The 69,759-nt window shown below is 48.1% G+C and overlaps 3 protein-coding genes across 4 annotated transcripts; 1 reads left to right on the forward strand and 2 right to left on the reverse strand.

Annotated features, from left to right (window-relative positions):
• Positions 1 to 643: 643 nt before the first annotated feature.
• TMPRSS9 (transmembrane serine protease 9) lies at positions 644 to 23,477 on the forward strand. Its single transcript, XM_027724553.2, has 19 exons — positions 644 to 714; positions 7,751 to 7,901; positions 9,828 to 9,955; positions 10,418 to 10,485; positions 10,912 to 11,087; positions 12,217 to 12,261; positions 13,209 to 13,380; positions 13,590 to 13,864; positions 14,029 to 14,165; positions 15,363 to 15,675; positions 16,502 to 16,673; positions 18,021 to 18,292; positions 18,978 to 19,114; positions 19,668 to 20,025; positions 20,113 to 20,229; positions 20,880 to 21,051; positions 21,377 to 21,642; positions 22,174 to 22,310; positions 22,783 to 23,477. The coding sequence occupies exons 2-19, from the start codon at positions 7,766 to 7,768 to the stop codon at positions 22,942 to 22,944; spliced, it is 3,243 nt and encodes a 1,080-aa protein (XP_027580354.1). The 5' UTR covers positions 644 to 714; positions 7,751 to 7,765; the 3' UTR covers positions 22,945 to 23,477.
• A 695-nt stretch (positions 23,478 to 24,172) lies between these two features.
• On the reverse strand, positions 24,173 to 25,974 carry TIMM13 (translocase of inner mitochondrial membrane 13). 2 transcript variants are annotated; one of them, XR_003541367.2, is made up of 4 exons: positions 25,759 to 25,974; positions 25,566 to 25,634; positions 25,335 to 25,489; positions 24,173 to 25,203 (listed from the first exon to the last, which is right to left on the reverse strand). XR_003541367.2 is itself a non-coding variant. In XM_027724550.2 (3 exons), the coding sequence occupies exons 1-3, from the start codon at positions 25,882 to 25,884 to the stop codon at positions 25,391 to 25,393; spliced, it is 294 nt and encodes a 97-aa protein (XP_027580351.1). In that variant the 5' UTR covers positions 25,885 to 25,973; the 3' UTR covers positions 24,173 to 25,390. The 2 variants fall into 2 exon arrangements, 1 of the variants encoding a protein (XP_027580351.1); XM_027724550.2 differs by having other exon boundaries at positions 24,173 to 25,489; positions 25,759 to 25,973.
• A 1,918-nt stretch (positions 25,975 to 27,892) lies between these two features.
• On the reverse strand, positions 27,893 to 58,660 carry LMNB2 (lamin B2). Its single transcript, XM_027724465.2, has 12 exons — positions 58,322 to 58,660; positions 46,994 to 47,130; positions 42,864 to 43,020; positions 42,014 to 42,139; positions 39,494 to 39,664; positions 37,289 to 37,414; positions 36,865 to 37,085; positions 36,033 to 36,324; positions 35,421 to 35,528; positions 34,770 to 34,889; positions 33,361 to 33,462; positions 27,893 to 32,483 (listed from the first exon to the last, which is right to left on the reverse strand). Exons 1-12 carry the CDS (start codon positions 58,556 to 58,558, stop codon positions 32,442 to 32,444), a joined length of 1,839 nt encoding a protein of 612 aa, XP_027580266.1. The 5' UTR covers positions 58,559 to 58,660; the 3' UTR covers positions 27,893 to 32,441.
• Positions 58,661 to 69,759: the final 11,099 nt, after the last annotated feature.

Here is a 69,759-nt window from a genome sequence, read left to right on the forward strand (position 1 = left end):
CAGAACGATCAGTTGTGGGTTTAAACATGAACTTGAGCCACATCCAGTGTTGGCCTCGGCTGTGGGTGTGTGTGATGCAGGATAATCCCTGCCCGTTCCTGGGCAGGAGTCAGGCCGTTCTTCTTACACAGAGATCGCTACGATGATAAACAGGGTATGAACTGCAAGGGCTGTGGATGTCTGACTGAGGAAATTCGTAGTTTTTTGTGACAGTGCTCTCTTCGCTGTTTCTGAGTGCACGGCCCGGGCTGGTTGACCGATCACCCCACCGGCCTCAGAGCGGGAGGGGGTGACAAGTTCTGGTGAAGGGAGGACGGGGGGAACTCAGTGCCCGAACCACCCCACTGCAGGCAGCGATTCTCCCTTCTGTCCTGCGGGTGAAAGGTGCTGCTGCCGGAGGGGATGGGAGCTGCACAGCCACCTGCGGGAAGGTCCCGTGGCTGGGGAGGGAGAGGCAGGAGCTGCTCCATCGCTGCTCCAGTTCCCGGCGCGGGCAGGGAGAGCGAGGGGCGGGGGGAAGCGCTTAAACCCAAAGTTCAGCGAAGCGACAAACCAGCTCTTCAGGGTGAACCGTCCCTGCCTCTCAGCCTGTGCCTTTAAGCCCCGCCGCGAACTCCCCCCGTGCCTCCCACCGCCCCCTCCGGGCCCGGCCGGGCGAGCTCGGGGAGAAGCTGCCGGGGAAAGCACCTGGCGGCGACGGGAAAAGCAAAGCGGGTGAGTCCCTGCTCCTTCTTAGGGGCTCTTTTCATTTTCTCCAAGGTGCCGGGCTCTCTCGGCTCGGATGGGAACAGGAAAACCTGCGCCTTCCCCGACAGCCGAACCCACCCGCGGGTGCTGCTCCGCGACCACCGCGATCCCTCCTGCCCGGCGATGGGGCTCGGACAGCCCTCCTCCTCCTCCTCCTCCTCCTCCTCCTCTTCCTTCTTGTTCTTCTCCTCCTCCTCCTCCTTCTCCTCCTCGCTTCTCCATCAGGGTCAAGCAGCTTTGCTGCCTGCGCCCGCAGATTTCCAGACAAGCGGGAGTTTGAAACCGCTTCTCCTGCTGGGTTTCCCCCCGTGCTCGGGGAAATCCCTCTTGCTCTGCTGGTTCTGAGGAAACAGCTGGTTTGTGAATTAATTGCCTGTGGGGAAAGCAGCTAAGCTCACCTCGTATTGAAAGTAAGAGAGGGAAACAACTTCTGTGCTTCCTCAGCACATAAGCCTACTTTGCTTATGGCTCAGTAGTTTTTATTATGTGATGCTGAAGTGCTTTTTAGTGTTTTTCAATTCCGTGTAACACTAACATGATTCAGGGGAGGTTGGGACGACTTTGCACAAATGAGTGGAGGGGAATTTTTTCTGCTCCTGGGACCAAAGGAACCCACTGGCCACAGAAATGGGCTCCCCACTGAATGTCTGTGGAAGCTGAACCCTTCTGCCAGCTGTGTGTTAATCAGCAAACACACATGGGACCTAATGGATGAACCTTAGTGGAGAGTGACCTCTAGACCCTCTTGTCTGATAGTACTGGTTAAGGAGAAACATTTTATTTTCTTTAGCACTTTGGAAACCAAATGCAGGGAATGGTCTATATTATTTAAAAGCTATAGCAAATTACGAAATATTCTAGAAAGAAAGTTCAGGGTAGCTTATGGGAAACAAACAGCTTTGGCAGTAATGCAGACCTAAATGCTATAAGCAACCTCCATGGGCTGGGAACAGCACCATCATTTGAGCTCAGATGAATGTTTCTGCAGCTGGATGGTGCTTTGTTCCCACGGTTGAAGGAAAGGGCTTGAGAGTCGCCCTGCTTTGCACCCACTTGTCTGCCAAGTGGGGCTGGTCTGCAGGGAGCCCAGCACAGCCCCTGTACCCTGCTCGAGGGGTCCCTGTGGGTGAGGTGCCAAGCAAGGCAGCACAGCCCAGTGCAGGATTTGGACTGTCCATGTGGGCAACACCCTGCAGCCTCTGCCTGGGGATGGTCTCAGACAGGAGGGGCTGGGCCGAAGCTGTGCATGGTCACACAGCCCCAGCACTGGAGTTTAGCAGTGACACTGTTGTGTATTGATACATGCAGAGTTTCATTCTGCAGCCTCTGAGGTTAATGACAAAAATCCCATTGACTCAGGTGCTGTGAGTTCGCTGCTTGACTGATGTCTTTCACCACTGGCTGGTTTCTCTCTGTGATCTCTCCCTTTGAGGGAACATGCATTGCAGATGACTGGTTTCAGGGTAGCGTGGGGGTTTTGTGCCCATGAACACTGATGCCTGCCTGTCAACCTGCAATAACAGCTGAAGCTAGGTAAAAATGTAATGTACACATTGCTTTTAATGCGTGTCAGCTGGTAAGAAAGAATAAAATGTGCCTATCTGCAAAATGAAGACATCTAGTTTAGTCCCTGTTCCTTGAAGAACCTTTGGTCCCAGTATTGTCCACTGACTTCATTGGGACCAAGATTCCTTCCACAGCCTTTGCACTGGGCCAGTGCAAAGTGTCCAAGGGAGGCGAGTGGATGTCCCTAAAGGAGATGCCATGAGTTAAGCATGTGAGTTTTTCCTGGCCATTCATGAGCTGAAAAGTATCGAATTATGTAGTGCTCCTCTTGTGAAAAGTAACCAGGCAAACATAGGCTTCCTGACTTACTGGATACTCCCCATGTGCATTCAGTATTTACTATCTGTACCGAGTTTTCAGTCCAGCACAGTGAGGGGGCAGGAGAGTTGCCTTTATTTTATTGTGTAATCCACGGCTAAAAGTTTAAGAAGTAATTGCAGGTACAAATCCGCCCAGTACTCTGTTACCAAAGGGAGAGCTCAGGGCTGAGTGTCTCCAAGGTGGAAGTGATGTTAGAGCCTTTGTTACCAGTGATAATACCAGCACCAGGGAGCCCAGCCTGTCTGTCATGCCCCAGCTGAGGCTGCTGAGCTGGCAGGCAGGAAGAGGATCTTCTTACTTGTAAATTGAGAGACATTTGCAGACCAAGAGGGACAATAAACAAGGCCAGCACAGTGTCACTGGGCTTGCTGAGAGCAGGACTACAGCTGAACCAGAGGCACCTCCAAGGAGAGGGCAGCAGGTGAGTAGGGACTTTCAGATTTGCTCACTTGCAGGCCACACGTGGTCTGGGGGCTCTTCACTCACCTCAGTAATAAGAGCTGTCCTCAGTCCAGGGTCTGCAGCCTCTTAGGTGACAGTGTTTCTTTCTGCTTGAAAGTAGGGTGCAGTCTTTCAAATGCAGCACAACCCCCTCTGAATGTTAACCTACAGAGGTGGGGCCGTGCACAGTTCTACGTGTCCATTACAGAAACTGGAGATGGGTTAAAGCAAAAGGATTGAAGACATGCAGTGTTGGGTGGCCCAAGGAACCAGTGTGGTGGCCAGTGACATTCATGGCACACGAAACAAAAAGGCCACGTTAGCCAAACCTGTGTCTGCTGGTCATGGGGGTGGGTTTGATGCTGAGAGCTCTGTCCTGTATCTGTTCAGCTTTTTTTTTATGGCATAGCATCTCATCAGAAGGTTTAAGGGAAGACACCAGGAAACAACAGTGTTGGAATGAATTCCAACATTCCTTTCTCTGGAGCCCCACTCCCAGAGTGGCTCTGAGGGACCCCTGAGCCATAAGGGGGAACTGGCACATGGTTCTTGGCCTCTCCAGACTGACATGTCCTTGCACTGCACTACCACCCAACAGGTACTGCTGGTTATAAATCCACTCCCCTAGGAAGGTATCCTACCTTCCTTCTCTCAGTAGCTGGTGCCACAAGTGAGCCCCATTTCTATACAAGTAAATTCCCAACTGTAAGGAAAAAATCACAAGGTTTTGACCCCATTTTAACTGGGATTGGCTGTTCCCACCACACTCTGCCAGCAGACCTGTTTGCACACCCACATCTCTCACCTCCCCTGGTCATGCTTCTGCTTTCACTTACAGCAAATGACCATCTTCTCTCTCCTGCTCAAGCTCATGGTTTGGTGACACAGACGTGGTGAACCCACCAAATGAGGCAGGCTGGAGTCTGCTTACTCATTTTGGGCTACCTCCTTCTGGAGAAATAGTCTGCTTCTACTGTGTTCCTCCTCTGAAGCGCCACAAGTCTTATCTTGCTGATAAAATCAGTAGTCCTTCACTTGCCTTTGGCCACAGGCTCATTATTTGCTGAGGCTGCAGGTAGATCTGCTGCTGGGCTTGTGTTCTGCCTCCAGCAAGTCGCATATTTTTCATATCTGTGCCACATTTTGCAAAGGCTCTGTCTGGGTGAGGACTTACAGGCGTGACCTTAGGCCATGACACAGTTTTACAGCCCCTGTTCCTGGAGGCTCAGCAGACACAGTGTTGCTGTGCTGAGAGCCACACCACCCCACCATGGGATAAACCAAATGCTTTTATTAACACTTGCTTACTCAAACGGTTGCAGCATATTTGCTGCCCTCTGTAATCACAGTTTGGGAGAAAATCATCCCAAAAAAATCATCTGGAATACAGAAACGAAGCACAAAGATCCTAGAGCAGCCCAAACTCACCATCAGGGGACATTGGGGCCTCCTTGTATTCGTTATCTGTAAATGCAGATAAAAGTTGACTTTTGAAGACACGGTCACCACTGTTTCTTTCCCTGTCTGTCTTTCCTCTGGCCAACAGTTCAGAGAGGGGGCTCAGCTCATGCCCCTGTGGTCGAGGGCTGCTGATAGGGGCTGACAGACTGGGAAGGGGAGAAGCTGGAGGGAGCCTGGGGCAGTGCAGTGCGAGACAGGAGTCTCCCTCTGAAGGGGGAGAGACTGAGGGCTGGAGAGGGCTGGGAAGGCAGAAGGAAAAGACTCAGGAGGCGAAGACATGAAGGGAAAGACAGTGAAATGAAGGACGAGAAGTACCAAGTAGTGGAAGGGAAGAGGTTGGGGAATGGGAAGGTAAATGAGGAAAAGCAGCCCCTTTTGCTGGGCAGTCCCAAGCACGGTGCTGGGACGTCACTGTGGTGCTGCAGCCCTGGGAGCTGGTGCATTTTGCAAGAAGGCAGTTTCTGCCTGACAACAGGAGCCAGCACAATTTATGCTGAACAGATGAACTGTGCTCTGGGCCAGTCCTGCAGGTGTGCATGGCCTGGGATCACCTGAGTGAAACAGAGACACCTCCCAGGGTGAGGCCTGGGATCAGTGCCCAGCATGGACAGGCAAGAGGGGTGGCCCTCCTTGGGTGGCCCTGCCTTGTCCCCTTGTCACTCCTGCACATGATGTGCCCCCAACACACTGCACATGCATGTTCTCAAACACTCACGTGGGCTCTCACACACTCATGTGTGCTCACACACACACACATGTGCTGCTTGTCCTCTTTGACGAGAAGAGCTGGGTGTTAGCGACAGTTTGGCTAATTGGATAAATGAATATTTTTACAGTATTACTTAATGTTTTGTAATTTACCTATCTGAACCAGCTGAGAAATAAAATATGTCTTCCAAGGAAATCCTATGGGATGATTCAAGGCTGCCCTAGAGCAAAGTCCAGACTCCTACAGAGAAAACAAAACCCGGGGCTGCCACCTCCCAGCACGGCAGCAGATCCTCGGGGGCAGCTGGAGGTGGTGCCGGTCACAGAGCAGCTCTTGCTGACTCTCTGCAGCACATCAGATGTGCCTTCCCTGCTAAAATGGAGCAGTGAAAAGACACCTCCCTGAGACAGGACAGAGAGGACTCCCTTAGGTCAGAGTTCCCCACCCCCTGCTGTCAGGGGCATCGTATTTTATAATCACTCAATTTATGAGCTGACAGAAAAATCATTTTTTTTCTCAACATTCCTACTGGAAACTCATGCTCCTCTGACTATTAATATTTTCCTAGTTTCTGCCCCACCAAAAAAATTTACTTTTTGCTCCTCTGATTTTATGCCACAGTGTTTTTCACTGTGTGTAGCTCCTTGCTACAGATCTCCATTATGTATTTACAGATTAGTCCTTACTATTTTCAGTAAAAAAATTACAATCTCTACTTCAGTCTTACAAAATGGGCTTTACATTTATATGTCCTTTTATTTTTTTTAACTCACACCACTCACAACAAAAGAAAGTAAACTTTCCTTGTGCTAAAAGGGAGAGCAAAGACAAGTTTTGATTGTTTTGTGAAGTAAAATGCTCTCTAAATACTCTTATTTTTTCCAGTTAAAATGCCTCTGCAATCACTAATATAAACTTCTTTCTAGGGTTCCAAGTGCCTGTTACTGTAATATGACTTTTATATGCAGCCAAGACTGTACTGTTAAAAAAACACCCAGCCAGAGCCAGTTTTGTCTGTGGTGTTAATTTTTTTCTCAGATGCAGCTGTCCTACCTTTGAGGTCCATTGATGGTCAGAGCACTGTTGCCCTGGTCAGCAGACCTGGACTAGATTTCTGAGGTCCCACATTCAGCACACTACAAGAGAGGCAGTGCCTCTAAAACCTACTGAAAAGAGTGGAGGAGGGATCCCTCATCTGTATGTATTCAGGTCACAAGAACCACTAGAAAAATGTTCCCTACCTGTCTCCTCTTAGCCAGAGCTGAATTGTCAAATGGAGATATTGTTAGAGGAACCAGGGGCCACAGTGCCTATCTGTGCCAGGCTCAGCGACAGCTGAAAAAGAATATTTGGAGGTCTGCTAGAAAAAAAAAGAGGGATCTTGGACAGACTCTCCCTTCCTCTCCCCTTTCCCTCTGTTTGTTGCCTCACAAAGAAGTGACCTTTTAAAATCTCTTATCTAGAAGCTTCAGTTTAAAGAGCTGCTGACGCCTCTTGGAAAACACTGAAAAGCTCCTCTGAAACAGGGAGCTGCTGCTCCGTGTCCTGGGTGCCTTTCCTCCCCTCTTCCTTTCACTGCTGGCTGCATTTACATTAGAAAAGGCTGTTCCTCTGCAGCTTCCCCGAAGTCACAGCCTGACTTACAGCAGCAGTGAGTTGCTGCTGTGGCAGCCCAACCTCTCACAGCACCCTCTGAGCGGGTGGGAGGTGACCAGGGGAGATGTCCCTTGGCAGGACACACTTTGCAGCTGAGGATGGAAGAGCTGAGTGGGTTTTATGCTCTTGGTGCTGTCAGGATCAAGGCAGAGTAAGTTTGAGAGAAGATTGTGCCTTGCCAAGACCCTTCTGGTGTCACCTGTAAATCTGAAGTTTCCCAACCTCTAGAGGTTGAGTCCTCGAAGAACTCACTCTGAAACTGAGTAACTCTGGACCTTTGGCCAAGGTCAGACTTCTGTGGATTTCCAGTCTGACAAAACAAATTGTCTGAGACAGCCTTTATCCTGCCCAGTCTGAAGGGAAGGGTTACGTGTCTTCTTCCTGCCTATGAGGGAGAGATATTAATCCAGTTATTTAATATATTTTAGGGCCACAGGAAATCAGTGCCTCTCCTTGTCTCACCAGGCTTGTTGCAAAAACCAGCCTGTCTGAATGACTGCTGGAATCACAATGGATATCCCAGGCTATTTCATTCCTGCTGATACCCAACTGTTCATGTTGGCCAAATAAAGGCCAAACGCGGGCTGGCTTGTACTAGCAAGGCTGCAGACCAAAAAAGAAAAAAAAAAAAGGCAAAATAACTGTTCTATTTTTGGCATTTTTGAGATCTCATTTGGAGCACCATATCCCATCTGGGCATCTTCAGTGCATGAAGAGTGCAGCCTGAGTGCAGTGTGTACCCATCCCTTCACTTCTCGTGGCGATGTTTGAAGCTCCTGGGGTAACCGTGGCCAGCACGACACGTTTCATCTCACTTATACTTTTCCTCTTCTTCTTTTTAATCTGTAGAGCTGCTTAAAAAGCATGGACCAGACAAAGCCAGGACAAGTGCCAGGACAAGGCACTCAGGGAAGGAGACTGAGAGGCTGCTGTTGGAAGGTTGCTGCTACCACTGCTGTGGTGGGCAGTGCCACAGCTCTCTGCCTGGGGATCCTGCTGGGTGAGTGTGCAGCTGGGTACATTCTTTCAGTTTATCAGCTCCAAAAGAGAAGTGGTCTGCACTGCTCGTAGCAAAAATCCTCAAAATCCTCCCGCTGAAGACAAAATGCGGTCAAGTTCCTGCATGTACACACACAAACAAGGGCTGTAGTCAACTCATGTTCTCAACATGTGACTTTGGAGCACTTCATCTTCAGTGTCTCATGACACATATGCTCTATTCCTGTCCTGCTTGACCAGCCTGATCTCTTTCTATGACAAGGTGACCCACCTAGCAGATGTGGGAAAGGCTGTGTATACAGTGTACCCCAACTTCAGTAAAGCCTTCTGCACTGTTTCCCACCACACTCTCCTGGAGAAACTGGCTGCTCGTGGCTTGCTCAGGTGCACTCTTCAATGGGTAAAAACTGTCTGGCTGGTGGTGAAAGGAGTTACATCCAGCTGGGGGCTGGTAACCAGTGGTGTTCCCCAGAGCCACTCTGGAGCCAGCCCTGTTTTATATCTTTATCAATTATCTTGATGAGGGGATCGAGGGCACCCTCAGTCAGTTCACAGATGACACCAAGCTGGATGGGAGTGTTGATTTGCTGGAGGGCAGGAAGGCTCCAGAGAGGCAACTGGGCAGGCTGGATTGATGGGCCAAGGCCAATGGTGTGAGGGTCAACAAGGCAAAGTGCCAGGTCCTGCCAGAAAACTGCCTGGTGGAGAAGGGCCTGGGGGTGCTGGTTGACAGTGACTGAACATGAGCCAGGTGTGCCCAGGTGGCCAAGAATGCCACTGGCATCTGGCTTGCACCAGCCACAGTGTGTGCAGCAGGGCCAGGGCAGTGACTGTCCCCATGTGCTGGCACTGCTGAGGCCCCACCTCAAATCCTGGGGTCAGTTTTTGGTCCCTCATGACAAGACACTGAGGGGCTGGAGAGTGTCCAGGGAAGGGAGTGGAGCTGGGGAAGGGTCTGGAGCACAAGTCTGATGAGGAGCAGCTGAGGGAGCTCAGCCTGGAGAAAAGGGGGCTCAGGGGGAACCTGCTCACTCTCCACAACTCCCTGACAGGAATGTGCAGCCAGGTAGGGGTTGGGCTCTGCTCACAGGAAACAAGGGACAGGACCAGAGGAGATGATCTCAAGTTGCACCAGACTGTATATTAGGGAAAACCCCTTCACTGAAAGGGTTATCCAGCCCTGGCACAGGTTGCCCAGTCACCATCCCCGTGGGGATTTAAAAGGTATAGATGTGGCACTTGGGGACATGGTTTAGTGGTGGGCTTGGCAGTGCTGGTGGAATGATTGGACTCAATGATCTCAGAGGCCTTTTCCAACCTAAATGATTCCATGATTCAATGATTCTATCCTCTAATCTCTCTCTGTGACTCCCAAATTTCCTGTCACTGTATCTCACCACCCCTGCCATCACCTATCACAACCTCTTGCAGCCACCGACCATTGCCTGTTTTACTGTCCCACTCCAGAGCACAACCACCATCTCCTTGCCTCTTCCACCTCCCTCCTGCTGCTTCTGGTGTCCCATGGCAGATGCCACCTGAGGTCAGCACCCCAGAAAGGACTGACAGATCCCACCTGGACAGTCCTTTCTGAGCTGGTTTCAGTACCCAGCAAACCTTTCCCCAGCCTGTTTCTGCAAGGACAGGGCCCATCTGGGATTGCCAGGCTGTACCCATCTGCTCATGAACTACTGTTTCAAGCTTGACAAAAATCCACCATTTTCAAGTTCAAACTAGTTCAGTGCCAAATGCTGTTCCTGCAGGTGTGCAGGGTATCCCAGTGTGGTCGTGGGGCACCCCCGAGGCAGCCGGGGTGGTCAGAGACAGTCACGCTGCCAAACCCAGGGGGTTTAAAGGACATGATGAGATCCATGTTCCAAAGCAGTGAGGAAAGCTGCCTCTGACAGACACTGTCCCTCTCTGGCAGCCTGCTATCCCCCGGGAGAGACCAGCTTTGAGCACACAGTGGAGCTGCAAGGGATCATGTTCAACAGCAGCTTGAAGACGGAGAACTCAGAGTACTACAGGGTGCTGACACCTGCTCTTGAGAGGCTGGTGAGTTGATCCGGACTTTCCAAGAAAATACTTGGGAAATACTGTGGTGGTTCACCAGGGCCAAGCTCGAGTGTCTGCATTCAGCAGAATCTGGATGCCAAGGGCAGGAGGGAAACTAGGACTTCTTAAACATCAGCAGGGTACACTGTGGGACTGAGCTGCACTTTGAGAGGCCCTGTCAGGGCCCTGAGAGGCATTTGTGGTGTGGGAGGTGTGTGCTCACACCTGCTCCTTGCAAAAGAGGTAGGAAAACATAAAAAGGGGATGTACTGCCTCATGCCCTGAGCCAGGGTGGGAAAAGGGTTAGACATGAGCTGGACGTGGCTGCTTCTGCTGCTTGCAGAGGCAAGAGAAGATGCTTCAACAGCTCCAGCTCCCTGCAAAATCCCAGGCATAATCTAGTCCCACCTCCCTGGGGTCTTCTGTGCAGTAAGTGTGTGACCATCACTCTTTGCTTTGCAGTTTCTGTCCAGTCTGCAGGACTCCCAGCTGGACTGGAGCTGCACCGGTTGCACTATCCTGGGCTATAGGTGAGTGTGGGCAGCTGTCCCTGCAGACTCTGCAGCTCATGTTTCAGGGCATTCTGACAGGCCTTACCAAGAAGGGGAGCTCACACCTGTGCTGTTGTTCAAAACCAGTACAAAGAGAAACTGGTTTTTGATCAAGGCTGGATTTTCTTCTGGGATTGCAGCAGTGTTCTGGATTCTTTCATTTGGAAGCGCAGTCAGAAAGGCAGAGGGAAATGGCTTGTTCAACCACAGCTTTGGGCCAAAGGAAAAAAAACACAAATGACCATTTCAACCCAGAGAACATCTCCAGAAAAACCTTAAATTGTTAAGAATGACATTATTAAAAGTCAGTTTTGTTTCCCTTCAGTTCCCTGTAGGCAGCGAGCACAGGAGCCTGTGCTGATTGTGGAGAATTAATGTCCCCGTTAATTCCCTGTCTCCCAGCAGGAATGGAAACTCCAGCGTGATCGTCCATTTCCGCCTCTTCTTCGCCCCCCAGGACTCCCAGCCCCTGAGCTCTACCTTGGAGGAGGAAGCTCTGAGGCACGGGCTGGCAGCTGCCCTGCGCAGGCAGGGTCTGTCCCTGGCTGCCTACGGGACCATCTCCTCAGCTTCTCTCACAGGTACAGCCCTCCCACCCTGCCAGGCAGGCAGAGCAGGGTGCCCAGTGCTGGGGCTGCTGCCACCCAAGGTCACACAGCAAAGCCACCACCTGTGTCTCAGAGAGCCAGACTGTTGCAGGGCTTCAGCTCTGGATGTGCAGTCGAGGCTTCATGCCCAGCAGCAATGCTGGAAATGGGGGTGCTGCCAGGCACCCAACAAAACAATGGAATGCTCTGCCTGGCTCCCAGCTTCACTGCACAGCAGCAGAGACCAGCCTAGGTCTTGCCTGCTGCTCAACAAACATTTGTTTGTTGATACCCAAAACAAACAAACATTTGTTTGTTTGATACCCAAATACCTCTCCAGCACTAATGCTCTGCCCTGCAAGAGCAGCTTGAGGGGCTCACAGCAACTACAGAGCCTAAAGTATAAATTGCAGTTTCTTTGGCTTTTCTTGCAGCACCCAGAACCAGCCTAAGGGACAGGGGATTGAGCTCTGGGAGGCTAATTGCTGAGCTGTCTGTACCTGCAAGTGCACAGCAGTCCTTAGGCAGCCCTCGGAGTTGTAGCAATAATTACAGCTTAGGTAGATATTTCTCATATTTGAATTACTCTCTGCAACCACCTGACAAGAAATTCTCCTTCCCTTCAGCAACTGTGGAGTTGCCTGTGACTGTAGGACTTCATGTCCAGCAGATTTAAAAAAACATGTGCCTGGGAAACATGAAGGAGTGGGCTCCTCTGCAGCTCCCTCTGCCACAATGGGCAGGATCCCTGGATCTTCAGGAGCCTTGTGCAGCCCAGGTGGAGGGTGCACAGACTCCCCTTGGCTTTAGGCAACGGTCCTGCATAGGTTCAGACCTGGAGTCTGCTCCTAGGAGGCAGCTCACTGCTTTTGGGAATTCATCCCTGTACCAGGAATCACCCAAAGCCCACAGAGCTGTAGGTGGCTGCTCCTCCCCTGTCCCATGGCTGAGCAGGGTTCCCCAGCAGGGACCCAGGCCAGGAGCTCACACTGGCCATGGGGCAGGGAAAGGCAGGAGAACGATGATGCAGCAGAGCCTGCAGCAGCCCCAGTCTGGGAACAGCACAGTCCCCAAAGCTCCTGGGCTGCCCTTTTTGATTCCTATTCCTTCTGCTTTGTCACAGGTCCCAGCAAGGTTTCTTCTCCCCACAGATCTGGACTGAAATCAGGTAAGAGCCAGGCAGCAGGAAGAGCAACCTGCACTCTGCAGCCTCCTCCTCCTCCTCACCAGCAGCCTGGATGCAGATATCTTGTTCATAACCTGGTGGCCCAGGGCCCTGCAAGCTCAGCAAGAGCTGCAGCTCTGCTCTGCTCCAGCCCTGCCAGGGAGCAGAGTGACAAGGACACTGCCCCGTGGTGGCTGCCCCTGGGGAAACCTGGGCAGAGCTGCTGGGGGGGCTGCAGAAGACAGGAATGACTCAAGCCTTGCTGTCCCCAGGGAGCTGCCCTGGAGACACAGTCACCTGCTGCAACACCCTCTGCGTGTGGAAAGAACCGTGACAGGCAGACAGGGTGTGCTGATGGCTCTGAGGGAAGGGGCTGGGGTGAGTCTCTCACAGCAGGTCTCCTGGACAGTGGGGGACAGGCCACAGTGCACTGCTGCAGACTGTGACAGGTGTGACACCACTGGCTTCCAGGCACTGAGGAGAGTCAAGGACACAGCATGACTTTTCAAGTCAATAGAAAATGCCTGTGTGAGGATGAGGAGAGCTGGGCCCTGAGAAAAACCTTGCTCCCACCACCAACTGTGATAAGGGACACCCTCCTGGTGGCCTGGCGTGATGGACAAGAGCCACATGGGCCACATGATGGACAACACCCATGAGCTGCTGGGAGCACATCATGAGGCAGTGGCTGAGACTGTCAAACTAGTCAAGATGCTTCTCCCCAGAATTTCTCACTCTAGAAGAGTTTCAGGGAGGATGCTGTGATGGGCCAGTGCTTTGCAGTGCTCTTTCCAAGCTTGGCCTGTGACATCCCAGGCACTGTCCTGTTGTTTGAGCATGTGCTGGGAGCACTCATGAAGCTGAAGCAGCTTCTCCCACTTGCCCCCAAGTCCGTGGTGCTGGGGCACAGAGGCAGGATCCTGATGCACTGGCTCTCTCATCCCTTTCAGACTGTGGGAGCCGCCCTGCCATGCAGACTGCCAGCAGGATAGTTGGAGGTTCAGAGGCGTCCAGAGGGGAGTTCCCATGGCAGGTCAGCCTGCGAGAGAACAACGAGCACTTCTGTGGTGCTGCAATCCTCACGGAGAAGTGGCTGGTGTCTGCTGCTCACTGCTTTACTGAGTAAGTTCTAGTCACGCCATCTCCCTCCCTCCCTCTCCTTTCCAAACCTGCCATCTCTGCACCACACTGCCCCATGGTTTCCCTCACGGGGAGCATGGGGAGTTTCCATCACTCCCCCAGTGGACGGCAGGATGGGCAGGAGGCAGCTGGGGTCTGCAGGACAGTGCTGTGTCTGCAGGCTCACACAGTCCCTGCCGTGTCTCCTCCAGGTTTCAGGACCCAGCCATGTGGGCAGCTTACACAGGGACCACCTCCCTCAGAGGCTCCGACAGCAGCGCAGTGAAAATGGACATTGCACAGATCATCCCACACCCCTCCTACAACGCCGACACAGCTGACTATGATGTGGCTGTGCTGGAGCTCAAGAGACCTGTCACCTTCACCAAGTACATCCAGCCCGTGTGCCTGCCAGACGCAGGCCATCACTTCCCAACCAGCAAGAAGTGCCTCATCTCTGGCTGGGGCTACCTCAAGGAGGATTTCTGTAAGCAAAGCGGGGCAGGGAGCAGAGGAGACACGGTGGGGTGTGAGTGGGGCAGGAGGCCCCAGGGAGGGGAACTCAGGGCAGCTGGGATGGCTGTACCTGGGGCTGCTGGTCCCCTGCAGGGCTCCCTGAGCTGAGCTCACAGCCGTGTCTCTCTCGTTCAGTGGTGAAACCCGAGTTCCTGCAGAAAGCAACAGTGGAGCTGCTGGACCAGAACCTGTGCTCCAGCCTCTACAGCCACGTCCTCACAGACAGGATGATGTGTGCTGGCTACCTGGAGGGGAAGGTTGACTCCTGCCAGGTAAGCTTTGCTCAGGGAAGCTGGCACAGCTCCCCACAGAAGTCTTTTCCTCTCAGTATGCACCAAGGGACACTTCAAGAAGCAGATCTGACACTGTGGTCATGGTTCCCCCCCTGAGGTTTGAGGCTGTGCCTTGGACCCAAGATCAGGGACTGCACAAATGAGGATGTTCTCTAGTGCTTAGAGGAGGGCATTGCTGATTAATCTTTTGGATAATTAACTATTTTTCTCTACTTCCCGAGCTGTAATCAGGGCTGGTCCTACCAATGTACCAGGCAGGTCCTTGGATCAAAATCCAGATGGCAAAGGGCAGCACTGGAAACTAAAATATACACAACAGTTTTTGGTGAACAACAGAGTGTTTTCTTTAGTTAGCCTTTATCCAGCCTGGAACTGCAAGTGGGCACCTGGAGACAGTCCTGCCTTTCACAGTGGAGAGAGGAGAACTGTGATGTGGGAGGAGGGCTGTGATTTCTAGAGCTGTCCCTGTGGCTTGGCAGAGCTATTCAAACCTGCAGCCACCAGCTGAGCAAAACTGCACTGCTCTGGTGGTAGTGCTTCATATTCCTGGACCAAATACAACACAAACACCAGAGAAGGGGCCTACAATGGAAGATCCAAGGATGGATGAGCAACATGACCCATCTGGTTATTCATTATTGATCTAGAGCAGTGTCACCCCCAGAAGGCACTGCCAGCTTCACAGACACCACATGTCCATCAGTGACACTCTCAGGGCCCCACAATAACAAAGAATTGACCAGGGAACCACAGGCCAAGTCAAGAAAACCTGATGCAAAGATTAGCATGGTCACCCTGGGCTGTGTATCAGGCAATGAACACCCATCATCTGTCTGTGTACGGGCTGCTGGGCTTAACCTTTAAGAGCAACAATTTAATGAATGATTAAAGCAGTAGAAATGCCAAACCCTTTATTTTATAGAGGATGTCCCTGTGCTCTTCTGGCATATCAATGGCACAAGGCTACTACTTAATAGAAGGACAGTGTGCCCACATGGAGGAGCAGCCCAAGGCCAGCACAGGAGATGCTCCAGTCATCACCAGGTTGGAGCAAATATGAAGTGAGATGAGATACAGAGGGACAGAGAGACCCCAGCTGGCAGAGGGATGCTGAGGGTGGCCAGGGAGAGCTCAGTGCATCCCCAGGGAGAGCTCACCATCTGGCTTCTCTTGCAGGGTGACTCTGGTGGGCCCTTGGTTTGCCAAGAACCATCTGGCAGGTTTTTCCTGGCGGGAATCGTGAGCTGGGGGATTGGATGTGCTGAAGCCAGGAGGCCTGGGGTTTACACACGTGTTACCAAACTCAGAGACTGGATCTTGGATGCTATTTCTGCCTTCCCCAGCTCCACAGCCCACATTGCCCCTCCAATACACTCCAGTGCCAACAGTAATGTGGTCAGTGCTGAAGAGCTCAACACCACCAGAGGAACCCCCACCACCTCACCAGCCCCAGCTGCCAGCAGGCCAGTGACTGCAGGGAGACCACAAGGTATGAGCACCCATGAGTGGTGCACCTTGGCAGGAAGAGTGGCAGATACAGCTCCAGATGCCAGGTTCCTTCTTTTGCTGAGCTGAGCTGACTTTCTGTAGGGTGAGTCCCACAACCCTTGCCTAAGGACTAAGGCCAAGGCACATGTGACACTGTGTGGCTGTCCCAGCTCAGACCAGAGCAGCCTGGCAAAGTCACTCAGTACCTGTGCAGTTCCATGCAGTTCCTGTGCTTGTATGACTGTGCAATCTCATCTGAGTGACTCGTCTGCTCCAGCAAGTCCAGGACAGGGCACTAAGGCACAGCAGTGTCTGACAGTATTTTCCTGTTGACCACTGACTTTTGTTTGCCACCTGTGGATCTCCCCACAGCTCAAAGTTGGTGGCTGCACCTTCACAGCAGACACAGATCTCCTCCCTGCAGGGAAGGAGGGCAGGTGTCTGTAGGATGACCTGTCTGCTCCAAGAGCCCCCAGCAGCTCTGCAGGGAGATGCAGATGTAAGGTATTTTTCTACATTTAGGATTAAGTTTTTATCTGTAATGGCAAGGCTAAGAGGCACAGAGCTGCTGATCACTCTGCCTTTGAGAAAGGCCCAGGATTGAGGATTTGCCAAGAGCAAGATACAGAACAGCAGTTAGTGTGAAAGCCCAGGTGAAAACAGCCACCATGGGGCCCTGCCATGATCAGCAGACAGGGCTTGGGTAGATCCTCACACCTCAGCCCTGACCTGTCCCTGCTCAGACTTACTGGTTAGAGAGAGCAAAAATCTCTCCTTGCTTGTCTTCTGCTAGGAGTACTCACAAGTCATGCTTTGACTTTGTTCAGAGTGTGGAGGACGACCTGGGTTCTCCAAACCCAGCAAGATCGTGGGAGGAACAGATGCTTCCAGAGGAGAGATCCCCTGGCAAGTCAGCCTAAAAGAGGACTCGAGGCACTTCTGTGGAGCCACCATCATCGGGGACCGCTGGCTGCTGTCAGCAGCTCACTGCTTCAACGAGTAAGAGCCCATCCCTGCCCTTCCCCACAGAGCTGTGCTGCCAAAACCACAGCGTGGCACTGGAGCCACAAAACAAGACATTAATTTTTGCTATAACTAGAGATTCATAGGATAAGGGGTTCTGTGGGGAGGTTGGGATGATGCAGAGAGGAGTTTACCCCAGCTTGGGCAGGGAGCAAGGACAACACATCTAAGAGGGGGTGGAAAAGGACAGATGCCACAAGAGTTTCTTTAATAAATTTAACCTTAAAAATTGTCTGTAATATACAAAACAGAGACACGTGGTCAGCTGGTAAAGGGAAAATGGTGTGTTCTGTTCTGCAAGAGCCTAAGCCCAGATTTGTAAGTAGCCTAGATAAAGAAATGAGTAGCAAGAGGATAACGTTTGTCTGGAATAAATTCCTGAAGGCAGAAAGGGTGGGGAACTAACTGAGAAGGATTTCAAGACAATCTCATGCATTAAACAGCTGGGCAATAAAGCAGTGAGTGAAATGTAAGGTGTGAAAGGAGGCAAACAGCAAAACCAGCAGTGCTGTCTGTCTGTGGACAAGGGTGGGTCTCCATCAGCTATCTTCATCCATCTCCATCTGAGTGTTGCCATTCAAAATAAGAGGTCAGAAACATTCAGATACTGCCCTGAGAGCAGCAGTGCTGTGGGCAGGGGTGATTAAAGAGCACAGGAATGCAGTAACAGTGAGAAGAACGAGGGAGATGAGCAGGATGGTGGTGGTAATCCACAGCACACCAACCTCCACACAGGGCTGGAGTAACACTGTGGGAAGGTGAACACAAGGCTCGGGGATGAGCTGGGTGTGGAACAGCATCATAACCAGCAAGGCACAATAGATCAGACTAGACCTGGGAAAAAAACAACTGGTGGGAAGGGAAAGTGTGATGGGACTGTGCAGTGATGAAGGGTACAATTAGGGAACGCCTTTTGACTCTTTCTTTAAGAGTCAAACCCACCAAAAGCAGGTGGAAAACAATCAAAAGGAAGCAGTTCTTAATAAATGTCATTAAGCTGAATATTTAAAATTCACATAGGGTGAAAAAAAAATAAAACACAACTTTAGAAAAATCCAAATAAAACCCCAAAATCCATCAAGACCTACTGAATACAGAGACACAACCTGTGTACCAGAACAGTCCTAAAATCATAAATTTCAGGTAAGGAGAGGATTATTACTGCATGTTCATTTGCTTTCAGGAGATATCCAACAGCTGCCACTGTTGGCAACTGTTCTTTGGGCCTGACTTAGTAGGGCTGCTCTGCTGTGTGCTGATCATGTAAAACTGTCTGCAATCATCTGTGTGTGAGCATGCATGTTCAGAATTATGTATTTGCAGGACAAATCCAGAAGAGATTGAAGCCTACATGGGAACAACATCACTAAATGGAACAGACGAGAATGCAGTGAAAGTCAATGTAACCAGAGTGATCCCACACCCCCTCTTCAGCCCCATGATTCTGGACTTTGATGTGGCTGTACTCGAGCTGGCAAGACCTCTTGTCTTCAACAAATACATCCAGCCTCTGTGCCTCCCACTTGCTGGGCAGAAGTTTCCTGTTGGCAAGAAATGCCTCATTTCTGGGTGGGGAGACCTCCAGGAAGGGAATGGTAAGCAGTGATGCTGCTGTGCCCTGGGGCAGTGACACCCTGAGCAGCAAAGCCTGTGCCACTGTGACCCACAATCCAGGACAGGGGACAGCAATGGGGACAGTCAGGAACTGACAGAAACACAAGAATAAGCAAGAACAAAGGCACCCAGAGCATTACCTTAAACCACAGTTATTTAGGAGTCACCAGCAAACACGAAAATTGAGAGAGCAGCTTGGTGGGAACCAGGAGAAACCTGCTGGGCTCCTCTCAGTAGCTCTACCATGCCAAGCAAGAGTCAGGCACTGGCTCAGGGCCTGCTGCAGCTCTGGCAGGACGGTCTGTCAGCCACAGCAGCCACGCTCAGTCACAGAGATGTTCCAAGCAATTGGAAAAAGCAAAGATCCCACTGTAGGGAGAAGGCCTGAGAGTGGCACGTGTGCTACCAAAGAAGCCCAGCTGACCAGGAACCCACAAGCTGTCAGGACCACGGGACACAGCTGGGTGCAGGATCCTTAGCACAGACACAGAACTGTACCCTGGGGCGAGCCAGGAGGCTTCAGGGTTGCTGAGAAAATAGGTCATATAGGACTCAGTTCTCATGTGGGATTAGAGCCTGTTTTCCCAAAATTTGTGTTGTCAGCCTAAAATTCATTAGTTCCCACTTTCCTCTGCTGCACTCACTAATCCCATGTTTTTCATGCAGCCACCAAGCCCGAGATCCTGCAGAAAGCCTCTGTGGCCATCATAGACCAGAACACCTGCGACTTCCTCTACAACTTCTCCCTCACTGACCGAATGATCTGTGCTGGCTTCCTGGAGGGGATGGTAGACTCATGCCAGGTAAGAGTGTGGGATTTCTCTACTCTGCGGACTGTTCAGAAAGCTGGGCTAACTCTGCCTTCAGCAGATCCTTGTGAAATATTTACTGAGGCTGCTGTGGCCAGGCTGTGCAATTCACATACACCTAAGCACAAAAAACCCAGTGCGTACCTTGGAGATTTAGAAAACTGTATAAAGCTCCACCAAGTTGAGAACGACTTAAACCAACGTCCCACTGCTCTGTCTGGCCAGATGAATGCTGGACGAAGCAGGTCTCCTCCAGTGGCAGTGAGACCTGGGCAGTTGGTGGTGGCTGTGGAGCGGTGCTGACAGGAGCTATGAGCTTTCAGGACAAATGCCACTCGTATCTGTGCAGCCAGGTTGAGCCACTGACCCCACCTTCAGTGTCTGACCTGTGCCTTGCACACACACTGCATGGCAGCAGACAGACCCAAGGCTGAAGAAAGAAGAGCTGGGGGTAGCTAAATGCTCCTGGTGTGGCTGAGGGGCAGCTCCTTGTAGACCTGTCTGGGGGAGACTGTACTGAGCAGCCATTGCCTTGCTTCTTCTGCAGGGAGATTCAGGTGGGCCCTTGGCCTGTGAGGTGACCCCAGGAGTGTTTTACCTGGCTGGCATTGTGAGCTGGGGATATGGTTGTGCCCAGGCTATGAAACCTGGTGTGTACTCCAGAATTACCAAACTCACGGACTGGATCCTGGACACCATCTCACAGTTGCCCAGTCCTGGCACAGGCATCCCTTCCAGTTCAGCCATCACCAGAACTTCCAGCACAGCCATCCTCACCCAGCCCAGCACAACAGTTGCAGGTCCAACCAGCAGAACCACCCTGGGAACGAAGATGAGCACAAACACGAGTGAAAACTCTGAAGCTCTGAGAACAACTGAACCTGCCAAGCCCACCCAAGCCCCAGGTAACGCTGATGACAGATGTACTGACATGTTGGTAGGAGGCTCCATCACAGGGAGTACTGAGCAGGCCATGGGTTATTCCCTTCCAGTGGTGCCTTGTACCAGCTTCACCTTCAAGTGTTCCAGCAAGGTGTGTATTGGAAAAGAAAATCCTGAATGTGATGGTGTTGTGGACTGCAGCAACGGCTTCGACGAGCGCAACTGCGGTGAGTCCTGCTCTGCAGCCCGTGGCTGCTGCCAGCCATGGTCTACACGGCCCAGACTCCCCAGTGCAACCCCCACCACATCCACACTGGCTGTCCTGGGCCCCACACTGGACACTGGGGGCCTGGGCCAGCCCACTGTAGTCCAGGTCCTACTTATTCTGCCAGAATCTAAACCAAGATAAAGCTGGATGAGCAGGGTCCAAATTTTCTGCCAGATGATGTGGCCTCTTTTCCTCTGCTACAAATATTAGAAACCATTTCCAGCACACCAGCCTTCTGGCCAGTCAGTCTGGTAGCACAAAGGTGGCAAGACAACTCTGCACAACATGGCAGCCCAGAAAATGTCATCCCTGGGACTGCTCCTTGGTCTGCACATTCCTTGCTGTGTGATAGCTCAGCCAGTCCATCCAAATGTTCCCTCCTCACATACCACAGCCCTGGAAGGTGTGATCTGTGATAACAATTTCACAAACCATACCCTGTCTGCCAAGCCTTGCTTCAGCTGGGTGAATGGAATTCATCACATCCTGCTGCCCTGTGCACACACACCCCCCCGAAGGCTGTCCCACGGCAGGGGCTGTGGAAGGCAGGCAGACACCCCTTTTCACTTATGTTTATTTAAAACCACGGTGCTTCTTCCTCTGTCCCAGACTGTGGCCAAACAACTGCTCTGGCCTTCAGCAAGATCGTGGGTGGCAGCAGTGCAGCTCGAGGGGAGTGGCCCTGGCAAGTCAGTCTGTGGCTGCGGCGGAAGGAGCACAAGTGCGGGGCTGTCCTCATTGCTGACCGCTGGCTGCTCTCTGCAGCTCACTGCTTTGACATGTAAGTCTGAGGTGGGCTAATGAAGCCAGCTGGCTCTTGGCCCCAGTCCCATCAGCCCACCTGCCCCTGCCCTCCCTGGCGGTCCAGCACCGTGGCTGGGATGCTGTGCCCCCTGAGAGGCACACGGCCCCTATCACAGGTGTGCCCCTACAGGTAAGTGGGAAGAAGAATGAGTGGAGCAAAACCTGGGTGTGCCCAGTGTGCTGGAGACAGGGGCCCTGCCCTCACAAGGTGTGGCCATAGTGCATCCCAGCCCCACAAGAGGAGGAATGGCCCTCCTTGTGAGGCCATGCTCCTAACAGCCAGGTTTGCTGTCTTTCTGCAGTTACAGTGACCCCAAAATGTGGGTGGCCTTTCTAGGAACACCCTTCCTGAGTGGCATCGATGGCAAAATGGAGAAAATATTCCGTATCTACAAGCACCCTTTTTACAACATCTACAGCCTGGACTATGATGTGGCACTGCTAGAGCTGAGCACACCTGTCAAGTTCAGCAACACCATCAGACCCATATGTCTCCCAGACAGTTCTCACATCTTCCATGAAGGGGCCAGATGCTTCATCACAGGCTGGGGCTCCACGAAGGAAGGAGGTACTGGTTGAGAGGGCCCCCTCACATCCATGATGGCCACAGTGGCCACTACCTTGCACGCTTCAATGCCTACAGTTCCAAACACCACTGTCCCAAGCACTCCCCAGGCCAGGCCGGACCCTGCAGGGAACACCAAGCTGGGCAAGGCCTGGTATCACTACCATCTCCTCCCCTGCCACCATGCACTGTACTCGTCCATTTAGCCACACCTCTGCCCTCTTGGAGCCTTCCCAAGCTTTCTACATGCCAGCCACTACACTCCCCATGCCCACAGCAGCTGCTCCAGCTCTGCTCCTGCAGCACAAGGACCCAGTGCCATTTGTATCTGGTCAGCTGAGCTGCTGGACAAAGTACACGCTCAAGGGACCTTTCTGTGCTTGCTCTGCTGGGGAGGAACCAGGCCTGACTGACTTTCCCAGAGCAGGTCTCTCCCTCTGGCCAGCAAGTAAGGCTGCAGAGACCCCACTGCTACACACGCTTCTGCTTCTCACGTGCTCTGCGCCCCTTTAACATCAATACTTGTCTCCTCAGGTCTCATGTCAAAGCATCTGCAGAAAGCAGCAGTGAACATGATCGGAGACCAGGCCTGCAAAAAGTTCTACCCTGTCCAGATCAGCAGCAGGATGGTGTGTGCTGGTTTCCCACAGGGCACCGTCGACAGTTGTTCAGTGAGTGAGAGCAGCAAACACTGCTGCTGGGACAGAGCAAGTTCGTGCCAAGTCCCCAGGCTACATTCTCTCAGGAGGGCCCTGCCTCCCCCAGCTCAGCTGTCTGTCCATCCATCATGGCTGTTGCCTTTATCCACGTCCATCCTGCATACACCTCATGCATACACCAACCCATGACAGGTCAGGGAAACACACAGAGAGGTAATGCCAAGCAAAGGACCACGGGGATACCTTGGAGCCTATTCCATGATCCTATTGTACCTCCAAACACACTCTTCCACGTTCCAGAACCCCAACCTCACATTGTTCATGCAGGCACATCACTGAGCAGTCCTCTAGCTTGGAATGTGGCTCCTGGGGAAGTGGGGAGCAGGAGAGCAAATGCCCATGTCCCAGAGAGAAAGAACATCTCAAAGCTGGGGGAGCTGGGCTACCTCTGGCTTGATACTGTACCCTTTTCCTCTCTCTGCAGGGCGATGCAGGCGGGCCTCTGGCATGTAAAGAACCCTCAGGGAAGTGGTTTCTAGCAGGAATCACAAGCTGGGGCTATGGCTGTGCCAGGCCATACTTCCCTGGTGTCTACACCAAAGTCACAGCTGTCCAGGGCTGGATTGCGCAGAACCTCAAGCTCTGAAACTGCATTTCACCACTCAGGGAAGGCAACGAATGAGAGGAGTAACTGCCAGAGGAGGCACTAATCCCTCAGCTATTGTACATTTTTGTGATGTTGCAAAGGGGTGAAGATGGCCTTGCAGGTATTAAGCACGTGCCAGCGTTGTGTGACCCGCTGGTTGTGACACACCAGGGCATTTGATAACTGCTTTGCATAGAAAGGTACAAATTCTAGACATTTTCCATAAATAAATGAGGCCTGTCCCAACTTAAGACCTGGCCAAACATCCTACGCATTAAAACATGACCTTTCTAGTTGGAGGGGTGCCCGAAAACATCTGGCAGATATTCATGGAGTTTGGCTGACCTCTCCCTATGATCTGTCATCCCAAAGCCAAGCCAAGAGACTGGTGAACTTCGTCCCAGCCCAAAGTTATGCCCTTGCAGAAGCCTCAGACCTCACTGCCTTGATGGAGCTGTTGTGCTGTGCAGTGGCTTTTGGGAAGGGTGTGCTGCTGTTTTCACTCAGTGCCTGAGAGCTCAGTGATGACCTTCTTGATCCCAAGAGAAGACAGGACTGAAACGCTTGGAGTTCAGACTGCAAAGGCCCTGATCTGTACTAGAGGATCAAGACAGGCTTCTCTACACCCTCCATACACCCCCACCCACCCAACCTCCCCCCAGCTCCTTTTGCACCAGGGAACAGGTGATTAAACTGATTAAGGCATGGTCATACAGACCACTGCTCTGGTTAAGCTAGGTGGGAAAAATTCAAAGTGCTGACATAGGGTGCAAGGATATAACTCCTTCAGTAGGAGGTCAGGTCCCACCAGCCAGCATATGACAGGCAGACAACTTTGTTCATAAGAAAAAAAACTGCCGCAGAGCTCATGTGCCAAGTCTTGGGCAGACTTAGACATCTCCCCATAGATTCAGCCACCAAAACTGAACAGCTGCTTGTAACCCAGACCCCTTCCTCATTTTTGGTGCTTAAGCTCTGCATCTGGGCATAGCAAGAGGTTTCTTCTGTCTCAACCCAGCTGGCAGTGAGATCCACCACCTTCCCAGCCAGAGCACCAGCAAGGTGGGAGACCTGGCTTCCAGGCATGGCTGAGCTCCACATGGGTCCAGATCCATGGCTGCAACACTTGTGGGATGGTCCCATGAATGAAGTGGGATGGGACTGCTGCACAGCCAGTGCCACAAAATTCATACAGCCATAAATAAAAGTAAAAAGGCCCCTAAGCAAACACGGCTGAAAGCACTTTATTTTCAAGTAGTCATTCTGACAATCTGGAAGGGAAACTCCAGTTTCAGTAAGTTCAAATACCCAATTATCTCCTCACTTTACCTTGTGTAAGAACACTTTAGTCCCTTTATAGAAGCCACCACACTGGGAGATTAAATGAAATCAGGTTCTGGCACATCCCTTTGAATGTCCCAGCAGGTATGGAGACAACATCCTTCATCTGTCTCCATGTCCCAGCAAACAGTGAAATCTTTTATAAAATGCAGATCTCCAAAAGGAGGGATTTCAGAAAACCTCTCTCTAGAGACCCAGGCACTGTTAATCTCCAACGCTCTCCTCTTGCAGCTGCTGTACCCACTGCTGACTATACAGCATAAACCCAGCTTTTCAGGAGAGGCGTGTAATAGAGTTGAGCACCAAAGCAGACCCAGTTCTCTGTTGCAGACATGCTCCTCCCTCAAAAAAATGATGCCTAGAAGGTAGGCTCCAAGATGGAACATCTATGCCAGAGCCAAACCAGAAGTCAGAGAGTATCACAGCAACACAACACACTTTATTCTATAAAGAAATGAACCCGAGTACTTTATTCTGTAAAGAAATTAATCCATCCACTTCCCAACCCTGTCCATCCCCCCAGCTGTGCTGGCACAACTATTTGCAAGGCTGTGCTGCAACCTGTTCTCCAACACTGTGCTTGTGCTAAGTCAAAGCCTATGAGCCCAAAGTGAGCCCCACACAGAGATACACAGATACAAGGGAAGAAAGAGTCCAGGTGGCATGTGGAGAATATTATGGCAGCTTTTCTACTGATGAAAAAGGACTGGGTAACTACCTGATGGCTGGGTCCATGCTGGAATCCTGGGCAAAGGGACTGTGTTGCTGGCTTGTCTTGGCCCCTCTTTTCCACAGAAGGCTCCTTGCCTCTCGCAGCCCTTTCAGCAGGGATTTTATCAAGTGCTATAATGCCTTGGCCAGTCTGGACAGTTGGGAAGGGCAAGAAGTAAATCAAGCAGCTCATGGTGGCTCTCAAGGCTGGAAAAAAAAAAATCACTCGCTCCTGGGGCTGGTGTTAATAAAGGCCAATGGATGCAAAAGGTTTAGCGAGGGTTTATTGCTCTGCCACGGCAGGGGCTGGGAAGGCAGCAGGATTCACCCCCAACCACCTGGACTGGCCGCTCGTCCCTTCCCCACATGGTCCCTCCTGGCCCGGAACGCATCATCACATGTTGGCTCTCTCCCGCTGCAGCCGGGAATTGTAGGCTCGGGAAACCGTGTTCCAGGAGTCCATGTACCGGTCCATGCACATGGCGATGCACTTCTGCGGGGCACAAAAGCCTCAGCGGCCGCCCCGGGCGCGGGCACCGCGGGTCCGCGGTTCTCCCGCCCGCCCTCACCTGCTCCGAGTTGTCCAGGGAGCCGCCGGGCTTCCCGATGCACTTCCGAAAGCACTTGTCCGTCATGCGCTGCGGAGAGAGCCCGTGAGCGGCACCGCGGCCCGGGGGCTCCGGCCGCGAGGGGAGCGGGACGGGGACGGGGACGGGGACCGGGACCGAGCCAGCCCCGCCCGCGCCCGCAGCCCCTCCTGACCTGCAAGAGCTCCTGCGCGTTGGCCACGGCGATCTGCACCTTCACCTGCTCCATGATGAGCCCCGGGTCCAGCTTCCCCCCGCCGCCGCCCCCGGAGCCGAAGTCGGAGCCGAAGCCGCTCTCCATGCCCTCAGTGCCCGCGCTGCCGGCGAAATGGCGGCGCCCGGACTGCGGCTCCCGGCGGGCCCCGCGCCGGGCGGGGCCGAACCGAGCGCGCCGGCGGCGCCTCAGCGGGGCCGAACGGAGCGGGGCTGAACCGAGCGGGGCCGAGCCCAGCGGGGCCGGCCGAGCCCGGAGCGGGGCCGACCGAGCGGGGCCGAGCCCGCGGCCGAACCGAGCGCGTCGGGCTCAGCGGGGCCGAACCGAGCGGGGCCGAACCGAGCGGGGCCGAACCGAGCGCGCCGGCGGCGCCTCAGCGGGGCCGCGGGGACCGTGTGCCCAGCGCGGGTGTCACCGCCGGCCCCGACCCCGTCCAGCTCCGAAGGGACTCCCCAGGGCAGGGTCGGGCCGGGCCCGAGTCAGACACAGCGTTCGAGTCCCGGCGTTCAGCGCAGCCCCACGGAGGGGCGAGGGGAAGGGGCTTTAAACCGGCAGCATCAGAGAGACGAACGCTGCCCGGCTGCCCTGCGGCGGAACACCAGCGGGCTGAGCTGGGCTCCCCCCAGAGAGCAGCTCCTCGGTGGGTTCTCTCTGGAATTCACCCTTCCAGGCGATGACGATCGTTTCCTCTGCCTGACGTGACTCGGGGGATAAGCTCGTGCCCTTAATTCTGCCTCAATTCCATTGCGGTCTCCTCCGTTAAGTAAGAACGCTCTGGAACGCGGTAGAAGCAAATGGGAGACGACACCACGGGGGCAAGATGTGATGTGAGGGAAAGTTGGTATGAGAGAAGGAACTGAGCTCTGCTGAGCTAAAGCCCAAACTGCTCTCGTCTTCACTGGCTAGAGCCCGCACTCAGGGTACTGCAAACCGTGTCATCCTGTCTGTCGATCTGTCCACTTCAAACAGAAGGCATTCCGACACCTCACAGGAGCATCATCAGCCAGTGCTAACGATGGGGCAGCCGCCTAAGGTACAGTTTTATCAGTACGGCCTGGAAAGTGGGCTGGAAGCTCCGCAGCAACGCTCCTGCCCATCCTAAGAATCCACCCCAGCCAGAGGCCGGTATCTGCTCTCATTCTCACGTCAGGATCAAGCAGGTTAAATGGAAAAACGCCTTCAGTGCAAGGGTGATAAGAAGGGGATGGTTTCCTGCTCCAGCTCCTGATACTCTTCCTGCTGATCAGAGAGGACAGCACTTTCCACCAGCACTGCGTCCCATTTAAGGAAAGCGCTGGTTTGCTTCTGGAATACACCCCGTGATCCCTGCTGGGACACCCCACAATCCCTGCTGAGACACCCCGCGATCCCTGCTGGGACACACACCCCTGATCAGTCTTAGGAGCAGGGACAGCTCTTTGTGTCCTCTCTCTCTCTCTCCACACAGAAAGGTCCCCCCGGGGATGAATCATCTCAAACAGGCCACATGGCCTCGAGGTTGGTTAAAAGAAAGAAGGAAACCAGTAAAATGCAAAACATTTATTCGAGTGTGTTGTACAAAAAGTTTCCAGTCATAAAATGTATATTACAAATCATTGAAAAAGACAAGACATTTGGCATGCATATTCTAAAAAGAAAAAAAAAAACACTTTGAAATGATAAAGTCTAGATCATTATGTAGTTTTTTAAAGTTCCAAGTGAACAGTTTAATAATTTTGTCTTCTGTGTTTCAGTTCACCACCTTTTTCACAATTCCTTATTTTAAAAACTTGAACCTTCCAAAAACTCATCTGCAGCAGCTGACTGGAGGTGGTCACTGCACTGAGCAGTGCCCTCGAGCCAAATCAAAATTGTGCCCCCCAAAAATTTAAAAATTAAAAAACAAAAATCACAATTCAAGTCATGAGGCATCACTGCTATGAAAATAAAAAGTTAACTGCATTTTGTGCCCAAATGGAAATCATTTTGGCTTAAACTTATTGCTTGTACTTTTAGTGTAATGATCTGGGTAGCTGAATACACAGTAACATCTGCCTTACCAGCACAGAATCATCACTTCAGTAAAAGCTAAGTAGAAAATCTGGAAGTTCATTTTATTTTCCTCAACTTCAAGTCAAATCACTGCTTATGCTTATTCTGAATAGAGGCTTTCAATATTGGCCATCCTTTTCATTCTAGACCTTAGCATTTCAAGAAAGGCATTATGTTTACAAATAATAATTGCATGTAAATATGGTCTTGTATAAAAAAAACCAAACACCTTTAAATAATTTTAAACTGGTTTAAAGCTAAGCATATTGAAGGGCAAATCAAAATTCTGTTTCCCAGGCCATTTTAAATGAGAAAACAATTTCTCCAATATCATTTGTCCTGACATTCAGCTAAAACAGTGCTTTGAAAAATGCAATCACTATCTCACCTTCCGCTCACTGGTTCACAACAAGGCTTTGCTTCCTGCTCACACAGGGTTTGGACCCAACAGTGTCAATAAAATCCAGGATCAAATATGCCTTTGTTTAGAGATAAGACTTTCAAAAGAAGATAAAGAAAGAAGAGAGAGAATGGCTTAACAGTGAAAATGTGAGAGAAGTGGCTACAAGAGATCTAGAACATACAGCATGCATGTCTTCCTGCCTCATCAAAACCCTTCTGATGTGAAGAAAATTAAGATTCTCCAATGTCCTGGGGTATAGAGAGGATTTTTACATGTCTCTTCTAACCTCTGTTCAGGTTGCAGTTAAAGGGCTTTTATACAGGATGAGCATTAAAAACAAGAAAAAAGGGTGTATAAAACCCAGTAAGATCCCTGAACTGAACATGAGGTGTCCCGTTGCTCGAGGGCAGACACCACACGCAGTGATCTCCTTTCACAGTACAGTCTGCTCCACACCACAGCACAGTTCCCACACTGCTGCCAGCTGCACACACACTCAGCTGGCTTTTACATCACAGCCACGGGAAGCAGATGTTTATTTTCTTCATGAGACTTTTGGTTCCTGCTACAAACACAGACTATGCAGCCAACTCCTGTCTAACGGCAACACGGAGCTGAAGACAAGTGAGCAACGTGTCAGTGCAAACGAGGGGTTCTGTCAGAGCCAAGGAACGAGGGAAACACAGGAACTAGAGTTGTGCAGCAACAAAGGAATCCCTGGAAATACAGATGTGCAGCAACAAGGGAATCCCAGCCACTCTGCTCCTTGGAGTAAGTCACTGCAATGCAACACTTAAAGGAACAAATGTGGAAGCAAGGGAGAAAGAAGTGGCATGAAGTGCCAGGGGCTCTGAGGCCACACCTCACTCCACAGGACACCACATTCCTGACAGGTCTGCAGATGGATGGACCTGTTCTAAAAAGCATTTTTATGTGGTATGAGCTTAGGAGGGGGAAGGATGCATTGTTCATATTTTATATCATATTCTGTTATGATCTACACATAGGAAAAACTTTTTCTATTTCATCCAGAATAAAGTTGTTTTTCTGGAATAAGAACATCCATATGGGTAGTTATGCTCAAGTAACTACTCTGATAAAAGCTATACTGGTTTGTTTCCCTCTTCAGAGACACCTTAAAATCATTTTCCTCCAGACAAGTAGAATCTGTTTCCCCTTCAAGCTCTACACCAGGTATGAGCACTGGAGTAGAACCGCTGACCATTCTCCAGTTTCTCCAAGAGTGGTTCACATACAGGATCAAAGAGAAAAAGGGGGGCAAGGGAACACTGGATTTGAACAAAAACCTTTAAATATCCTGAAAATGGGACAAAAATCCTTGAAAGACAGAGGAAAAAAAGAAACAATGCTTTTTGTTTTGTTAAAGCCACAAAACTGCCTCCCAGTCTGGTGCACCAGCTTTACTGGGACAGCGCCATTAGACCGAAGCTCAGCATCAAAAGCAAGAGGACTGGATGGTGCCTGGAGAAGGTGGACACACACAAAGTACATGGAATACAGTAGTTCTTCTGTGTCTTGTAATTTACAGTCAGGAGTTAGTTATCAGATTTGTAGTAGCCTATTAAAAAGCACTGTGGTAACAGAATCATCCACATTCGGACTGCTGGCTTTCCCACAGTGTCCATCACTGGTTTGTATGACCTGCATATACCTAAACACGGTCCTGGAGAATCAAATAAACTGTTTCCAGAGTTAAAGGACACAGTTCCAAATCTAAGGACAAATTCTGCAGACTGTTACTGAAGGGCACAGTGCTCATCACAAGAGATCTGCAAGCACCAGTTCTTAAGGCTACAGGAAGACACACTCCCCATACAGTAGCTGTTAAGAAAACTATGGCTCAGGTAGCAAGAGGTTTTTCCTCATTCAAGCTGCCTTTCCGAGGCCATTCTTTACAGGAAACAAACAAAAATCACAGAAAAAATGCAAATGAACTCCACGCTCATTGCTTCAGTATTTAAGATCACAGAACAATCTTAAAGAATAAGCAGTCCAAAAACTGGCCCGTGTAAAAAAAAATAAATACAGATCTTTAGGGGAAAAGCAAAAAGCCCTCAAATGCTATGTCAGTATATTCTAGAAGCTGTGGATCAGAAAGGGAAATGCTGTCCAGTGGTTGGAAGGTGTGCTGCAAAAATAAGTCTACATTGATTGCATTCATTTGCATAACAACAAATTTAGAAAAGATAATTATAACAGTATGTCTGAGAAACATAATTTCACTAGATACATCTTACAGAGAGACAGACATGATTTACTACATATTTGATCTTCTACTCAAGCAGAGTGGGAAAATTACATTAGAAAGATGGCCAAGTACATCAATGGAGTTATCCCATAGCCCAAAAAGCCAAATCTTCATCCTGCTTTTTTGTAATGGATCTTCTGATAATGGATTAAAACATAATTCTAAATGTCTATTAGTTTAACTTCAGCAATTCAGTCATCCCACTTAAACAGAGAAAAGTAGCATCTTTGATTTATTTCCAAACGGCAAAATAAATGCTGAAGCTTAAAGCCCCTTTTGTTCCCACCCTGCTTGCATGACAAAGCCATCAGTCAGAGCCACTAAACTGACTTTCTAGGTTATATCTGTCAGTCACAATACTGTTCAGAGAACACAATGTCCAAAAGCCACCGAAAACATCCAAACCTTGTCACTTGTCTGATGAGTCTACACTATTTGAATGACAAGATCAGACTTCGAGAGTGCAGGTAAAAACACGCTTCTGTGCTGGAATCAAATGGTATCCAAATTTTGTATCCATACTGATAACTAGTTAAAAAAAACAAACATTCACTTGTACAGTAGCCAGTGCATTCTTTGGAGCAGTCAAATATTTTTCCTTGTGCTTAAAGATGCACCACTGTACGAACATGAACCCCCATGGGAGTCAGACTTATCTCCAGAGAAATGCAGCAGCAGAAACCTTAAGCTAAAAGGGACACTGTCAGACACAAAATTGCAATAAAAAATCACCTGCTACCCATACAAAGCATTTTTTATAAAAAACATTATTCTCCCTTTGCTCCTTGTTAGACTTTGCCTCGAGCACTTGAACACTGCACAGCAACACTCACGTCCTGAACAGCGGCAGTTCCTTTGAACTGCTTAAAAGTCATTAAACTATTTCTGCACTATTTTGTAAATATTGCTCCTTAGGATACCTGACAACACCCCTTTGAACATAAGAGAAGTATGAACAAGCTGCATCTAGCTCTGATTAAAAAAGTCGACATTTACACGGGATAACCTTTAAAATCCCCAGTATTTATCACTGCCAAAAGTATAAATATGTTTAATTTCTAAAATCTTAATCGATGTGTTTAATGCTGAACATGTCAGAAACATTAATCGTAAATACTGACCATCACAACTTGTGTCCATGACTTAACAGGGTCTCACTTGACACAAGGGCAAAATCCCCTGAAAATCAAACAGTTCAAACTCTGGGTTTGACACTTCCAACTTAGGATGGTAAATTGATTGCATATGGGATATTCAGGAAGCAGAACATACCATCTTCCCTCTTCTGGAATGATGACACAGAGCTCAGGGGGTGACAGACTCAGATGGTTTTACCAGGAGGGAGCAGGACATGATGGCACAGTCCTGAGTCAGAAATGCCTAAAATGCAGGTTCCCTGTGTCACTGCAATTGTGTGACACCGTTTGGAATGAACCTAATTTTCCTAAGGATACCAGGCAAGATACTACCATTTCTGCAATTGTGGAGGAAACACTCTGTGAATCTCTCCCAGGGCCCTACAGATGAACCCACTTCATAAAACTTCTTTTCTGGGGGAAGGGGTTATCCTGGTTATAATATGTAATTATAGTTTTACCATACACTCAAGGAGTCTCATCTCATCTTAGCTAAAAATCTCCTTTCTGCTTTAGGTTTCTACATAAGACTTTAAACTCTGTGTGGGGAAAAATATTGTATTCCAATATAGTGTTTCAACAAAGAGGGAAAAATAAAGAAATCTATTAAAAATTCTGGCAGTTTTGTTCAGAAAAGGTTTTTTTTTAAATTTTTTTATAAAAATGTACCAAGGAGTAAACTTCAAAGAAATCAGATGATGCATATAAAAATAGTTTTCAGTGGCTCCGGAGGGAAAAAATAGCAAAAATAAAAGGAAATAAATGAAGGGAAAAAAGCGCAAATAATAGTTTCTGTCTTCTTTTTTCACATCACTGAGCATCCTCTAGAGGTTGTTCTGGGATCCCCCTAAAATAAGACAGACACAGTTGAATTTAGTCTCTGTACTTCCAGCAGTGAGACAGATAAGTGAAAATCGTGATGTCATTTGCTTTAGACCAGCAAGTTCCTCCCTTTATTTCAGATGCTGATTCCATCCGAGAGAGATCTGTGCTGCAAAGCTGCTGCTTTGGGTAAGAAAAAGTTTCTGTTTCAGTTGCTTTACACTACAAATACACTGTTTAATCTCTCCTGAGGACCAAAAAGCTTTCAGAACTCACCTGCAAACCTTCACAGAATCGGTTCTTTGTGAAAAGAGCTACTAACAGCCATTGACCAGGGGAACAAATCGCTTCAGTTTCAAATAAATTTAAAATATTTTCTATCACCTGTATGAAGCATCTTTCTCCTTTTCACTCTGCCAGCTGCTGGTTGGTTATTTCACAAGTGTTATCAAAACATACAGGTGGTATTACTAAGAAAAAACAAGTTTATTTCAGATGTAGAAGGTATAATCTATCATAAAATAAACCAGTAAGCTGAAGCTTGCAGCAACAGAAGCACCCCCCTTCCCTGGTTTGCAGTGGTTATCTGGTTATATTCTGCTTGCAGCAAGAATGCCACAGCTCTGATAATGCTGTAAATGTGTGATCTGAAGCACTCTGCCACAGATACCCTGAGCTGGCATCAGGCACTGCCCGAGCTGTGCCTGGGTGGATCCCAGCAGCAATCACAGTGTCCTCTCCCTGTGCACTGCAGCAGTGCTGCAGGGCTCCAAGCAACCACTGCAAACATGGATCAGGATGCTCAGAATGGTCAACAAAAGTTGAAGGGACTCCCTAAATCTCACACCTGATTGATCCAACCAGTGAGGCACAAGTTAAACGTCTGCTCTGCATCTGATTACCTGTTGGTTGAAAAGGTCCTCCTCTCCATACTCTGCTTCATCCTCTTCCTCTTCATTCTCTCGCACAACTACTGATTTAGTAACGCTTCTCACTGCAACTTCCTACACAAAATGACAGAGAAGTAGTTTTTATCTGTTCCTTATGTTTTTGCCATACCATCAATATATCATCCCTATTAAATTTTGGAGGGTTTAAAGCAACTTGACCTAGATGGAAGCAAATACTGGTAATATCCTGCAAACCACATCATTCCTATTTGTGTGCACTAAAAGGCATGGTAATGTAATTTAGCTGCAGGAATTTTCTTTCATTACCCTGGGATTTGAGAGGAAGCAGACATGTTTCAATTTTATGCAAGGTCACAGCAGACACAGGTAGGAGCTGTCTGAGACACAGTGTAATGTGAGAAACTAAACTTTCTCATTATGATTACACAGCATTAAGAATATTCCCAATTTCTACTAAATATTCAATCTCAATTGTATATGTTGGTTATCAGCATGGTCTTCCAAGCCAGGCACTAAAAAGAATTCTAAAAACCCAGGAAGCTTCCTCTATTAGTAAATTATCTTTAACACTTCTTAGCAGTAAGAAATTCTTCTATCTACTTGCACCCTGGAAATCAGAGGTGCAAAACTCTAGTAGTGGAAAAAGTTGTCCTTAACATACACTTCTTAGCAGGGACACTAAAGGTAACCACAGTGGGAACAGACATGGATTTGACCACTCAGTTTGAATACTAAGACAGTGAGCTTTCTGTTTGTACAAGTGATCCTCCCTCCTACCTCATACTGTGCACAAAGTGCTTCCAGAGAACTGCTGGCAAGAAAGGCAGCACAAAAACTGGTGAAATGTGGTCTGTTCCCCTTTCCTATTGCTGGGATAATGGCACACTTAGGAACAACATATTCTCCCCTGCAAAAGTCATCTGCAGGGATGGTTTTGAAACATTAACTGTGGGCAGATGTAGCACAATGCAGAATATACAGGAACCTCTGCCAAATGACAACTCATGATATGCTTCCAATATGGAAATGACAGCTATCTTCCTACATTAATATTCACATTGCACCCCAGAATGTCATAGGGACTATATAAGGGAATTTTGAATTGCCAGCAGTGTTTCTTTTCTTCGTCTCTTCTGAAAGTACATACTCAAATTCCAAACAAGTTCTCTACTAGCAGGGTGTTTTTATAAAATAGAAAAAAAAATGTCTATGGGCATAACCACCACGATGATGATCACAGCTTTCGAAAACAGCCCAAAAATGTCAGATACGTACAGATACTTAATTTTTTCAGTGTTATAAACTCTTATATTAGAAGATAATAGGAGAGATCTTGAAATCAGGATTGTGCCATGTCACCCCACCCTCAAGTGAAAGAGTTTGGAGCTCCCCCAGCCTACCTCTCCTTCCGAGTTCACGAGGTAAGTGCGGATGTTTCCTCCGGTGCCCCAACTGCCCTGGTTCTTCCACACCAGAACAGAGGGGGGGCTGTGAGATACCCCTGCATCTGCACCCCAGATCTAGTCAGAAAGACATTCTGTAATTAGCTGTTCACGCAATTTTTTCTTTTAAATATACAAGTCTCTCTAATTCTCCTACTTCTCTCTAGATACCAGGGTTTTTTCTGAATTCCAATGGTTGTTTTACCCTACTTTTAACTATACTATTACTTGTAGTCTTAAACTTAACTACAGTCTACTAGATTGAATGAATGCTCTGAAATGTTCCCACTTCTTTAAGAGGTTGAGCAGGATTAGTGTTCCAAACTGGGGCAAAGGTGTTTGACAACAAATAGTCCTTGAAGTGTTCCCCAAAATACCTTTTTCTTCAACTTTACGCCCCCAAAATGGTCTTAAATAGTGAATTTCTATATTAGCATTTCAGTATTTATGTTCTGCATTTTTGTAACTGAAATACTGCTCTTCTAAAGTGAGATCCATGAAACCAAAAGCTATACACCAAATCATGCTGAACCAAACATCAAGATTTACAACTGTTGCCATAGCATCAACAAAAGAATATGCTGTTGACATACTGGAAGTACAACTTACTGTAACAGTTTGCCCAGCTCTGAGGACATACTTAGGAGTAAATTTGTAAGCAATTTCTTCTCCATCTCCAATTTGTCTTTTCAGCCTCCAGTTACCCAAAGACTGATCCTAATGGAGAGAGTCAAAAGGTTATTCAGAGTGAACAAAACAGAGCATACAGGCATCTGAGCTTTCTTTAGGTCTTTGTTATTAAATTAATGTGAATATAAATTTATTTGCATGGTTGTTAGACATCTGCATTCCACCTTGAAAGTATTTTTCTATATCCAGTAAGAGTCTAAATTGTAAATCCCTTAAGGTCATTCAGCAAAATTTTAAAGGGTATTCATTTCACACGACAACGTTCTGCTAGACAGCAGGTTGTTTCCATCAGCAATATTCCAGCACACGTTTACACATCTGGAACACAAACCGTGTTCTCTTCCTGCAGCAAACATTACACTCACGTTAACCCACCACAACATTCAACTCTTCAGTGCCCCTGTTAATTCCTGCACGATCCTGCACCTTGAGATTGCTGTTCCTCCTCTCCACGTGGCTGCCACCTACCTGTGGCTGCAAAGGGCTGTGGAACGTCTGGATTTAGCTCCTCCTTGTTCTGCTGACACTCACCTTCTCCGAGTTGTTCTTCAGCTGAACGTATTTGCCCTCCAGGTCTATCTCTTCTATGCTGATGCTTCCTGTAGCTGAAGCTTGCTGGGACATTTGGAAGCTGCTGCTGCTGCTGCTGCCGCTGATGCTCCCGGTGCCGATCCCGCTGGTCCCGCTGCCGGAAAGCTCCTCGGCCTCGATGCGTTTTCTCTTGCCCCGGGAAGAGCGAACAAGGGAAGTGCTGCTGCTGCTGCTGCTGGAGGTAGCCCGAGAGACTGTGACACGGGAGGAGGGGCTTGGAGAGAGCTTCAACCTTAAGGCAATCAAGAAAGCATTTGAATTAACTCCCCCAGGGAACAACAGACAAAGCTACGGTATCATCAGTGACCAGGCTGTGATGTGCTGCTGACAGCAGCCTCGCTCTCTGTGTGAGAGGACTGCACACATGAGGAGGAGGGGGCTACCCATCCCTGAGGAATACTCTGGCAGGATGATACATGACATGGGAAAGCAGTGCTAATGAGAGCGACACAGATCACTTAACCCTCCCCTCCAGCACAGCTGCCACTAAACACAGTATTCTCAGGCCACGTGATTTAAAACCAGGAAAATGCAGAAGTACAAGCACTTAAATAAAAAGAGATGAAGACCAAGCACGGAATGATATATTCAACTGTACTCCAAGACCATTACAAAACCCAAAATAAAATAAAGATGGTGTTCAGCTGACAACAAGTGTTCCACGTAAGTGTTCCATACAACACATTGTGGTGTGAAGCCCTTATGACTTCAGTGAAAGAAAATCTGGGCATTCCTGCTCAGAAAGGTAAAAGAAACTGGAATCTGTACTTACCTTTCCTCTTCCCCTTCCAGGAGTTTTCGGTAAGCACTGATCTCCATGTCCAGTGCTAATTTAACATCGAGCAGCTCCTGGTACTCCGTAAGCTGAAGCTGCATCTGGTCCCTCATGTCTGTCATTTCCCTCTCCTTTGCATCCAGCATCTTCCTAAACTTCTCCCTCTCCCCAGCCATCATCTCCTCCAGCTCCCGGATGCGATCTTCCGCTGCGCTGGCCTAGGCAGAGAGCACCAGGGAAAGCCCAGTTGGCAGCCGTGCAGTTCCACTCAGAAAAGGCTAAAACTCATCTCCCTCCCAAATGAACGTAACCAAAAACTCCTCTATGTAAAGTTCAGAAAATATGGAGGGCCAGGAACGTTAACATATCGACACAAAACAGTGCTCTGTGTTCAAGGGGACAGCAAATTTAGTTCCCTTACCTGTTTCTGGAGGCCAGAGAGTTGGTAGCTGAGAGCTTCTATCCTCATGCGAGCCTCCTTCAGCTCCTCTCGAGCTGCACCAGCAGCCTTGTCATTTTGGTCAGAGGACAATTTGGCATTCTCCAGCTGGAAGGAAAGTTTTATACAGGTCACTTGCATTGAGTTAGATCCCCTACAATATCCTTTTGGTAAAAAAATAGCAACTGTTTAATCTTAAAAAATTTTAAATGGACATCTGGTGAGTTTAGGATAAGAACTGCATTAGGAAATGCAAGAAAGGACCAGGAAAATCTATTTCAGACCTATTCCTATAGTATTTGCTTATGCTATTAAAAAAATAGTCTGTTAGCCCTTTCATTATACAAGCAGCCTTAGTGTTTCCAAAAAAGTGACCATTCTCTGCCTGTTTGTCCTAAGACAAATCACACTGGACAACAGCAAAGACTGCCTAGCAAGTCCATGTCTTGGTCCAACAGTTCCCTGGATGCCCAAGGGCTAACTCAATAAAATATTCCACAGGTATTATGTCTCCTTTGGCCATTTGCAACTCGGGGACTTCCTAAGCCAGAGACAATATTTTGCTGCTTACTGTCTCTCTCAGTGGATTTTTCAGGCAAGAATTTGTCTCTGCTTTTTGAATTTATGGGGGCAAGGAGTGTAGTTCTGTATTAATAAAGAACAATCCTCTTTGAATGTCCAGTGGCAGATTCAGAAGAAACAATGTCCCTGCTTCTACTGAAAATAAAATAAACAATCACTCCTCATTCACCTTCCCCATGCTATTTATTTACCCTTTTACAGACATCCACTGTATCTTTCCCTTCTCTAAAGGCATCTCTTTTCCAGGTGAAGTTTCATTTAAAACTTTCCTCGTGCATGACCTCTTTCATACTCTAAATTGTCTTTGTCACTCTGCTCTGTATTACTCTGTAGCACTTTTGCAAGAAGCAATAAAACTACCCACGGCACTCCAGATGACATCCTGCCCCAGAGGCAAAACAATGGTTTTTGGTTTATTCACTTTACTTTTTTCTCTTTAGTAATTGCCAACATACAATTTGTTTTCTTAAATTCACTTAGTGAACAAGGTCCATTTCTAGTGGCTAATTTTAACCAAATTAGAGAGCAACAACGGAGCTCAAAGCTGGTTACAAGATAGGTTTCATCAAAGCAGACAGCGAGAAAGAGCATCCTTTGCATGCCTTGCAGCTGGACTTCAACAATTCTGCCACACACCATGGAATCCACCCAAAAACTAAACTGACCCAATTCTAAGAACTGTTACAGGCAGATGTTTTTTAGCCACACAGCACAAAGCTTTATAAAATCAATTTTCATTAGCTCTGCTGTTCACTAAGTTCTAAGCAGCACACAGAGCCTTCTTTAGCTATGGATTTTGAAGGAGCTTCAACTACACACTCCATTACTTCTTGTAAAGTTTTAAAATCAAGAATATTTGAATCCTAACAACCATCCACTACCTTACAGTCACGCTGGCATAGTCCCAAATCCTCATATTCAGAATTTCTATTACTTATTACCAAAGATCATGATGTTCTTTCTTATAAGCCCTCTTTAAGTATTCAAAGGTTGCAAAAGGTTTGTCCCAAGCTTTCTCTGTTCCAGGCTGAACACCCCAGCTCTCCCAGCTCTCTCCATAGCAGAGGGGCTTCAGTCCTCTGATCACTTTTGTGGCCTCCTCTGGACTTGCTCCAGCAGCTCCACATCTGTTCTGTGCAAGAAGTGAGCTTTTCCCAAGACCATCTCATCCTGGACTCACTCAGCAGCTAAACTCAACAATCTGCTTTGACATCACATTCCTCCCCAGCTCAGGTCTCTAACAGGGACACATCTTTGTCTAGTAATCTACAGAAGGAAGTTCACAGCTAAGCCCCTTTCCCTTCACATTCCAACTTCATTTATAACAACCATCTTTTATGTGGGGGGGGGAAAGCAACTTAATTTATTCTTCATTCCCCTGTTCAAATCTTGTCATCTTTTCATTCTCTAAGTCTGTATGTTGACTGGCTATAACCTCTATAACCTCCCTGAAAATGCACCTGCACTCAAGCCCCAGAGGAGGCCTTTGAACACTGGGAAAAAGCTTCCTCAAATTATAATTACTGGTCTCCTTACGGAACAGCAGGGCTGGTGAAAATGGTTTTCTCTCACTGACTGGGATTCCAGTCTGACAGCAGTGGTTACCTTAGCCTGGTAGGTCTGCTCCAGCTCCAGCTTGTACAGTTTGACTTGTTCATCGTGCTGATTCCGCAGATCCTCCAGAGCCTGAGTCATTTTGGACTCGTACTCCTGCTGGCGGCTCGTGTCCACCTCGATCAAACGATGCTCGTGGCGTTTTCTTGTTTCCCTGATTTCCTACACACACAACAGAAAAAGAGGGACAAGTTCCCACAGTAAGGGAAGCAATTAAATTCAGACAACAATTAACTATTTCAGTACTAACTACTTAGTATAGAGGAGCCTTTAAGCCTGGGAACTGCTGCGGGCACCAACAGATGCAAGTTACTGTTCTCACTTGGCAGGACAGAATTCTTTAAAGTGATCCAACCTAAAAACAGCTTCAAAAATGGCCATAATACAGTTTAAGTAAGGAGCTGTTTTATGCTACAAAAAGCAAAATGGGGGGAAGAAAGTAGAAGAAAACATTAATTTTTACACAGCAAAGAGATTCCATGTGCTGCACCACAAATCCTTTCCTTCTCAATATACATCCTGACAGTACAATAGCAGTCTGCAAGGAATCAGATGAAAATTAACACCTTTTGTGACCATTACATATATTAAAAAAATCACTACAGAGAAAAACTGCATCTTTTTCTAGATACTTGATGACTCTTCCTTGTTAGATTTTGATTACAGTATTAATAAAGCAGCAACCCAAGCAATCCTGAAGACATGAATATAATTTTTTATGGTCAGAGTCTGTACTATGAAATTTTCATTTTTAGAGAAGTATGAGTTTCCTGTGCCTAAGAACACTGGTCCCAAACTAGTAAGGTAAGGCTTACTCATGCACTCATTCAAGCTGAGCCATGCAGAGACCTGGCCAGGTCTGAAAGTGTGGTATGAGAAAAACAATTTCTTCCTTCAGGGCAGGACAAACAACCAGGGAGTGGTTCTGAGTACTGGGAGGAGGCCTGAAGTCAGCAGCATGGGCCATGAGGAAGAACAGCAAGTAAAGCAAGGCTCAATTTTGCATGCCCACACCGAAGTCATAGCAGGCTAATACAAATTCAGAGCAACTTCACTGGTTGTTTTGCAGAAATGCTCTACATTTAAAAATAATCTACAGAAACGTGCCCTTTTACTGACAGTAACGTGCCCTGAAGTGATATGGAAGAAGCTTTCCCTTCTGTGGTGAATTTTTACACCAAAAAAACTAGCAAGCAGCAGTCTCTCAGTAACTGTAGGCAATGACAGCTCAGAGGCCTCAGGAATGTCATGGGGGACTACAAAGGATCAGGTGAAGGGCTGAGCTGATCCAGCACTTCAACACCACTAGAATAAGCAGGCCTGACTTGCCACACTCCCAGTCATGATGTTCTAATTCTAAGAGATTTGGACCCTTCACTGAAGCAAACCCATTTATTAACCTAAAGAAAATCCATTTCTTTTTTGCTTTCTGTTGAGTTGGTCCATGCAAGGATCAGAGAGCTCCAGGGATGGCTAAAGGAACACTCACCCTTGAGCAGAGCAAGCTTTAAGATTAGCTTCTGCTGCCTCATTTAGCTTCACCTTCAGTCAGTAGGAACACATTCTCCTCAAGAAGCAAAGTTATTTTAAGGTCCTACAACCAAATAAAAGTCTATCACTGCAGTCACGTGCATCAATCCAACCAGTTCAGGGCATGGAAGTGAGAAAACAGTCAGTACAACTCCAGGTGATCTCCCTGGTTGGTTCCTTTGCCCTGCTCCAGCCCCTGTCTCCTGTCCTTAGCCACACAGCCCTGTCCCATCCCTTAAACCAGTCTGGGCACTCATTTGGATTCTGGTAAAACAAAACTCAGCCACTTAGCTGAGTTTTCAACTAATTCAACTAAAAAAACTCTAAGTATCTTACTAGCTAATCAGGCTGAAATGATTTGGTGCATGGTGGGGCCAAACATCACACCTGGCATAGGTGAGATGAAGGGCAGAAGCACGTGGCAACTCTCACTGAATGAGTCTGCAGAGCCACCAAGGATGGAATAAACTGCTGTAACACTGCACATCTGGTACAGAGAGAAGGTCACGCTTCCCCTTCCCAATTCCCACTTTTACAAAAACTCTGGTCCTCACCAGAGCCACTCACTAAAGAGGAAGAAAACTATCTCTGCAAAAAGCAGGGCAGTTGCATACTATGCTTGACAATAAAACCAGGTTATAGTCAGGTCCAACAACAACCAAAGCCAGTGCAGGTAAGGAGCAGGACCATGCAACCAGGTTCAGAGAGAGGGAACAAGACTTTCCCTTTCCCACAGCAGTCAGCTGCTCCATTAGTTCACTTGCCCATGAAACAATACCCTTGTCACCTGGCTCTCATGCCAGCTCCACCACTTATTTACCATGTAAAAAGGTGCAAAACCTTTATTTTATTACTCAACTCATTTAAAGGAAGAATAATACTAATTTTCCCTAGCTGAACTAGTTAGCAGTTACTCATAGTCAGTTTGATTAAAACCTACTTAAACTTTGGACTATAGCAAGATTATTAGGTTGATAATACCTCCTCAAACACATTTTTTCTGAAATCCAAATCCTCTTGCAAGCTCTGGCACCGATTTTCCAGGTCCACACGCATGAGTGTCTCCTTCTCCAACTGCTTCTTAGCCACAGCATGACCGTCTTCAGCCTAGCACAGAATGTTAATGAGAAAGACTTTATTTTGTCCAGATTCCTATTTTCCATCCATAAACCCTTTGTGGTCTTCATCTGATGTCTTTGGACCAATTATTCACAATAACAAATCTAATGTCAAGCCACTGATTTAAAAATAATAAAAAAAACAATGAACCACCGACAACAAAAAGAAACAAAACAAACAAACCAACCAACCAACCACCCCAAAAAACACCACCAACAAAAAAAGAACAAGAATGTGTGTGTGCTAATGGATATTTCAACCGAGCTTTCACCTTTGCATACCAGCTATTTAAAATGTAGGATTATTTCAATACACTGCAATACTGGAGCTGAGGATTATTAATTCCTCAAGCACAGTGTGTTGCACCTTCTTTTTCTTGCCAGCATAGTCCCATTGGGGACTCTGGCACAAGTGTAAAATTATTCAGGACCTTACAAAGGACAACATTTAGGAACCTGATATCCCATGAATATAAAAACATCAGAACGTTTGAAAAAAAAGATTTGATGAGCAAAATGTCCAAACCCCTAGGTTGTTTTGGTTGTTTTACAGAGATTTCTTAGTTTTGCATCCCAGAGGGGCAGGCAAAGGTTCAGCAGTAAGTGAGGTGGATCAGTGATGTTCACACTACAAACTAACTGGAAAGAAAGAAAGGGGATTTCACACTCCACAGCCTGTCTGTGCTAAAGCAAGGAAGCATTCCCTGGCATACCTTGGCAAGCTGGGCACGCAGATCAGCCACCTCTGCTTCCAGGCTGCGTTTCTCGTTCAGGACAGTGTTGAGTTCTGCTTCACTTCTATGGAAGAGAACTTCCAGATCCTTAATGCGCCCCTGAGCCACAGACAGATCCGCGTCCTTCTTCTTGTAGCTGCAAAAACACGAGTTCATTACACTTACATAGGGGTGCACAGCCATCCTGAGCGTGTCCTGGTCACAACCACAGGTATTTTGGTATCAGACACCTTTTATCAGGCCCCACACAGCTCCTGCAGTAACCTGCAAATGCTGATCAGTGACCTGAGACACCCCCAGGACGTGCAGTGGTACCGTGTGCTGTAAACTCATGGCATGGTAAAGAACATGCCATGGACAGACAAGGGGAAAACAAGAAGGCAACTCTGGCAGCTAAGAGATGACAATACACACGTGGGGTAAACAGTATTTTTTCATCTTGCAGCTGCACAGCACATTAAACTGCTGAAATCTTTTACTTCAGACTACAGCCCATGAGGAAGAGTACACACAATCCTCAAAGAAGCCTGAGCATCCCCGGGGTTTTCTATTTGATGTGGCCAAGCCTAGTCCTCATGACATATTCCCACACAAAGTATAAAGTAATTCGCTATGGAAACGTGGTCACCTTTCAGCAATAAAACAGTATTTCTTCAGCAATATTCACTACAGGCAAAGCATCTCCAGCTGCTTTAAATATGATTATTTGAGCTGAGATCATCAAGGTCATCTTCCTCCTGCCCACCAAGTATTTATCAATCTTTAACATACTGACTTTCTGCAGCTTCTCTAGGTGTGTGTTGTTATGTTATTTAAAAAACTGTTTTGTTATGTGCAGTAAATCCCTCCTTGCTGCAGCTTCAGCTCGCTGTTCTACTCTCACACCACTCAGGATGCAGGGAACAGCTTTTTATCTTTTTTAACAAAAATCCCCCGTGATGGGGTATTGGTGTGCCCTACAGACAGTATTTCCTTACAAGGTTCAGCACGATACGCATCTTTCTAAGTCAACACCCTTATTTTGCAATGCACTCTAGATACAAGGCTCATGTCTTCTCTCCTGCATTCCTTGGTGTAGATCTTGGAATTTGTTTTCATTTAACTGTAGCTGATTTTTCTTAATCATTGGTCCAATCTGTTGCTGTGAATTCTGTTCTGCAACATATGTGCAGTGTCTTCAGACTCAGCAGCTTGCAGGAGACATATAGACAAAACATGACTTCTTAAACAAGACAGTTATTTAGCAGCAATTAGAATGTCACAGGCCACACGTGTTGTGTAGTAAAACAAGCCACTGTTCTGTGTCACAGCCAGGCAGACCTGGGAGCCTTCTGCCTGTGCAAGACCCAAAGGGCAAATGCCACTTCCCAGCGAGCATGAACAGCAGTGTGTGCTCACACAGCCTCCTGCTTCCTCCCACCTACAGCAGCCAGGCAGTGAGTGCTTCCAGGGATGGGAATGAACAGGAGTGTTGGATGTACAGCCTGACAAAGCACCATAAAGAATTTCTGACAGTGATAAGTAACTTCTGCTCCTTCAAGGACACTGACACTGAGAACACTGCAAGCCACCTTCATTCACATTTTTGTTTTCATTTATAGTTTCAGCCTGGTTTATTGCCTTCATGCAAAAATATGACAGAGGTTTTACAAAAGTGCAACCTGCTTTTGGAGGTCCCTGAGGTGCCTGCAAGTTCCCAATAGCAGTCAATGTATCTGGTGAGATGTGTCAGTGCTTCAAAAAACATCAGGTTCGGGTAACCCTCAAGAGCTCTTTCTTTCCAGAAGCTTTTGCCAAGTTTGCTCAAGGGAAATGTTTCAGTGACTGCAGAATCAGAGGATGGCTTGGGTTGGGAGGGACCTTAAAGCTCATCTCATTCCAGCCTCCTGCCATGGGCAGGGACACCTTCCACTAGCCCAGGTTGCTCCAAGCCCCATCCAACCTGGCCTGGGACACTTTCAAGGATGGGGCAGCCACAGCTTCTCTGGGCAACCTGTGCCAGGGCCTCCCCACCCTCACAGGAAGAATTTGTTCATAATATCTAACCTAAAGCCACTCTCAGTTTGAAGCCATTCCCCCCCTGTCCTGTCCCTACATGCCCTACAGGCAGAGGAAGCTGCAGCCCAACGTTCACCCCCCTCAGAGCTGGGAGTGCACAGTCTGAATGGACTGGAAGGAATCTGGCAGGAGCAGCTCTGAAGCCAAAGAAGAATTCAATTCTACTGCTATGAACTGTAAAAACAGAGAAAACCAGAAAACCAGGTATATTTTCCTCATATTTAGTTTATCTTAGAAAACAAACAAATAAAAAGTTCAAAATTAGTCTGGTAGAATTAACCAGTCATTGAAAGTGACTGGTAAAGGGGCAACTCAGTTGTCCAAACAAAGGACAAGGGATGTGATCCGAGGTAAAACACCATTTCAATCACTTTAAAAGTGTACAACTTTCTACAACAAGCTATTTGTAAAATCTCTTAGTGGTATCAAAAGCCTAAAGAACTGGAATCAACTGGATTCTCATTACCTGCCAAGTGACACTACTTCTGACAAGGATACCTTAGTGAAAACAGAAATAACACCTTGCAGAACAAGAGAGGTGAAAATTCCAAGTTACCACTGTTGCTCTCTTCTGGAGTTTACTTTAAAAGCCAAGCCAGCAAAGTATTTGCTATCACTGAGACAAGAGAGACAACCTCAATGACCACACAGTGCCAACTGGCAGGAAAAATATCCCATCTCAAACAAATGCCAAGACTGCTGGCCTGAGGCTCTGAAGAGGAAAAACAGTCCCAACAGGTACCTCCCAGTAGGGCTGGGTGGGATTCACCTCACTTCACTTCAGAGGTTTATGGCTGACCCAGTTACCAGAGGGGTTTTCCAAGGTTAACAAAAGTTGAGGTAACCAGGTCCATAAATACCAGTGCACAGGTCCTCTGGCCACAGGCAGGCCTGGGGTATGGACTGTGCTTCAACAGGCTTCACACTGACACCCTCAGTTAGGTGCCATCTCACCTTTTCACAATTGTTTTAGGGGAAAGCACACAAAATATCTCCAATGGCTGCGTTTAAAAAGAGGGCTCAGCACAGAAAATGAATCTCCAGTGATACAGCAAAGTTTAAAGAGAAAGCATAAAATACTTTACCATAAATCAACTAGCTAGTCAGGAAAAAAAAAAAAAGACAAAGGAGGGAAACACTTAATTCCTTTTATGACCACTTAGATGCAAACAAAAGGAGATGAGTGACTTACAGTAGGCCTGTACTGGCACTGTTGGATTAAAAGCTATTTTATGGCCAACAGCATTCACATAGAGGTGATGTACATACTGACCTGCTCAGGAAAAGTCTGTAATTCCCAAATCTTATCTATTAAAACAGGTACCAAAATACAATCGGAAGCAAAAATTGATTTTGCCACCACATATATTAATTTTAAAATCACGTTTCTACTGCTAAACAGTATGTATTTGATTACAAAAACTCCCATGGGAATTGAAATAATAGATCACATCTGGCTTCTGGAGCTAGTTGATGATGCTAATGCTCTGTGATGCAGACTGAGCAGCAGTTTTTTAAAATGTAGTCAGTACCAGGTCTTTTTCCAGCACACTTACATTGTAGCTTCATGTGTTTTCAAGGCAACCCTGCTTCCACATTCCCAGACTGCTCCCTTTCCCTCCATTTCTGTGACAGTGAACCAGACAATAAAACTGATACTGTTTTAAAATTAACCCTCCCTTGGATGGGTCAGTTTTAATGTAGATCAGCTCCTCAGCCCAGTTTACCAGGCACTGCACACGTGCATGTTCACCTAAGGGGAGGTACAACAGGACAAAGCAGGCACAGCCTCTTGTTTCAGCCTCAAACTGCTCCAATCACAGGATATTCATCTTAGACCTACAAATACATTTGTGTATATACTGGTGCAATTATCTGCTCTGACCAGCTGCACCAACTAACAGAGGCATTTCCCTCTGACAAACCTGTATCTCCTCATTGATCTGCTTCCAAAAGGCATTTTAAGAAGCATTGTTAGTATAATTCCCACAACAGGTATTGCCTATTCTAATTAAAAGAAAAAAAAAATAATAAAAGAGTGCTCTCCTCACCTCTTATTGAACTCCTCAAGTTCTGCTCTCAGTTTTCCTATTTCAATCTGTAATCTAGCTCTCTCTTTGGCAGTTTCATCCAGAACTCTTCGGGCATCAGCCAGTTCAGACTCATAGAGACTCTTGATTCCACTCACCTAAGGGAAAAAAAGTATTCAGGTGTGAGAACATCCCAAAGACTATCAGAGAACTGAAACACAGAACCAGGTTTCACATAAGTTTCTTTGAAGAAAAGGGTGTATGATATCGATTTCTGCTGTTTAAGAACATTCTATGTTCAACATTTTCAATTAATGGGCAGTCCCACAGACAAGATTTAGTTTTCATTATCAGTACCACATAACAAAACACACTATATTTGAAGTGTGCAAGTCTTCCCAAGAGATAAACTGCAGCAGATCAGTGCACCCTACAATCTTAGCTTAAATTATTCACTCTCATTTCTAATACTGCTGCTTTGGGAGATTTTTTTTTTTTATAAACACTTTAAGACATTTTGTGGAACACAAGCCCAAGGGCCCAGTTTGACTCCGCTGCTCTTCCACTATAAAACTAAAAAGTATCTGAAACCAGATGAACTCCAGAAATGTGAACTGTTCAGAAATGAACTTGTACTCCAGTTCTCTACCTCAGAGGATAAGGATCTCCAGACCTCTCCCTGTCCCAATTCAATATATCACATAATCAATTAGCTATTCAGACTGCATGAGGCACCTTAAAGTCTTCTACACCTTAGTTTTTTTTAGAATGGAAGATTATTTGAAAGGTATATCAGACAGCTAAAATGTTCAGGCCATATAAGATTGCTGCTATTGCTTCTGTTAAAGGGACCAGAACAATCATCACAGTATCAAAGAATATGCTGAGTTGGAAGGGACCCATCAGGATCATCCAGTCCAGCTCCTGGCCCTGCACAAGACACTCTAACAATTCCACCATGTCCTTGAGAGCATTGTCTAAATGCTTCCTGGACTCAGCCAGCCTTGGAGCTGTGACCACTTCTCTGGGGAGCCTGTTCAGTGCCCAATCACCCTCTGGGGGAAGAACCTTTTCCTGAGATCCAACCTAAACCTCCCTGACACAGCTCCAGCCGTTCCCTCGGGTCCTGTCCCTGGTCATGAGAATGAAGAGGTCGGTGCTGCCCCTCCACTGCCCCTTGTGAGGATGTTGAAGACCCCAATGAGGTCTCCCCTCAGTCTCCTCTTCTCCAGGCTGAACAAACCCACTCTGCTCTTCACTGGTGCAGCCTCACCTTGAATACTGTACACAATTTTGGGCACCACGACATAAAAAACCCCAAAAAACTATTACTAATCTAAATTCAGGGACACGGCAATCACAGAGGGAGAAAAGCCAAAACGAGAATGCACAAATTTTAGGAAGAGAAATTTCATAACAAAGATAAAATGTAGAAACAAGAAAGCAAAATGTTCTATTCCTAGAAGTACTATTTCAGCATCAGAGTGGCACCAATGACAGACACAACCATCTGGTCTTCAGAGAGACTGATTAAAAGCAGTCAGGATATAATTAAGTTCCTGATAAGACTATACTTCTCATAAAACTTCTGAAATTAAGTAAACTGTGACAGTATGAGGGCTGAGAAGCCTTAGTTTACAAGCATACCACACACCAGAAACACCTTACCCATGCAACGATCTATCCATGCAATCTTGCTTCTTTTCTTTTAAGAATTAATTCTTTCAAGCTTTATTCCATCTAAGTTTTGGGTTGGTGGGGTTGTTTTTTCTCCACAGACTCACCAGAGGCTCTCTCTGACACGAGCCAACACATCTCTGTATTATCACTTACAAAACTCAGCAAGTTCTATGAAGAAGCATACCATGACTACACTAAACTCTTTCATGCAGAACTCCACAATGAAAAAAAAATTAAAAATTAAAAATTGGAGATTATAAGCTGTAAAGCCTTTCATTATGGATGATCCTGGAGTGAAAGTACAGTCTTTGCAAATTGCAATACAAAATACAATTGCCCAAAGGTGAAGCACTGGTTCTGCACCATCAGGTACTGCACCTACAGCTCTCCTCAAATGCCAGCCCTTTGTTAGACCCTTTGGTTCCTCAATGTGCTCAAATCCTGTCCCAGGAGACCTACCAGGAACTTGGGGCTGTATTGCTGTAGGTTCAGAGACACACACTAAATCACAGTGCAGGACACAAGGACAAATCCCTTCCCAGTTCTCCAGGGCATAAACTGGAATTGCACCTCAAGGTCCAAAGGAAGGCAGCCTTTTTCCTGAGGTTTTCATGAATACTGTCACAAAGAGGTGTTGCTGGTGTGATACCTACAACAGGCCTTCAGGAATTTATGCTTTTGAGGCATTACAGAAAATGCAGAGCTTAAAAACACCAAAAACCAGTAATCTGAACAAAGCATAAACACTTCATGTAATTCCTGTGTAGAGACAATATAGCTTGATGGATCTAAAAATCATGATGAAAGCTGCTTCTGAACCTGTTATTAAAAAGACAACCAGAGTCTGTGATGCTTTAATTAGAAAGGAGAGACTCGTTTATGGCATAACTCATAGCTCATGGTAGGAGCTTAGTATGTATTTTTCTTCTGCAGCATGTTAACCTCTTCTCTGCTCTTCTTTCAGCAACACACATGAGAAAAAAACCACACAGGTCCATTCACAGCCAAAAGGCCACTTTCACTAGAATTTCAAGCTACTACACTGGGCAGACAGAAATAACTGAGACATAAGGACACGCTGCAGCTTCCAGCAAAGGGAGGCAGCAGCAGAGAGCTGGGAGCAGTAACACCTTCAATCAATGGAAAACAAAACCACAAAAAGCCCTTGCTAGAACTCTAAGAACGGGATGCAAAGAGAATATGGATTCGTGATAACACTGATAAAAGTTTCAGATGATCAAACTGAATCTGGGGACAGTTCGAGATGGTCTTTCTAGACCACAACAAAATAGCATCATGTTTATTTTCAGCACTGGTCAAGTAGAGAAAAGAGACCCAAATGCAGCAGTAGGCTCAAATGAGAACAAGTGGTGACAGCTCAGCAGAACTAGCCTTGGCAACACTTCTAGTCCAAGATGGTTACTCACAGAAAGCACTCTTCTACCCCAGCACTGAGAGAAATTCTGGAAGGTATTTCTGTTCCCTGAAACTGTCACCCCCCAAACTCTGTTTTGGTGGAAGGAACTTGACTTAAGAGTCTAATGACTCACTGAAAATCTCCAGAGAAGTACAGTCCCAAAAGTGCCACTGTTTAGTGCACATATAAGATTTTGCTCTGGTTTGACTCTACAGACACTCTTCTGCCCACTCCCTTTTTTAATTTCTTTACATTTGCTACTCAGTTTGGTCTCTAGTACAGTGACACTTCCAGCTGTTCTTAAAAAGATGCTGTTAAAGCAAAGCAGGACCTCCTAGGACAAGCCTCACCTGCCCTCTCTGGACAAAAATTAAACAAAAAAACCCAACAAAAAGTCAATAGGAACAGCCAGTATCCACAGCAACAAGAGAAGCAAGTTGAGTAAGTGCTTCTGGCACCTGTGAAGCCCCTTTGTGGTTCTCTGTCTCATGACACTGCTGTGCAGAACACCACCAGACAGCACCTACCTGTCCTTGGAACACCCCCAAGGAACACCTGACTCAAGAGACAACCTGTCTGATGACATCTTCCACCAGGAGAATCCATCAGTTCCAACTCCTTCCTCCATTTGTCACTTCTCATCACCTTGCTTGGGTTACATCAACCCCTTGTTTCCTGCTCCCCACGTTTCAGGAAGACACAAACACATACTTGAAACCTGGGCCAACCCTTCCAGTGTAAGGCAGTAAGAGTGGCAGCTGGAAGCAAATGCTGAATGGAAAAAGTACAGAGAACAAGGCACCACACAATTCTTCACTCCCATATACCTCAGCTTCTAAAAATTAAAAAAAAAAATAATATTCTGAGCCAAAGATTGCTTTCAGGCACCAAAACCCAGCAGCCACCAAACACTGCTAATTTGTCTAATCCTATTGTAAATCAATTTAGCTTTTGGATTTCACATCAGAGAGTATCACACAAGCACAGCTGGGAGATTAAGACCTACTGCTTGATAATTTTATTTCATGCCTTTATGTTTTGTGTTGTGAGAAATGTTCAGTGGTTGCTTCCTAGACAAATCTGTTTGGACTCCTGACTTGGAAACCTCAGGTTTCTCCTCATCTCTTCTCCAGATTTGCTCCTGGTCAGAAATTGTTCTGCTAGTCTGCTCATATTTTTTTCCTTATGGGCTCTAGATATTTTAAAATAAGTTAAGAGAACTGCATGCAGCATTCAGAATACAGGAACAGCATTGATTTGCACAGTGATTATTGACCAAGGAAAACAGAGACATTACAGGAGATCAGAGAAGCAGAAAACGCAATTTTCTAAGTGTAATTCTAATAGATTCCAGTTAGTCCAATCCAGGAGGTGACATCTGTTCTTATTTTCATATGTTAATAGTGAGTGCCCATGGAGTGGCTAATCCAGAAAGCCACAAGAGAGAAACCTGGCTCTCAGCAGCACACAGGAGCAGGTTTGCCAAGAACTAGTTGACTTGGTTTTAGCATCCTTGCAGAAGCAAGAGAAGAAACAAACAAACAAAAAAATCTACGACTGTTGGAATTCTGAGGAGTTTGTTAAAACAAGTAAAAAAGCAATTAAGAATAAAATCTTTCTAGAAAGCAAGGTGTTGTAAAAAGACCTTCCCTCTGGTTTCAGGGGCCTGGGATTCCTGAAGGCTACTCTGACCACAAGAAGCCTTTAAGTACATTGGCCTTTCTTATGTCTGACTTAAGCCAGGATCTCCTTGCTCATCCAGACAGGTCTCCTCTCACCTTTGTTCCATTTTCTGATTGTTGGAACAGACCACTCTTGATCCTGAAGAAGATTATAGTTGAATGTCAACCCAGCTCTCTGAGACCCCTTTCCATCCAGGGCTGGGAACCACGGGATTCTTCCAACCAGAGAGAGCCCTGAAGTGGCTAAGGAAGGTCTCCTCTCCTGACATCCAGGGTTGTGGTCCTGCTTCCTGCTCTGGTCCATCCACTAAAGATCCTGAACTCCACTGTCTCATGGTCACTGCCTTGACCAGTTCTCTCTTATTTATTAAGTAATAGGTCCAGGAAAGCACAAAGACAGTGCATGTGAGGCTTCATCAAGTTGTCTGAATCAGGCCTCATTTACATCTTCTTGATCAGATCAGGTTCTTGACCCACGTTGCCCATCTTGGTCTGCCCAACAAGCTCTCAATTAATTCATAACCTGTCCTTAGGCAGAGCTCCAGGCATTCCCACTGCTCTCTCTCACGAAAGGCAACTCCTCACCTTCCTGAAAAGCTTGTCTCCATCTGTCCAGCACAGCACTCCAGACATGTGAGCTATCCCTGATTCCAAAGAGGTCAGTGTTCTGTTACATGCCCACAGACTTCTCCTTGCCCCTGTCTGCTGCTCATGCTGCACACATTAGTGCTACAGGCACTTCAGGGAGACACCCAAGTGTGACAATTCTCCAGGAAAGGCTGACAATTCTCCCCACAAGGCTGTCCCCCCCAGACATCTCCTTCTTTACATGCCTAAGCTTGGGGTGTTTCCATTTCATCATTTTTCCTGTTACTTTCTCCTCTGTTCACATAACCCCAGGCCTTTGCTTGCTTACCCCATCCACCACTTTCTCACCTGGTCTTACCAGAGCAGAATCCATCCCTCCCCTATCATTCCCAGTTTAAAGTACTTAGCAGGCTCACCAGCCCCATTGGTAGATACGTTTGACCTACTTTGTCATAGAATATGGTGAGTTGGAAGGGACCCATCAGGATCATCCAGTCCAGCTCCTGGCCCTGCACGGGATGCTCCAACAATCACTCCATGTGACTGGGAGAATTGTCCAAATGCTTCTTGAACTCAGACAACCTTTGTGTTGTGACCACTCTTCTGGGGAGCCTGTTCCAGTGCCCAACCACTCTTTGGGGGAAAAACCTCTTCTGATACCCAACCTAAATCTCCCCAACTCAGCTCCAGCCTTTCCCTTAGGTCCTGTCACTGGTCATGAGAACCTGCCCCTCTGCTGCCCCTCAGGAGGATGCTGAAGACCCCAATGAGGTGTCCCCTCAGTCTCCTCCAGGCTGAACAAACCAGCTGACCTCAGTTCATAAGGCTTCCTCTCCAGACCCTTCACCATCCTCACCGCCCTCCTTTGGACAGTCTCTAAGAGCTTCATGTCTTTTTCAAATTGTGGTGCCCAGACCTGGCCACAGGACTCAGGTGATGCTGCCTCAGTGCAGAGCAGAGCAGGACAATCCCCTCCCTTGCCTGGCTGGCGATGCTTTCTTTGCCTGACGTCCCTCAGTGCAGGTGGCTGCAGTCCTACCTGGTCTCCACTTATCTGCCAGTACTGGAGCTGCTGTGCCCTTTGTGTACACCAGAGCTACTGTCATGACCAGGGTATGTGGGTCTGCTGTTGCCTCTTTGCCACCTGCAAAATCCATGTTCAGACGCTGCTGTGGGTGTCGGGTCACTGAAGTTGTAGCCTCCAAGATCCTGGGTTAAGTGGTCTTCTGGCACTACAGACATCATCTGGGAGGTGACACAACACACATCTTCATTGTTCTTGAGAACTTGACTGGTGTTCTTGGTGAGTCTGAGCCATAGCTGACTGACAGTCCTTTGTCAGTCCATATCTGAGTAAATAACATATCGAGTCACACCTGGTGGGAATAAACTTGTGTTTTGCACATTAATGCAGGCTAATGAGATTAATGTTGCATCACCAAATTTGGCTGGAGTCCCTTGTGGTTGGCTGGAGCATGTTTCTTGTCTAGTATGTTGGTTCAGTTCCTTCTTGATGTGTTTCCTGTCTTCACTGAGTGATGTCTCGTGGCTCTTCTCAAGTGGTTTGTTGGTGTGTCTGCCCTTGATCCACTGCCCAGTGAGCTTTGTTGAGTGCTCCCAGCACAGACTGGTAGATGAGAGCATCCAGCAGTCGTGTCTTTCAGAGTCTGCTATGGAAACATCCGTTTTCTTTTCTCTATTTTCTTGTCCCCTGTGTTGCCCAATTAGAAATTTGCAGGCTCTTTGACCATCAGAAGAGGAGAAAAAAGTGAAAGCACATTTGTAATGCAATTTGTAGTGTGTGCAGCTTGGCCTCTGTGCAGGAAGAGTTATGCTTTGGGTGCACATGGGCATGAAGAGGCTTGGGCTGTAGCGTGTCCATCTGATTCCTTCTGAGCTCTGTTTTGAGCTTTTAGCTTTATTTCTTCCATCACCTTCAGATGGGAGTTATATTTTCAGAGTGGAAGGACCCATTTTGTGACCTAACCTGTCATCTGGGAAGGTTTGTTGCTGCTTCCCAGGGGCTTGTATTGCAGACATTGTAGAGAGGCTGCTGAGCCTCACCTGACTGTATGGATTTTGTCCCTTCTGCTCTTCCACAGAGGCACCAGTGATAGTGGGAGGAGGGACCTGAAAAGTATCAAACCTGACTACATGGCTCTGGGTGATTTTCACTGGTGTGGAGAGAGTGAAGAGCTTGGCTGAGCAGGTCCTGCAGACCAAGGCTGGATTGTGCAACCACTGTTGGCAGCAGGGTTTTGGATTCTACAGCAAATCCCAAGCACAAACAGAGCCTGGGTGGAGAGTGGATTGAGAGCAGCCCTGAGGAGAAGGACTTAGGGGTGTTGGTGGATAAGAAGCTCCACACACCCTGTCCGTGTGCCCTGGGCTGATCCCACAGTGTGGGCAGCAGGGGAGGGGGGGATTCTGCCCCTCTGTCCTGCTCAGCTGAGCCCCACAGGTAGTGCTTTTGTCACAAGGGCAATTGCTGTCAGTGGCTGAGGCTCCCAGGGATCTTCTCTTATTTTTCTCTGTAATTCTCCTTTCAGAGGGTGAGCACAGTGGGGTGTCCTCAGAACAGTGCAGTAATCCCTCCTGTGCCCATCAAAACATCTGTTCTGTGAGGCTGCAACCATAAGCACTGCAGGGGAGGGCAGGGAGTCAGTATAAAGGAACTGAGGAGAGTTCTAGGACTCTCCTCTTAGCCCTTCCATTATTCCCCCCCACAGACTCACAAATTGGGTTATTGGAACAGTGACCCCCAACACAGTGAGAACAGCATCAGCCATGTACTAGGGAGGTAGAAAGAAATCCAAGGGGATGAGCTCAATTTTTTTTCTGTCACAGGCTAAGCTACACAAGGGGACTGATGCAGGAGAACAGAGACGGAATGAGGACAATTAGATGTTCCCCCACCTACACAGGAATTTTTTTATTTTTTTGCATTTCACAGAATATTCTGAGTTGGAAAGGACCAACAAGGATCACAGAGTCCAACTTTTAAGTGACTGGCCCATAGCAGGATTGAACCCACGACCTTGGTGTGATTGGCACCAAGCTCTACCACGATCTGTGAACTCTGCTCCGTACCAGCCCATTTGTCTGAAGGTTTACTGTGTGCATTTCTTATTTCTCTAAAGGCCTACTGCATACAAGTAAAGGTAAAGCACCAGTGAACAGAGTTAGAAAAAGCAGGGGAAAGGGCTATAATTAGTAAAGAACTAAAGATTAATCAACTGCAAAGTTTCTTTTCTCTGCTGTTAAGAGGTGGCAGCCCCATGTTCCTCAAAAACCCCAACAGTGATTTCATTCTAAAGCCTTGCCAAGACTGCCACACAGAGGAGAAAGTGGCTGTTTTCTGCAAACTGGTAATTAAAACAACAAGGAAAAAGAACATCCTGATCAGGTGATGATTAAAGAGTCTCTGGCAGAACAGGGACTATGGTCCTTGCCTGAACAGCATCAGCAGAACTTCTTTCATCTAGAAGATATTACCCTAAACCAGAGGTTTGAGAACAAGATCAAAACTGTTCCCACACATGCAGGGAGTGTCAGGGTCATCCATTACTCAGGACATGCCAGGTCATGTCAGTCAGTAATGGTCTCCCCCAGCTCAGGTGTGGTCACTGTGGGATACTGGAGTGGCAGGCAAAGGAAAAGCATCTGTCTCATGAGACCATGCTCCTGTCTACTGCTTGCCACAGCCATCCTCAGCTTTGGCATGTTCACCTTGGATCATGAACCCATCTACTCTCAAGGTAAAAGTCTCTGGTGTTAACACTGGTGAGCAGCCCCTCCTGCCTGCACCCCACAACAAGCATCTACCACAGTGACAGATGAGGTTTTCTGCCATTACCAAAGATAAGCCAAAAATAACAGAATATTCATTCAGCTTGTATAAATAAATAAATAAATAAGATCAGAGTCAAATTCACACACAATTTAGGCCAACCAACGGGAATTTTCATCTTGAACACCCTGAAAAAAGCAAATAGTCTCTTATAAGCATGTAGAGCTAATATAAAGGTATAATGATGTAGACAGAATGGTACACTGATATCACTGGGCTACGTTTAACTGTGCTTCTACACAGAAGTTGCTTTGGGGTTTGTTTGGGTTTTGTGGAGTTTGAAGGGTTTATTGTTAATTAATATCTTATTTCACACTAAGCCTAATCATTTTATGAATGGAAATTCCAACAGTTAATAAGGAAACTGAATTGTCAGCGGAAAATCCAGTTTACTAAATTGGTCACAAAAGCTAAAGGACAAGATTCTCCCATTCCAGTAAAACCAAAATCTGACAGCCATCTGAAATCTTACTGCTCCCACAGTCCTAAACCACTGTGCACTATCCAGCATTAAAACAATAAAACTACAAAGTTTCCTTCTGTGGATATATGTAAAGAATAAAAAGAACTTCCAAAAGGGATGGGGAAAGTATTTAACAAAGGCGGTTCAGAGAAGAGCTGAAGCGTCAGTGTCAAAGAAGAGCTCGATGAAAAAGTTTGTTATAATGTGTCTACAGATTAAGACATTTTTGAAGTCTGGATGAAAAAACTCAAGGGCAAAGTAACCAAAAGATTCCTATCAAAATTCTCAAGTTTATTTTCCGATTACTGCGTCAGAATACTTTTCCAGAATGGGCAGCACATGGAACTGCTACTAGGAGTTCCTTTATGTTCATATTAAAGTTTAATGAGGTTATATCTACGTTGTCTGCTAGTCCTCCTACTCCTGCTACACGTGTGCTGTCAACAGAGTTACATTCTGCCTCTTTTATTTCAAATGAATACTCCTTTTAGTCTCCAGGGATCTACAGCATAGAAGTTCCTTGAACTAGATGTACTTATTCTGTTTACAGCATGATTTCACATGGGGCAAGCATAGTGATGTTTCACGTTTAGAAATATCTAGTTATTTTGAAAACCTAGATGTTACAATATATCATTAAGCGATACAAAGGGACTTCAAAGGTACTTCAGTCTTGGACGTACACTGATTGCAGATACACCAACCATTCCCCAAACGAGACATTATCATATCTGGTCTGTTTAAACTAACCTAATCTAAACCCTCCTCCCACCACCCTGAGCATCATTAAACCAGACTCTTAAAGGGCGAAAGAAGGAAAAAGAAAAAAAATTTAAAAAGCCTACACAGTGGCATAGCAATGCATCCCATCCCAGCAGTTACAGCACGGGCTGTTTTGTTTACTGACAGGCTTTCCAAAGCAGTGCAACTTCAGCTCAGCGCTGGGACCCCGCACCTCGCTGGGGGGTTTGGGCTGGCACAGGATGGGTGGGACTGTCCCCAGTGTGTCACCTACTACATCCTTCCTCCACAGGGGAACGAGAGTCCTGGGGGGAAGCGGACACCACAGAATAGGGAAACGCAGAGCACGGCTTCGGAAAAAGGATCATTTGAGTTTTGCCTCCGAGATCGCAGGAAGCAAATCAGAGCCGTTTACAAGGATTGGATTCCGACCGTTTAGGGGGGGGTCTGTGAAAGATTTCCTCTGGTGAGAGGCAAAGTCAGCCTAAACGCTTTCAAATCTCCCATCCCATCGCGTCAGTCGTCAGGACAGGACACCCAGCACCGCGGTGCCGGGGCGGGACGCGTGTGCCGGTTACGGGGCACCCGAGGGCTCGCACCGACCGCGGCGCCGGCCAGGCCCCGCCCGCCGCAGCCCCGCTCCCGCCACCGAATCCCGGCTTGAGCCGCCTCGAACGCGCCCCTCGGCCCAACACCGCGGTCCAAGAGGCCCCGGCGGCCCCGAGGGCCCGCGCGGGCAGGAGCCGTGTCCGCAGAGCCGCCGCTCCCCGCCCGGCGGGACGCGCATGGCGCGGCGGCCGCAGGAGGAGCCGCCACAGCGCGCCCCGCGCCGCGGGCGGGAACGGCGGGAACGGCCCGGGCCGCGGACCTGCCCCGGCACGGAGCGCCCCAGGGGCCACCGCTGCTTGCCCCTCACCCCCTACCGTACCTCCCGGGTGGTGACCTCCTCCTTCTCCGAGATCTTCAGCAGCAGCCGGTCGTTTTCCAGCTCCAGCGCCCGCACACGGTCGATGTAAACGGCCAGGCGGTCATTGAGCTGCCGCAGCTCCTCCTTCTCCTGCAGCCGGGAGATGCGGGTCGGCGACAGCGGGGTCCCGCCGGGGGTGCCGCGGCTCGGGGTGCCTGACATGGCGCTGGGCTGGCGGGCGGGCGGGCGGCAGCTCATTCAATCCCGCCGCACCGGGGGAGGGAGCGCTAAGATGGCGGGCGGGCGGCCCCTCCCGCCGCGGCGCCGCCTGGGACATGCAGTCTCGGCGCCAAGATGGCCGCGGGGCCGCAGCCGCGCCCGCCATTTCGCGCCCGCTCGGCGGTGGCGGGGGTGGCTCCGATCCTGCCTCAAGGACAGGCCCGGGAGCGGGGCCGATCCTGAGGGGAAGAGGTTTTGGTGGCAATGCCGGGAGGGACCGGGACAACTGACAGGACAGGACTGAGCCTCGCCCGGCTCTGCTCCCGCTGGGGCCGGTGCCCGGGTCCGCCCGCGGGGCTCGGGCCTGTGGGGTGACGGGTTCCCTGACAGGCTGTGTTTGTGTGTTTTCACAGTAGTTCCCTAAAACATCGTCCACAGGCCCGTGTGGGCTGTGTGAGCTTGCCGTGCTTTGCTGTTGGCTCTGCACAGGTCAGCGACCGGCTGTGTGCTGAAATCGGGCGTGGAGAGTCTTGGAGAAAACACGGATCAGCATTTCCCAAGGGCGAGTTTTTAGGAGAGCTGAGCTGTCGGTTTCAAGAATTCAGTAACTTCTTCCTAAGTTTTACTGAGAGGGTGCAGTGCCTCCCGCTCCGGTCGTTCCAGAAGGAAGCTACCCTGAAATCCTTTTGCAGTCCCAGGGAATGCAGCCAAACTCTGTACACGTTAAAACCCACTGAGAAGTTTTCCCTTCCTGAAGATTTGGAGTAGTATTTTTCCCCAAGACCCCAAATTCTGTCAGTTCTTGCACGTTAACTGATAGAAACTGGATTACCATTCGCAAAGCTCTTCCTGCTCTTGGGCCTTTTAGCTACCAGGGAGGGCTGAGAAAAGGGAGATTTTTCTGCCTGAGAGGTACTAAAAACAGACTCGTCCATGTGGAGAGCAAAGAGAAAAAGTAAAATGAGCATGATGCAAAGGTGAGAGGACAGGTCTGGATAGAGAAACAAGAAAGACAGCAAGAAAATACTGCACCCCATGTGAAAAGAAACTTAGGAAGCCAGGGTGAAAAAGTAGGTGTTTGTCCTCAAAACAGAACTAAAACGATGCTTATGTTAGAGGATTTGAGGTTCTAATAACAAGTACACCTCAAACTGAAAAAACCCTGAATAAATCCAGGAATTCTGGATGCTCAATACCCTTGTTGTCGAATAGCTGTAAGTCTCTCTTGCCATCACTGCCTATCTTTAGGGCAAATCACGGGTTTTTCACCTGAATGCATTTGTCTCAAAATGTGCATCCAGTACAAAAAGAGTTGTCCTGGCTCCTCTGCATACAGCAGAGCGCCTGTCCCACCTCTCTGGGGACAGCACTGCCCCTTCACCTTCCGAGACCCAGGGCAGGGATTCCCACCGCAGCCTGTGGAGCCCGGGGTGTCAGTGGGTTACCCGGAGGGAGTTCATGAGGGAGAGCTGAAATGGAAGCGAGATTTTGGGTTTTCCTTCTCCCCCACCGCCTGCGAATCGAGACCATGGCTTTCAAGATTGCCAAGCTGCATCGCTGGATCCAGTGGGTGGTGGCTATATACGTTTCTTTCTCACTCTCATCTTTTCTTTTTCCTTACTCTCCCTTACTCTTATCCTGTCTTTCTCTCCCCTATGCATTTTCTCCCCCCCTAAAAGTTATCTCTATGTCACATTGTTATATGACAACACCCAAAATGCTTAGCATACCTGTTGATACAGAATTGTTAAAATAAACCTTACCAATATATGTTTTCAGACACCGATTATTCAGCGTCGTTTCACTCTAATCCACCCCAAGGGAATTATTGATAAGAACCTGGGTTACCCTCCTCCCCTTTTTCTGGGACGGGTCGTAACATTTTTGGCAGAGACCCTGCCCTTTCTGAAGGCATGGCCACAACCTCCCTGCGCCAGGGTCTCTGCTGGCAGGGGTCTGATGTGCACCTTGGTGTGAAACTCAGCTTTCCGACAGAACTCGAGCCGCTTTTGGCTTGAATTCATCTGGAAAAGGAAGCGGCGACAAGAGACTACAAATCCCAGGGTGCTGCGGCCGCTGCTCGCGGGGAGCTCGGATCCTGCCCCATCCGCCCGCTGCCCTTTGTTGAGCCGCGCTCGGGATTTGCAGGATTCGCAGCGAGTGCAGTGCGTGGTTTGAATTTTGGCGCCTGTCTCCGAACTGTAACTGCTGCTGGGCCGGCTCCAGCCCCTGTCCCTGCCCCAGCCCCTGTCCCTGCCCCTGTCCCTGCCCCAGCCCCTGCCCCAGCCCCTGTCCCTGCCCCAGCCCCTGTCCCAGCCCCTGTCCCTGCCCCAGCTCCTGCCCCCGCGCACTCCGGATCGTCTCTTAGCAGCGCCGTCTTCCCCCGGGCAAACAACAACAACAACAAAAAAATGCCTCTGAGCATCAAGCCGTGCACTTAGAGTGAACTTTTCCCGTCTTTAGTATTCGATTTCCAACACCAACAAATTCGTGGAAGACCAGCTATTAACTTTGGTTGCGTTGAGCCAGAAAAAAAATATTTTAGGAATGCTGAAAGCAAGCCTCTGTATAAGCATTTTTGGGTTAGGTCATTTCTTCTCTTGTGATTTGATGTGATGCTCTGTGCATCTGTCATATTTTAGAAATTCTTTATACCTTTTGCCGATTTTTGATTGATAATGTAATCCAGATGTAAATCCCCTTTGTTCATGAAGTTTAGCCCAAGCTCCCCTATTGTTTTGTCTGTCAAAAATAATTGACAGACAAATATCTATAATTTTGTAGATAATGGCTTAGAAACTTTGAATGTTTCAAGAGTTAGTGTGGTTTGCGTTTGTTTGGGGATTTTTTGCCTTCTAATTTTACTGGGTATTTTCATAGTGCTGCTTTTTACTGTGTTGAAGTAAAATATTTTTTTCCAAAATATACGTCCTGAAATATGCCTCAGTAATAATACCTGATTTTTTTCCTATACTTTCTAGAAAGTCCCTTTCTTTAGCAGTAACCAGAACACTTGCACACTTTCATCCTTGATGCCAGTTTCCCCTCCTTGTTACCTGAACATGTATGTTCACTTTTCCTATCTCTGCTGAAAAGAAGAGAATGTTTTGAGGGTGAGATGGGGAGAAGAAGCATCAGGGAAGAAAGGGAAGTGCAAAAGCTGAGAGCCCACTCACCAGCTGTGTTTTCCAGGGAGTGCAGCACATGCTTTAGTTGTGGAATTGGCATCTGTTCAAATACTGGTCCTCTTGGATGCCTCCTATGACAGGGATTTAATATTGGACCAGGGTCAGTGTGGTTACTCATCTTTCAATATTTAGCAATTAGTTTTTCATCAAAACCCTCGAGAGTTCTTTGCTGCCCAAAACAATTTTATTTACAATAAACTCCTCCTGCTTTGACCAGTTGGAATGGATTCGTTATCACGAGACACAGTAATTTAGTGTTTGCCAAAGGGACAATCTAGGGATGTGTCAGCCCTACCTGGCTGGGGGAGCAGAGGGCTGTGGCAATCCTTGGGGCTGCTTTACTGGGCATTCAGATTGGGAACCTGTTCAGGGCACACTGAGGCTCCTGCCTCACCCACTCTCCCAGGTTTTCCTGTTGTGGAAAGTGGAGCAGAGGAGGAGGCTGGTGCAGGTACAGGTCCCACCCTGATCCAAAGTCAGGAACTTGGAAGAGCCCTGGGCTCAGTATTGAAGCTCTAGCTCAAAGGCACTTGCAACATATCTAACTGCCTGGGTAGGTTAAGAATAAATTTTTGGGATGTCAGACACAGACATCAGGGACAGGCTCTGTCTAGCACTGGAGTGCTTCTCCCATCAGGTAAATGAAGAAATTGGTTCCAGTATGTAAAAGACAAAGGAAACCCTTGTGCATCCTTTCATGCAGAGCACCTTCTCACTCGTTGACAAGTTTCCTGTACATTTGGGTGTAACTAGTTTCCTGATGCTATCTGGGATTTCACAATGACTCTGGGATTTCATAATGACACTTTCACAGATCTGGGGATACAGGATTTCCATTGCTATTTCTTACCTCAGCTGCTTTGGTTTATCAGCAGCTGCTGCCATGCCCTCCCCCTTCTCATTCTACATTTTATATTTGTATGTCTTTAATAGCAGGATTATTTCTGTCTTTTCTGTAGCTGTCTAACTCTCCCCTCGTGTTCCTCCCCTCACTCGGAACAGCCAGACAATGTTTAATTGATTGTCTCAGATATTGTCATTAATTTCAGGAAGGGGCAAGGATTGCCTCAGAACATTTTCTTATCAGTCTGAACTCAACTAGCCTCAGCATTACTGCTCAAAAAAATTGCTAGCAATGACTGCAAGTCTGGAAGAAGCACTCATACCTCACCACAGAGTTCTCCAGAATTTCATCTTTCATTGAATAAAGTTGCTTCCAGCAATGTCAGAGCAGAAAGCACCAAAGCAAGTAGAGAAAATGAACAGTATGCCATGAGTCATGGATGAAACCTTCCTCACTCACTACAACAAAGTTTGCTGAGACGTAAAAAAGAGCAAAGAGGAACAAGGTGCACAGTTGTGGGGTTAAAGCAAACAGCAGACTGTCTGTAGGACAAGGATTTTTTTCAAGACAAGACACCATGCTGTAGAGGGTGTATTTATCTCTGATTCCAGCACATAAAGTTTTGCAGGAACTTTGAACAATAATAATCTTTTGCTACAGCATTTACCTCCTTATCAAGGCGGAAGTCAAGTTATATTACACTGGGGGAAGTATTAACCAGGTCTGGATGGAGAGAATTCCAGTCTGTACTTGGGATTGTTCGCTCCTTTGTGGCAGGAAGGTGAGTGGTGGCCCTTTAGACTCTTGTACCGAAAGAAATGAGAATTTACTTCAAAATATATTTCATATATTCCCCCCATCAACAGAAAAGTGGCAAAGGAAGACGCTGGGGGCTCAGTACTCAGGGCTCCCCAGCTTTTCACAATTCCACTTTGTCGTTCGTCCTCAGAGTGATTTGCTTATAATAGCACCTCCTAAACCCAGCCCCGTCTGCCACACGGGAGCGACACGGAGGTTTCCTGCAGTTCAGCTCCTGCGCAGCCTTCCCCGGGGGGCGCAGAGGACGCGTCGGGTGTGACCCACCAGCCTTCGGGGGAGCATCAGCCACCGAGTCTCACCCTCACTGGCTCCCCAGCGTTCAGGAGTTATTCCAAAGTAACAGGAAGACAGATTTCTTGGCACTGAAATGCTGTGAAAGCACCCCTGAAAACAGATGAGCTGGCCAGGTAGGAAAAACATCCCCGTTTCCTCCCCGTCAGGCTGGGGCAGCCTTTGGAGCCGGAGCCGTGGGCGTTCCAGTGCAGAGCAGCTGCTGTTCAGAGCGGTAAACAGAAAAATTAAATCAAGGAAGGGATTATTCATATCACCTTTAATGAAATATTGGGCCAGTAGTCTCTAACACTGTGAGTTTTGCCTTTCAGAGCTGGATTTTACTGTAGTTGTACTTTCAGTGGTCCAAAGATAGAAGTGTCCTCTGCAGCCTGCCAGGGTAGCCCCCGGTTCCCAGCGCTCCGTGGAGTTCGGGCTCCCTCGTAGCACATGCAAGCCCCGAATCTTTTAGACATTTGGCAGCTTGGAGAGCACAGTGGAGGAGGGTGGGGGCTGGCTCTGAATGAGGTTCCTCCGAGTTCACAAAGCATGCTTTATCAGCCAGGAGCAATCCCAGCGCTGCTCCAAGAATCACTGAGATCATCGCTGCGCCGCTGGAGCTGTGGGATGGGAGCAGGCAGCGCTCACGCCCCTGCGCTGTTACATAAAACCTGGCACTGATCTCCGCACTAACGACAACAAATCCGGGGTTTTTTTCAAAACAACCATTTGGCGCCTAATTTTCAAATCCGCAGCCCAACTGCAGCTGGCTGGGTGCCCAGTCACCATAGAGCTATTTACATATTTTCCTCCAGCAGCTGCAGTAACCTGTTCCGTTCCTCGTGTCTGGCCAGGCTGGCTCAGCCTTTTTCATGGTCTCGCTGGAGAGAATGATTTCAATATTACGCTGTTGAACAAACAAACAAACCAGCTCCCAGTGTGTTGGGAGCTCAGTTTTGAGTGAAGAAAGGTCAAAGCAGAAACCTTTGTCTCCCCTTTGAAAGAAATATCTACTTATTCCATCGTGCACTGTAATGTCAGAAATGCTGCATGCATCAGGAGCACTGATTCTTTAAGCCAGAGCTTCTGTCAAAGGTGAAGTTTACTGAGTAACCATGTGAGAGGGGAGAAGACAAGCCTAGGGAGATAAGAAAGTATGTGCATGGGATCAGTCTCTCTTGGACATATTACATGATTAATCAAGGAGATGAAAGGAATCCTTTCTGCAACTCCAAAGTATGCTCTGCCCAAGGTCTCAAAGTATTTTACAAAGGATAATTCTTAAAGCTTTATGATGGTCTTGCAACAAAATTAAGATGACCATGAAGATTAATCAGTTAATGTCTGTATGTCTTGAGCTTGATGGAGTAGCTCTGTGAATCTGGCTTTAATGTCACAGAATCATAGAATCCCAAAATGGTTTGGGTTGGAAGGGACCTTAAATCTCACCTCATTCCACCCCTGCCATGGGCAGGGACACCTTCCACCAGCCCAGGTTGCTCCAAGTCCCCTCCAACCTGGCCTTGGACACTTCCAGGGATGGGGCAGCCACAGCTTCTCTGGGCAACCTGTGCCAGGGCCTCCCCACCCTCTCAGGGGAGAATTTCTTCCCAGTATCCCATCTAACCCTGCCCTCTGGCAGTGGGAAGCCATTCCCCCTTGTCCTGTCACTCCAGGTCCTTGTCCGAAGTCCCTCCCCAGGTCTCTTGGAGCCCCTTTAGGTACCTGTCAATGCATCTGTCTCATTGGAAAACATTTTTCCAGTCCACAGCTGGTGACAAGAGTGAAGTGCTGGAGCACTGCCTCAGTTAACACTTGTTTGGAGCTGTATGTCCTTGAGAAGAGGAACAGCCCTGACTAACCATGAACCTACAACAGGAAGCCATTTGCTGTCTTGAGTTGGTACAGTCAGGAGAGACCCTGCCCTACCCCACCTCCTGCAGCCTGTGCTCTGTACTGAATTTTGAAGGCCAGAAGCATCACATCACTTCTTTCTCTACCACCAGCACACTGTGGGTGCATGTGGGTGGGCAGGTGCAAGAATCAGATGTTTTGGGCAGCCATGAAAAAAGAGATTTGCTTGGATGGAGTAAATGGGCAGGAGCTGCAGCAAATGAGAAGCTTTTGGTTGATGGAGGTATTTGCAGGCTTCCTCTGCACTGCTAAGCACCAGTTCTGGGTATGAGAATAGCATAGCTTTAGAGGATTTAATTTGGTTTACAGTGTCTGCAGAAATCTTGCATGTACAGGGAGAACCAGCTGCAGCTTGGCCCTGTGTTGTGTGGTGTGACAGACTGGCATAACTGTGTCCTGCCAAGACTGGGGCCATTGTGCAGGGGGCTGAAGAGATGTCCTTGCTCGGTGGGTCATCTGCCCAAGTGCAGGAATTTAAGGCTGGGGCTGCTCTGACTGAACCTCTGAGCTTCTTCAAGTGCAGAAAGTTACATATAACCACGTGGAATCCAGAAAAATAATTGCTGGTTTCAAAGCGTTGAGCATCCCAATCCGCAGAGAACAAGTGACGTGGATTCACTGTCTGACAGTTCTTCCAGTGCACCAAGGAGACCAGGCCAGTTCTCCCTCAGTACGTCAGGAAAGATTGCCTCAGTTTGCCAGCACAGTGTCTGCCTCTGCTGCTCCCAGCAGTGTGGGCAGGTCTATGATACTCCCATAGGAAATGATTCAGGACATTCTCCATCTCTGGGGCTTTACACCATTAATGGAGATGATCCCCAGTCCAGTGCATGTGTGTGCAACCCCTGTGACACACGTGGCTGTGCCCTTAATCCCTGCTTGAGGTCTAGCACCCATTTGGTGGTTGTCTTGGAGAGTGGTCTACCTGAAAACACCGTTCTGATGTGTGAGACCCAGACTCAGCTTTAACCAGTGGGGTTAATCTGGTATTTGCTGGATAAAAAAGAAGCAGTTGATAAACTGTGATGCAGCTGTTGCTGAGTTTGCATTTTTCTGACATGTTTGGAGCAGGAGGTCAGCGAGTGCTGGGAAACTGCAGGCACCTAAATGGCCTCAGGATGGAGAAAGGCAGAGAGGCTGTTTGGGGGTTGCACGGTCAGCTTTTACTGACAATTTAATTCAAAAAGCAATAAGGAGTTAAGTCAGTGATGCATCCATGTGGGGAACACCACGTGCGTGGTGGATGTCGCATGGGTGGGCCTCCATTGCAGGAGTCAGAGTGCCAATGGTTGGAACTGTGCCTCCTCTCTTTTGTGCCAGTATTGTGCTGGTCTGAACTGGTCTGGAGAGGCAGAAGCTCAGATCTGTGCAAGCCTGTCACGTCTGCACGTTGCAGAACATAAATCACTGCTTGCCCTCTCTACCCCTGCTAAGCAAATACATTTGGATGATCTGTCACTCGGTGGTTCTGGTTGAGTGGCCACCCCACCCAGTGGCAGGGGTTGGGTCTGGAGGACTGGCCTGAGGCCAGCAGGAAGAACACCTGTGTTCACCACCTCAAATACCTCCACCCTACACCTGGCAAGGAGCTCGGAGTCCTTCCAGTGTAGTGCCTAGAGGTGCTCAGCCAACCTCAGGATGTCTTTGACTTCGTAACCAGGACTCCCAGAAGGAGGAAATCCTGTGTGAAGAGTCCACACTTCTAAGGGCCACCCATGGGCACTGTCACTGCTGAGCCCTTTGCCTTTGCTCTGTCTTTACACAAATCTCTTGAATTCCCCACCCTGCACATTTCTCCTTTGGTGTCAACAACAGGCAGCACCCTGGCCACACCAACCAATTCTTGACCAATTTTCCTGTTTGTTCTTGTCAAAAATACCTTCTTATGTAAAAGAAATAGCAACATTTGCTTTCTACAGGGCTCTGCTGTTGGGATATATACAGGGAAGGACTGACACCTCCTTGGAAAGTGGATACTCGCGTTACTCCATTCCCAGGAAAGAGTCTTGCAGGGTTGTCCCTGCCATCCTTGGCCTGTTGATGGGTCTTCTGAATAAACTCACTTTAAGAAGGACCTCCCATTTGCAGTTCCCTCATCTTCCTCAACCCTTGCATCATTCTTGCTGCTTTTCTGGCCTACTTTGGCCTGAAGACCTGAGTGAGCAGTGGTCACCTCCTGCCCTGCAGCAGGTCACAGGTATGGCCCAGACTCTGCAGGTGTCCATAGCCTCCAAGGATAAAGCATGGGCAGGTAATCTATCCATGCAAGCAAGGAGTGGGAAATGTTAGAGCTCTAAGCCTTTGCTAAACATGCTGTGTCATGAGATATCAGTCATGCAAAAATGCTTTGTAGCTGCCTGGTGGCACATGGTGCAAGCAGAGAGCACAGCCCAGAGAACCACACAGCTGCTCCTCTGGAACAGTGTCACTGGAGAATGAAGGGGAGCCTCTGTGCTGGGGAGCTCTTCTTGCCTCCACCGTGGCTGGTCAGAGCTCCCTTGGGGTGGGTACGAGACGTGCCATTGCTCAGTGGGACCTGGTCTGGGCAGGCAGTGTCCAAGCACAGATAGTGCCAGTGTGCTTCTCTTATCAGAAGCACTGGGGCTGCTCAGGTAAATGGGCACAGGTCACCTTGGGGCTGCAGGAAAGTTTGTGCCAGGATGGCAGGATCCTTCACAGGCACTCTGCCTCTGCAGATGTGCCTCCTTCCCCTGCAGCACCTGCCTGCACAGGGCACAGTGGTTCACAGCAATCGTCCCCTTTGCTCGCTGTGACTGCTGCCCATGTCCTTGTCTGTGCTGCAGAGTGAGCACCTCACCCCACCTTCCCCTCCTAGCCCCCCTTCATGGCCAGGTCCCCCACTGGCTCGTGCTGGCAGCCCCTTCTGTGCCCTGTTTGTGCACAGCCCAGAGCTGCACCCTGGGCCTGGAGGAGCTCCTTCCTGGGGCCCAGAGCAGCATGTGCAGGTCAGGGAGAGCTGTGGAGGGCCATGCACACAATGAGCTGGAAATGAGGGACAGCTCCAAACCTCCATCTGAACCCTGAGGTCCCCACAGGCTCCACTGAGATGCCAGTCTGGGCTCCTTCTTCTCTCTGGAAGCTCCTTATGGCTGGGACAGCCCATGACCCCCCTGGCACAGTGACAGCTGGATGGAGCTCATCCAGCCTCCTGGCACTGCCCAAAGGGGCAACATCCCCTTGCTGCCCCAGCCATACCATCCAACCTGCTCCCCATCCTGGCAGTGCCAGACTCTCAACTGGCCCACCAAGGGACTGAGGGCATCATCCCCACGGAAGCCATTCCTATCTACATGGCATCCAGCCACTGCAAAGCATTGGCCACCTTGTAAAAGGCAGCAGGAACACAAACGGGACTTGCATTTGTCCAAGGTGGCTGTTTCTCAGGGAAATCTGTGAGGCTATAAATGGTCTTTCCCACCTGGTAAGGGTGAAACCTTTCCATCCCCAGCAGGAGCAGCAAGGGGGAGAGGTCAGTGTCACCATGGTCCCACTGCACCGTGTGAGCCCTGGTACAGCATCTGCAGGGGAAACTGAGGTCCCCTCTGTGTAGATCCCTGTTAGAAGGCAGGACATTTGCTTCTGAATGACAGAAACAGAGGTTGTTGACCCAAGGATATCCTTTTCATTTGGAAGTAAGGAGCAACTTACACGGAAGGCCAAAGCTGAGGCACCTATAACTGTAGTACAAAGTTAAGGCATTCCATTGCATGGCAGCAGTGGTGAGGCTTTTAGCCCAGGCTGTAAAATCAAAGTGTTGTAAAGGCCCAGTGCAGCCTCAGAAAGGTTAAATCCCTTCCTTCAGCAGATGGGATCAGCCTGCCTGGACTGACAGCTGCAGGTGGTTCCTCTGCTCAGGCAGAGGCAGTTGGACAGACCAGGTGCTCAGAAACCATCTCCAAGGAACAGGCAAGGGTTGTTTTCCAGTTTTTCCTGGAGCAGCTGGACTCGGAAACAGTTGCTGATCTGTAGCAGCATGGGTGACAGCTTTAGCAGTGCACCAATGCTATAAAAGAAGCCTTTGCACGAAACAGAACATCAGAAATACAGGCAGCCTTCCCTGTTCATGGGTGTTATACACAGTGATCAGGGAGCTGCTGCAGAGGCAGCTGCTTTTCCCCTTGCAGGAGGGCAGTTTCCTGGATCCTCTGTGTGTGTCTGTGTGTCCATGCACACGTGCTGCTCCA

This window comes from Pipra filicauda, unplaced genomic scaffold, assembly GCF_003945595.2.
Source record: "Pipra filicauda isolate LSUMZ 115617 unplaced genomic scaffold, ASM394559v2 scaffold285_size1263560_pilon, whole genome shotgun sequence".
In the NCBI taxonomy this organism is placed as follows: Eukaryota; Metazoa; Chordata; class Aves; order Passeriformes; family Pipridae; genus Pipra; species Pipra filicauda.

What these genes read in the sequence shown, in the direction of transcription:
- TMPRSS9 (XM_027724553.2), top strand. Translation starts at nt 7,766, where the DNA reads ATGGACCAGACAAAGCCAGGACAAGTGCCAGGACAAGGCACTCAGGGA. An exon ending in AGACCTCCAGGAAGGGAATG is followed by an intron (nt 18,293 to 18,977) that starts GTAAGCAGTGAT and finishes TTTTTCATGCAG; the next exon opens with CCACCAAGCCCGAGATCCTG. An exon ending in GCAGCTCACTGCTTTGACAT is followed by an intron (nt 21,052 to 21,376) that starts GTAAGTCTGAGG and finishes GTCTTTCTGCAG; the next exon opens with TTACAGTGACCCCAAAATGT.
- TIMM13 (XM_027724550.2), bottom strand. Translation starts at nt 25,884, where the DNA reads ATGGAGAGCGGCTTCGGCTCCGACTTCGGCTCCGGGGGCGGCGGCGGG. An exon ending in ACGCGCAGGAGCTCTTGCAG is followed by an intron (nt 25,635 to 25,758) that starts GTCAGGAGGGGC and finishes CTCTCTCCGCAG; the next exon opens with CGCATGACGGACAAGTGCTT. An exon ending in CCCTGGACAACTCGGAGCAG is followed by an intron (nt 25,490 to 25,565) that starts GTGAGGGCGGGC and finishes TGTGCCCCGCAG; the next exon opens with AAGTGCATCGCCATGTGCAT.
- LMNB2 (XM_027724465.2), bottom strand. Translation starts at nt 58,558, where the DNA reads ATGAGCTGCCGCCCGCCCGCCCGCCAGCCCAGCGCCATGTCAGGCACC. An exon ending in TGCGTGCCCAGCTTGCCAAG is followed by an intron (nt 42,140 to 42,863) that starts GTATGCCAGGGA and finishes ATTCTGTGCTAG; the next exon opens with GCTGAAGACGGTCATGCTGT. An exon ending in TCTCTGGCCTCCAGAAACAG is followed by an intron (nt 37,086 to 37,288) that starts GTAAGGGAACTA and finishes CTCTCTGCCTAG; the next exon opens with GCCAGCGCAGCGGAAGATCG.